Genomic DNA, 72,089 nt, shown 5'->3' with positions numbered 1-72,089 from the left:
TAACTTGTTCCTAGGTAGTACAGCCCCTAACCACAAGACTAAACACGCCACACAATATTTTTCAATGAATAACAAAAGTTGTTATATTAATAAGGCAAGGACAATTGTGTTGCAATTTCATACATTTAAAGTTAGTATGAAAAACATGTCACACATTACTGTTACTATTTACATATAAAGTATATTAACGTGAAATACCCAATCATTATTCCTAATACTAAGAAAAAGCAAGCAAATGAGATTGCCACTACAAATTTCATGCAAGTCCCTTCATTCAAATTATCGTCAATACCTAACTTTTCAACCAAAGAGTTGCATGTCCCTCCATAGACATTTACATGGCTTTGATGACTTTCATCCAACCCGGCTTCAACAATTGATTTCATCTCCAACGATCGTTCATGGACATCACCACTCAATATATTCCTTTGCAATACCCCTTGTATCCCATATGACTGTTGACTGGAATTGTATAATTTGAACATACTTTCAGCTTTGGAATGGCAGCTGTAAGCCTTATACACAGCATTTGGATAACGAAGGACATGCATACTGTACTCTTCCCAACTCATGTAAATTCTTGGTTTACGCCCCTGAAAGACAACATAATACTTTTGGCCCATTTTCCCTCTTCAACGATCTGCAACCCATCATAAGATTTTAGGATTACTATTTAATTTCTACACAACATAAGAGAACTAATTGCCAACAAATTTCAGTCATTTACAGAAGAGTACGATACAGTGGTTCCAACCCATGGTGGTTGGATTAACATATAATTAATCTAAAATCCCAAGATTTAAATCCATGCAACAATGGTCATCATCATCATCTTTCCCAAGCTTGCGAGAACATGTACCAGCAACTATAATGAACCTTGGTGCTGGAGTTATCAATGGGCGTAGTGGAGAAGTTGCTGAGGTGGCTATGGAGGGAGAAGATACGTTGAACAACTCCACTAATAGGGGGGAGCAAACATAGAGTAACTCTTGCCTGCCAGGAACCACGCTTGATGGTGCTAGTTCTCTTCAAGGTGGTGCTTCAGGATCCAAAGGGAGGTGGAGCTCTTTGTTCAAGTCCTCCCCTATTCAAGTGGAGGGTTTCCGATGGCAGTTTTCCTCTCCCTATCGCAATATTGATGGAAGATTAGTAGCCATGTCCATCGGCTGTTATGGAAGAGGAAAAGAGATTTTGGGACAACACCTTGCTTGGATATTTTGTGGGAAGAAGGCTGCCCTTCTCCACTATGAAAGAATCCATTCTTAAACAATGGAAAGGGGCTGGAGAGGTTGTGACTACCATGCTAGATTCTGGAGTATTTGCTTTCTCCTTCTCCTTGGAGGAAGACAAAATCAAGGCTGTGGAGGGAGGCATTTAGTACGTCCAACGACGTCCGATGGTGTTGAGGCCCTGGTCTCCTCAGGCCAGCTTGATTAGGACAGATTTACAGTCAATGCCTGTATGGATTTCCTTGCCTAATCTGCCTTTCCATCTGTGGAGTGAAGACGCCTTGAGCATCATTAGCAGCATGCTTAGTATCCCTCTATTTTTCGATAGGTGGACTCGATCCAAAGATCATCTATCTGTTGCTCGTTTATGTGTTGAGATGTCTGCTGCTAAGACCATGGTTGATTCAATAGAGGTGATGGTAGAGGGAGAAGTACCCTTTACCCAACAAGTTATTTATGATTGGAAGCCACCCAGATGTGAGTAGTGTTGTGTTTTTGGCCATACGATCTCTCAATGTACTCTCAACTCCCAGCCTAGGAGAACTACAAATGAAATGGTGGGAAGGATTGGCGACTTGAGGGGTCAGACTACTTCTTCGGATGGGTTCCAACAAATTAAATCTAGGAGGAAAAACCATAACAATGGCTCTTCCTTCCATGGGACAAAGATGGCTAATACTGTTGATCCTTTATTGTTGTTGGATGTTGCAGCGGCTCCGATCAACAAGGTAGGTGAAGAGCCCTCTAGTCTCAAGGAGAATGCTGAGGTGGCAATTGTTCAAAGTCAGAGAGATAACATTGAAAGGCAACTGATCACTTTAGGTGTGCTATCAACAGACAATGGATTTGATTCAAATCGATTTGCCTCCCTAACTACCTTGGAAGCTAGTGCGGAGGGAGATATCACTTTTTCTAATGTTCATGATGCCCCTATATCTAGGCCTGTAACCTGTGATGCTATTGATCAGCAGCAAGTTGTTTCTAACTGTGACAAGTCCTTTCCTTCTTTTAGCAATAAGACTACTGACGCGAGTAATGATCAGACTGCAATACTTCCTCTTGCATGCAAAAGTTTTGGACCTATGTGTAATGAACCATACAAAGTTAAAGAAACTTTGAATGGAGACCCTTGTGAAGATGGTGAGGATTTTCAAGCCATTCATATTATTCAAGAGGAAGATATTACAATAGCTTCTGCGGTCAATGGTCAGTCTTCTAATTCCAACGTAGGTGGCTTGGTGGATGTCAATGGTCAGACTCCTACTAAGGGAAAGAAAAGAAAGGGCAAGAAAGGGAAAAAACAAAAACAACAAATCACCATTAAGGAGGGACCATATGGCAATCCATTGCCTTCTAGAGGAGGTGTGGTAGTAGGCAACACTACCTCTTCATCCCTTGTGGTCCCCATGGATGGAGGTATCTCTAATATATGTTCTATGGGGAATGAAGTGGTGGTTAATGATGGGTTCATGGTAAACGGAGGCACCATCTATATTGATCTTAATGGCCAGCACGTTGTGTCGGATGAAGTTGAATCGATGGATACTGAGATGGCTGTGTCGGAAGGTTCATTACAAGCTTCTCTGACTCTTCTCTGACTCATCTGGACCCCCAATCCGAGTTGGCTCAGGATATTCCAATTGACAATCTAAATGGGGATGATAGTGCTTTTGACGTCAATGGTAGGAGAGTTTTTGGATCTAATAGTACCTTTTTGAACTAGGATAGTCTTCCCTTAGCTTCTAAGAATCAAAGTGGGACCTGGGCGATTCCTCCTATTCCTCCCTATAATCCTAATGGGAAGAAGGTCAATTTTATATACAGGTGATTGGTAGTTTGGGTCTGATTTGTCCTTTGTTTCTCTTTGTGTTGTTTCCCTTCAGCTTGATTAGGCTGTGGATTAGTCCTTTGTTTTGTTTTGGAGATTTCTCCTTGTTTTCTTCCTTGTTCTTTCCCCTTTTTTGGGGGGAAAGGTTCTCTGTTCTTAATATATTTTTCATTCATCCAAAAAAAAAACAATGGTCATCAACAACAGTTTTGTTTTTAATCCATACATAATTACATCAAACGGCTATGTTACCTAAACAAACCTAATAGATTACTGAAATTAATACTAGTTCTTATGATACTCTAACAAGAAGACAATTCAGACCTAACAACAATCCAACAGGGGGATATGTTACATGCGATAAAAACTCAAATCAAATACAAATCAAACCGAGTGTAGATCTAAACACACCTCGATTCATATGAACTCGAAAAATAACTCTAAATTATACACATCCATTTTATAACAAATAACACTGATATTTCAACATTTTAATTTCTGTATACGTGCATTCAAGATTGTTCTTCTATGGAATCCTATATGTTAGAAACACACAGATGGATTAACACTACTTGTTAGGAGACATCCAACCAAACCCACAATCCCACTTCAATATAACCCACATTCCAACTTCATCAAAAACCCATAACAAAACAACCTGACCTCCAAAAATGGGGTAAAATGTAACATGAACAGTTACTAAAACCCATACATGTGTGTTGGAAACTTAGTCAAATAGCATGACTAAGTTGGAGGCAGCAAAACCGACTTTGGGTTTACTACATTGACAATAGAGTAATAGACGAACTGATTGCTACAGGAAGTCGGTTACGAGATAGAGAAATATTAGGGAACTAAATTTTCAGATTTTAGGTATCGGAGGTGGAAGAAGATGAATCAGGGTAAATCTAAATGGGAAAAATTGTAGTCACATAGATTACCCATCAGGTTTTGACCGATGGGGTTTGGGTGTTAAAATGGACGGTGAGACTTACAAAAGGCATTCGAAAATTAAACTAAGAATCATTAATGAGTTCTGGTTTAAACGTCTAACAGGCACAACAAGAACTAAAAAATCATTAAGGAGTTCTCGTTTTAACATCTAACAGGCACAACAAGAACATAAACTCATGAATAAAACTCATTATTCTAAACTAGGAAAATTTATATCACAAACTAACCTCTCTCTAAATTGTAGTGGCGGTGGTGAAAAATAAACAACTTCGATATACCGATAAAAAAATCTTCACAATAATGGAGATGCCGGTGGTCCCTGTTTGTTCAGAGCTATGGAAGACAATGAATACTGAAAAAACCCTCTTTAAGGGAAGACGATGATTAAGGAAAAAACCCTCTTTTACCCTTTCCGGCCACTACGTTATATGACATTTTGCAATATCGTTCAGTTCCACACAACTACTTGGACTGTGCAATTGACAGATTTGTCCTCATTTTTCAAAATATACTTGAAAAGGGAAATTACAAATCAACTGTCAGACTGTTAGACTTACACATAAATGCTCGAAACATAATCCACGCCTCGAAAGTAACCCTTTTAAATGGAAGGTCAGATTTGAAGAACGCATTCGCAGCCTATTTCCACGCACGTCCCGCGACCTTTAAGCTTTTTTTTTTTTTTACATTTTTTTCATTGTCCGTATCGATCGACTGATACGGGATCGGCCAGGAATCGGTATCGATCTCCATCTCCACCGATACCGATCAGGGATCGTATTTATCAGACTGCATCGGTTAGGTAATAACCTTCACCACCACATGACATAAGCTAATCAGTCTGTATTGCTCTGCATACTCAGGATTAGGAATTTTTGGAACAAGACATAGTAGAGTTTCATTACATTGTGAAGGTAAATGAGCAGTAATGAAAAAATTGCTAACAAAAGTAAATAGATCTTCCTGTGTAAAATCCCAGTACTTCTGAAAGAAAGCAGGAGGGAGTCCATCAAGTCCTGGTGCCTTTAGTGGTGCCATCGTAAATAGAGCTGTTTGTACTTCATCCTTGGTTGGGATTGCACAAAGCATACGATTCATGTCCTCTGTGATCCGAGGTTGAATAGAGAGGAGGTTCTGGTGTAACACCTCTTGATTAAGTCCTTCAGACAGGAAGATATTGTTATAGTAAGAGAGTATCTCCTTATAAATCTCGTCTTCTGAGAGAGTCCAACCTCCGCCTTGAGCTTTGAGCTGCAAAATTCTATTGTTGTTGCGCCATTGGATGGTTGTCATGTGGAAAAACTTAGTATTACGATCTCCTTGCTAAAGCCAATCAATGCGAGACTTCTGCCTCCATAGTTCTTCTTCTCTTTCAAGTTCTTCATTTAACAACTTTGTAATGTCATCTTCCCTTTGCTGAGCAGTGGATGAGATAGGTCTCCCTTGTAGAGAATCTAGTTCTTGATGTAGCGCCTTGATCTTTGTTTGGACATGGCCAAAGGACTCTCTGTTCCACCGCTGAAAAACTGGTTTGCAATTAGCCATCTTTTGGAACAACATAGGGAGGTTTGAGTTAGGTGGGGCTGAGGTCCATACCAAGTTGGCAGTCTTTCTACAGTCAGGGTGACGGAACCACATAGATTCGAAATGAAATGGTTTCTGACCTTTAAATTTCCCCCCATTCGAATCAATGACAATAGGATTGTGATCCGAATTTAAGCCAGGTCGTATGAACACAGCAACATCAATAAAAGTACTCCTCCAAGAAGAGTTTGATAGAGCGCAGTCAAGCTGAATCTTAATATTGGCTAACCCTTTCCTTCTATTTGTCCATGTAAAGAGAGGACCATGGAATTGGAGATCCAGGAAACCACAAGAATCCACCAACTGTCGAAATTGATCTGTCTTAGGTGCAACTGCTATTACCCGCTTGCTTCTCATGCTAAGATAAGAAAGAGTTAAAATGGAAATCTAACTTCTGAGTCAATTATATATTGATCAACAGATAAAATATTAATGTGTGTTTGATCCTGCCATAAGAGTGCTAGCCCTCCTGAAGCTCCCAAGGCATCAACTGAGAAGCTGTATTGCATTTGTAATCTCCTTCTAATAGCATCAATTTTCTTTTTCTGGCACTTTGTCTCAATCAAAAATAAAATATCCGGCTTTTCATTTCAGGTGAGGTGCAGGAGAGATCAAACTGTCGGGGACCCCCCCAACCCACGACAGTTCCAGCTTATGATCTTCATGGTTTCCCGTGGAGCTGTGCATCCCTAGCTTCCACGGGTTGATACTCTAAAAAATGGACCGTACGAGGTTGGTGACAAGAACTGGTGTGTGTCGTCTTCAATCTCCAGACGAGGGCGCTTCTGCTTATCCCTTGTAGGCTTTGTGGTATGGTTTTCTGGGTTACCCGAGTTGGGTAGTAGGGATGGGACATGGGTCTCAGACCTATCCATGGAAGCAATCTGGTTAGATGGGGGTTGTTGTGGTACGGATGCAGAGTGTGGAGAGGAATTGGGTTGGTTAAGGGAGGTAGGAAGTGATTGGGTGGTTAGAGAAATTGCCGAAAGGTGGGGGAGAAGTGCACCAAGGAGATTTGGAATTTCTGGGTGGTGTAGTAGGGGATTGGATAAGAGGGAGGGAGGTAGGTTGTGGTCCATGAAAAGTGGATGAGTTGATAAGGAAGTGGCCAAAATAGGTGGAGAAAGAACATCAGAAGTTGGTGTCATGGTTGGGTGGTTAAGCCGGTTTTGGGCAGCGAGGACATGAGGCTATGAATTGGGATAATGGAGTGGTGTAAGGGATGAGTGGGACTGAGAGGATGATGGAAGTGTCCCCAAAGTTTGGTTTTGTGGGGAGTGGCAGCTAGATTGCGTGGTGAGTTGGTGATGTAACGGTCACCATGTGACCCTTCAGTTGCACCACCTCCTTCTCTGGCGCCGACTCGATAGGTTTCACCGTTGTTCCATGTACCAAATGCCACCGAAGTTTTACTACTATATGAGCAAGGACCCCTTAAGTCATGTGGTGTTGTGTTAGGCCTGGGAACTTTGTTGGAGGGAAAGGGAAGGGAAATCGATTGCATAGCTTCTAATTGTCTCTAGTCTGGAGCGGATGCTCGTAAGTCTGACCCAAAGCGAAAAGTAGGAAAGTCGGAGCAGGTGGAGGCGTTTTGACAACCATGGCTGTTACAATGTAAGGTTTCCGCATCGAACAATGCAACACATCGCTTCACTTCATGATCGAGTATGCCACAATAGTAGCAGAAGTTAGGCAATCGCTCGTATTTAACCCGAACAGTGACCTCCATGCCTGTTCTTCTCTTTATGGTGATGGTTCCTCTCAGGGGTTTTAGAATATTGATTGAAACTCTGCATCTCATAAACTTTACCCTACTTCCAAAATGAACTCCTTGGAAAACCATTGCCTGTTTGGGAATACCAATCTTGCCAGCAAGCTGGGAGGCAACTTCCAAGCTAAAGAGTTCTCGAGGAACTAAGTGAAACTGGATCCAAAAATCCGCTTGTTGGAAGGACCAATCTTCAGTATTCCTCCATCGTTCAAGAATGATAAGGTTCCCCCCCACCGGCGAGGGACCTTCTTCAAGGACAATTGAAATATCCAGAGAGTGTTGGAATTGGAATAGGAATCGGTTATTATGCAATGATACCACCTCAACAGGAAATCGCAAATTCCAAGCATTCAACAGTGCTTCACTTACCACTTCTCTGCGATAGGGTTTACAAAATACCACCTGGCCTACCAAACTATTCTACCATTTGGTTGAAAGATGTTCTTCAAGTTCATCATCAAGAACTAAGGGTTCCTCCTCTGAGTCGTCAAGGTGCTCCTGTTGGGAGGCAGGGTCCTCTTGTGGGAGACTGGTAGTGGGGGTGAGGGTGGGGGTGGGGGTTCGTAGGAGTACAGTGGGTGGGGAGATGAGAGAAACAAGGGGTTGATTGATTTGGGGATTGTCGTCCATGGAGAAGGTGATGACCAAAGGTGATGATCGAGGGAGATAGGTAAGGAGGAAGAGGGGAGGAAGAGGGGAGGAAGAGTGACTAACGGTTATTAGCAAATGTCAACAGAAATTTATTGCACATAAAACAAACTTTTTAGGGTTTGGGGAAAATCAGGGCAAATACCCTCTCTATCACGTGGAACCTCGAATCATGCGCCAGAGTGCTGTGTTTCTCAAAGTCAAATACTCTCCCCGAGACTCTTGTCAATTTGTGATTGATCTATGGAGAGTCTACCACAATCAGAACAGACGCACAGAGACGTTGTGCGAGACGATCATCCGTTGATCGAGCAAGAAACTGTTGGTTGAAGAAGAGTAGATCCTGAGATGGATATAAGCAGAGTCGCACGCACTTAGGCAGAGAGAAGAACTCACGCACTTAGGCGGGGAGAAGTTATGGTAAAACAAGTTTAAAGGAATTACTTACTATAGTGATCTACTGAGACGCTCTCTCTCTCTCTCTCTCTCTCTCTCTCTCTCTATCGAACAATCAGTTTCCTTTTTACAGGTTACACCATACCATAGGCATGAAGCTATCAGCACGTAACTCGTTCAAGACTAACTCTCTAACTATGAAAAACTTATTCAAATCAGGAAACTAAGAATGATTGGAAAACCAAATATCCTACTTAGCTAACTTCTAAAATAAACTGAATAAAATAAATCGTATAGATATAAAACAGATTCAACAATTGAACAAACACCATACATCAGAAAGCATAACCGAAGTTGATTCTCAACAACCAGAATGATACAGTTAGAAAAAAAAAAAAAAAATCAAACATATAAAATCGAATAAAGAAATCGTAAAGATATACGATTCAAGTGCTTGGCAACTAAAGAGACGCTCAAAAAAAAAAAAAGAAATGAGACTGCAAACGAAGAACACAAATGCCAAATTCTGGAAATGCAAACAGTAACTTACTTACTTCATTACTCGCAGATGAAAGACGAATTGATTCACCACGTACCGCTGCTGTTCTATGCTTGAACTTGGACTAACTATAGCGTCGCGTCGTTGATCGGTGAAAGGTGGGAGTGCATCTGTAAGACTGTAACTTCCCACTTAATTCCCAGTAAGGAACTGAAAAAAAAAAACTGAAAGAAACTGAAAGCTGAGAAGAAAAGATATTTCCGTAACGGCTGAAAGGGTGGGACCGTGGGACCCAGACGAAACGAGGAAGAGATGCATCCCTCGATACACTCGCCAAAAGCCTTCCCAAAACGTCTTCCCTCGTACAAAATGAAACGAATAACTTTATGCCACGTGGAAATAAAAGTTACGAACTATCTGGATCCCACCATATATCCCTATAAATGTTTTTTTTTTTCATTTATTGGGCAAGAGATCGCAATCTAGTCATGTAAGGCCTGCATCAACACGTTGACCAATGAGAATAGGGAAATGGGGATCTGTCTAAATGGAATATTTTATTTTACTAAGGATTGAACAGTAATTTCACGCATCCTGTGTGTGCAAAGGAGCCACACGATCAGTTAACGTTTTTTTTCATCACATAGATTATACCATTTTTAAGGTCGAGGGTGGGCACACCACCGGCTCCAAGTAAGCGGTGGGCGGCCTTGCCCAATGGTAGGGATCGGATGGTCCTTTCTCATGGGGAGGAGAGAGATAGATTTGCATGCTTTCTTGGACCTCTATCTACCCCATTTCCTGGGCAAGTTCATTTCCCCAAGTTCGTCTAATAGGGGGCGGCAGAAATGACCATCCTACCTCTGTCCAGGTGGAGTCCACCCCCCCCCCCCTCTATTAGAGGAACTTGGGGAAATGGAGCAGATAAAAATACCGCTTTCTTCCCATGTTTTTAATTAGGAAAAATCGTGTTGTAACCAAGATTGGTGAGAATTTTATTTTTTTTTAAAAATTAAGGTTTTTCTTTTTTTTTGGTAAACAAAATAAAAATTAAGGATGATCTACAAAAAAACATTGTAGATATGGATTCGGCTGAAATTTGTGGACCGGTAGATTCCAAGGTTCTCAGCTCAATGATCACATTCAAGTGTCACCTTTAGGAGAAAGGTAAGGTATTTTCAGTTAAGAAGAGAGCATCAGCATATTACTCAAACTTCCTTGCAGTTGTGTCATAACTCATGAAGTCAATGATATTTGGATTGGTTCACTACTCCCTAAATATAAGTTCTTGCAAACCATCTGCCCTAATATATAAAATTCACTAATTTAGCAACTTGGCAGCAACGGTAAGTTTGCTTCATTGTGACCTAATGGTTGCGAGTTCAAGTCGGGAAACAGCCTCTCTATGAAATGGAGGTAAAGCTGTTGTTATACCATATAATGATCACCCAATAGATCCACGACACGTGGCATCAGAGAGGACAGCTAAAGAGGATCGATGGATAAGAACCACCCTCCCGAAGACCCATGACGGATATGATGGGTAAAAGACTCAAGATGATTATATCGGTAAAGTGCTACCCACCCAAGGATCCATAGCTAAGAGGTCCATGGGTCGATCCAGGCGTGCCTATCAGAACAATCAACCCGTCAGCGCCAGCCCTATACACCCTAAAACCTCATCTCTCACTAGGGGCATCCGTATTACAGAAGGCCTAATCACACCAACGGCCACCAAAAACAATAATCCAGTGGACAATACCATTCTCCAACTCTCTATCACATTTATGAGCCTCCCACGATGCTCATAAGAAAAGGGAACTCTATGTTCTATAGGGTACCTCACCCCAATAAAAGACTCCATATAGGACTCTCCACTCCAAGTACAAAGAAATACTCTGCCTCCTAATTAGAGGAAGGCTTCTCCATTGGTAACTTTCTGGATTAGAACTGAGATCAGGCTTGACCAATAACACTATGGTCTCCATACTCAACTGGAGTAGAGTGGTCTCCAGTGACGGAAAGAGAATATTCAAAGTTCTCGGTTGATTCTCCCTGCCATAGGAGACTGGTCAGTGAATTAACAAAAGAAATCTTTTGGATTTGTGGAATTAAGTATTATTCTGGAAATCAATATTTTTTTTTCCCGCTAAAGATCGTTTGTATTAAAGAATGAAAGTGAATAAAATATTTTTTTTTTTTTTAAAAAAACTTCAGAAAATAAAAAAAAACACCTTACAACATAACAAAAAAGCCCCTGACACCTTCGGCAATGCCAACACCAAGTCACTAATAAACAAAGGATATAAAGGCACAAAGACATTGGTTTGCAGAAAGTGTTAAAACCTAATCTCAGTTTTCAATGAACGACCTTCAAAAATTCAAGTTCTTTTTCATGGATCCCTCTTCATGAATATATGGGGAACCATTTTTTATTTTTCCCTCCAACCCACTTTAGAGACCAATTTTAGGGTTGCACCATTTAGAACCCATTTAAAGACCGTCTAGAATTAAACATGCCCACAACCTGATTAAGGCCCAATTCTAGTATCCGAATATAACCCGAAAATCGACCGAGCCTGACCCAACCCCCCAGGCCCGTCCCAATTAGCTAAATGGGCGATCACGGTGTAGGACTTGAAGTTGGTTTAACCCGGTTAGGCCCAACCGAGACCAACTCGTTGACACCCCTACATCATCATGCCATGGATCGAATGTCACAATTCATGTGCACATGCTTCCCCTTGATCATGTCCTCCGTCTGATCTTCCATCAAGGTTGGCAATCATCACCTCCATGAACTTTGATCACATGCAGATCACCATCAACATGCACCGAGAAATCCTATCTCCGCTAAAAATCACATTGGAAACCTAAAAAAATATCTATACATTTTCCTTTCCAATAAAAGAAACCCAATAGGAGAAACCACCCACCATTTGAACTGCCCATGGGAGAGTACATTTATTTATAAAAAAAGAAAGGGGAGAGAGAAAAAGAGAGAAGCATCACATCCACCCATAACCCAATGAAAATAAATCATGTCAATCTAGCCATCCATTTTTATAAGAAAGCCAATCTCATAATCATCCATTTTTGCAAGTATTAGTTTCAACAATCATGGTTACCACAATTAATCAACCATTAATTGGATCATAATGCATCACATAAAATAATATTTAAATTAAGCGAACAATATCACATCACATGTGATCAAGCCTCCACATACAATCATAAAACATGTCAACATCACATGTTATCAAAATACTTAGATCTCACATGCAATAAAATTCTTTTAACCAAAAGTAGGCAAAGAGAAACTTTCCTCACTCATCTTCTTCCTCTTAACAACAATTCTTTCATTTTTTTTTTGTTGTTGCAGGAAATCTGCATCGAACACGGGGCACAACAAAAACGGCGAGGCAACAAGCTGGGCACCACAGCGAGGCAGCGAACCGTGTGGCTGTGCACTTGCATAGCCGCGGGGCGACTGGCTTGCTCGGGCACTTCCTGCGGGCTGTGTGCAGGTCACGTGCTTGCACAGCCACAGGGTGGCTGGCTTGCACGGGCATAGCCCGATGGGCATGGGATGCTAGGGCACTTTGCGCTTGGCGCTGGGGTGCTTGGTCTTGAGTGATTTGAGCATGTACACAAGTAGCCATGGTTGCTTGCTTTGTAGGCAACCATGGTTGTTTGGGTTTTTCACCATTCCATATGGGAAATTGAAAAACAGATTTTTATTCTCCTCTTTGGTTCCCATGGAATCAAAGAAACCCAAATTTCTCCTTTTCTTTACAAGAAAAACAAAAAACCTTATGGGAAACTAAAAAATAATTTTTTTCTTTTCTTTTATATTTCCAAAAGATTTAAGAAACACAACCATTTTCAAGAAATATATTTTTGCAAGCCAAAATTGTTATCCATGGGAGGGAAAGAGTGTCTCTGATACCACACTGTTAGAAAATCATGGGATCATCTCATGGTTCAACCCATCCAAGTAAATAGGAAAAACTCAAAGTTGAATTTTCTGGTATAACAAAAATTATCAAAAAACATTTCTTTTATCTTCCCACATGAATAGGGGAAAAAAAAAAAAAAATAGCATCTCTTTCCAACAGATGAAAAGAGGAAACCATCTCATACCTAAATGCACAGCGAAAAGAGATCGATTCCGTATCCCATGGATAACAAACAAAAATATAATTAACCACTAAGGAATCAATTAGGACGTGTTTGGTTCAGCGAACCAACTGGTGGTTGCATTGATATTGACGAGGAACCAATTGGTGATGCACCAATGGATCCGTTGTCCTAACAGATTAACTGTTTGGTTACCCCAAGTCTATCAGTTGGATTCTACTTGGATTTATAGGCAAAACTGTTTGGTTTCCCTGATTCTATCAGTTGGATTCAGATTGAATCTGTATGAAAAATTGTTTGGTTCATATAGATCTATCAACACATTGGCTACTCTATCGCTAGAAAATGAAACAATTATGAAGAAATTTGCATGCAACTAATGTTTAAACTTGAATTAAAATGACAGTTACTAGAGTTCATAACCAATAACTGTCATTGTCATCCATTACATGAATAAAATATAAGTAAAAAGAATCCTCTAATATAAGAAATGGTCCCAATATTCTGTAGCAAATGAGTTTGGGCCTTGGTGGATTCGAACCACCATACCCTTGGAATATGCTCATGTTCCAAGTGCTCTACCAATTTGAGCTAAAGACCCTTCAAGTAGATATTGGAATTTACAAAAACATGAAACCATCAAGGCTTATTGTGGGTGAGGTGTAAAGAAGCCATCAAGGCTTGGAAATCAGAAAGCGACAACAATTTCAATATTTCTGTTTCACAAACATTCTCTCCTTGACTTCCTCAAATGGATCCTATCACAATCAATTCCTTCTCATAGATCCTTCCCACATATCATCAAAGACCCAGAAATAGGAAGAATCCTAGAACAAAAGTAAATATAGCTAACCAACTTCTAAATAAGGTAGCTTATGGATTTAGCAAATAGCCAAGGCAGCAGATTGTGAGCTTGAGGCTTGAGGGATCCAAATCACTACATTCATGAAGGATGTAAGCACAGATTCTGCACATCTTGAATGCATATTGGGCTTAATTTGGGCATGTCATCTGTTCATGTAACCTACAGAGAGGGGTTTTCTTCCTTTTCTTGAATCACAGAATCAGAGAACTGCTTCAAGACTTCATGTCTTTAATGCATATTGGGCTTAATACTAAAGTTCATTGGGGTAATCAAGTTAATCATCAACAAGGTGAGCTCTTATCCATAATGAAGAATGATGCTACACGGCAAGATCAATTCCTACCTAAGGTTGTACACCCCACCTCCCCAAACAAAAAAAAAAAGTAAATTACAATTGAGGAACACAATTAGGACAGGTTAATAGCAAGTGCAAGCCCAACAGTAGAAGCAATCAACTCCTAATCATAACCAGTCGACTAGAAGCAATCTCCCATATACACATCATACTTTCAGCCACAAACCAAAGAGGATGATCACAACACAGTTTGGAGTGGTTTTTATTCTTTCCCACTCTCATCAAAAGGCTGTTGCTTCAAGGTATGGGAACTAAAATAAATGTGTGAGAAAGAGAGAAGGAAATATACCTAACAATGCCAACTAAAATAAATGTGTGTCAAACCACTGCTACTAGACTGATCCATCACGCCATGAACAGAGCACCATATGCTACAGGCCTCTTTAGATTGCACTATCTTGAACAGAAAACAATCTTTTAACAGTGACAAAATCATATCAGAGATCACTGTTGATAGTAGGATGCACAGAACTGATAGATGAAAGAGAAAACTGAAACAAAAGAAGAAGATATGTTAGAGCCTCTCACCCCAACCTTGCTAGCTTCAACCAACACCACCAGTACTGTTCAAGATAGTGCAATCTAAAGAGGCCTGTAACAGGGTCAAACACTCCAAACACTAACAAACAACAACTATAACCTCAACCAACATTAGAAGTTTGGCATGAAACTTTCAGCCACTATCTGCAATGATCCCTCATGCTAAGGAAACCAAGCAATGAGCCCTCATGCTAAGAAAACCAAAAAAAAAAAACAAAGACAACTTAAATTTCTGCCCATTTAAACTGTAAACCATAGCAGCTACAGCATACCATAAAATAACATCATAACATAAGGATAAGAAAGAAATCATGTGCATTATCAATTTGAAAAGCCCATCACCTAGACTATACACTCAATAAAGACTAGCAATGCATATATTTCAAGTTAATTAGCATATGATATAACTAGTAACTACACACTTCATGGATTCCTTGTACAAGTCTACTAAATAAACACCCAGAGTGCAGATTTTGTTTTTCCAATCTACAATTCGGTGGCATCTTTATTTCTAGTATCTCCATTAAGGATGATTCTTACCATACTTAATGGAGGAGGGGAAAGGAAGAAAGAGAATCCAGGAAGGAAATCAGTATTGCAGGGGGAAAGTGAAGAAACTGGAGAATAAGAAGCAGAAGAAGAAGAAGGGGGGGAAGAGAAGAGTACACACACGCACAAACTCACCAATTCATTCTTTCATTGTTCCATTCTTCAATTCTGTCCTTTACATGGCTGTTTGCAGCCTTTTAATACAATGAAAATAAGAGGGGTTCTGGTTTCTAACCAGAAAACAGAGTACCGCATCCTCATTATGGAGGAAGCTGATTGCAGAGAATCAGACCACAGATTGGTCCCAAAAATTGGATCCAGTGTAGGTTCTGGTAGGTGTAATCAGACCTAAAATATGGCTTCCATCAGTTGTCTGATAAAAAAGTAATTTCAGATCTCATAAACTCCAGAATTGTCAACCGTGGACTTCATAAACTTGGATATTGATCTCTAAAAATCATAGTCTTCATAACCAGCTGTGAATAGAAGCAAGCACAGTCAAAATTATAATTTCTTATGCAGCCTAGTAAAAATACCATGCCTACAACACCATAATTTCTTATGCAACCTAGAAATTATAATTTCTAACCTCAATGTCCTGTTTACACAGAATTCATATGCTGTGATCAAATGAGCAATAAGAAGAGAATACAGCAAACGATAGTCAAGCATAAAATACAGAGAGTGAGAGAGAGAGAAAGATAACATAGACAGAGAGAGATAGATAGATACATACATATAAATATATATATATATATATATATATATATATATATATATATATATAGAGAGAGAGAGAGAGAGAGAGAGAGAGAGAACAAATATGCCATACCTGTGTTAATCGCAGATGCTCCTTCCACTGGAGATGTTCAAAATGACCCTAAAATCTGAAATGGAGAAAAATTGATTAGCAATCGGTACATTCCAAATATTCCTAAAAAAAACCCTAACTATACAATGCAACGATAGATAGGGGGAGAGAAAGAGAAGCTCGTACGATAGAGAGAGATAGAGAGCAAGAGAGATTCACAGAGAAACACCAATAGTGAAAGAGAGAGAGAGAGTCGTAACGCACCGTGGAGTTGCAGAGCTCTTCCATGGCCTTCGCTTCCTTGGAGAAGAAAAACACGACAATGAGGCGTCCCAGGAACTCGATTTGATTTATTCGTGGATTCATCTCTGAAAATGGTATTTATAATAGGGTTATTTTTTTGTGAACCAATATTGGGTCCACCTACAATATTGATACACATTTACATTGAAAGTGTGAATCCGTCGGTCCCCGTGAATCTGAATCAGTGCACCGTCGAGTGCAACCAAACACGTCTAAATTTTCTAACCCCTCCTCCAGATAGTGGTTCTTCCTCCAATGAGCATACCAGGTAAAACAAACTTGAACCTTCTTTGGTGTAACCAAAGTTCTCCGAGTCAATCCAAAGATCTCTTCAAGTTTTCAAGAAAATACCAGGATTTCACAAAACCCTAACTCTAAAATAAAAAATTGGAGAGAAGAAGGAGAGAGAATAGATCAAGAGGAGAGAGGGTCTAGAGCTCTATTAGTTAATTCACATTTTAAACGCAAATAAAATATCGAACTGTTTTTTTTTTTTTTTTTTTTTTGGCATTTAAAACGCGAACAACTGAACTGTGCTCAAAGTGAAGGGAAAAAATGTGAATGACTAAAAGAAAAGTTTTAATCGCGATTAAAACACATTTGCCATTTTTTAAACTCAAAAAAACGGTTTTGTGGTTCTCACCATCAATAGATTCAACACTAATGACGTCGAAAACCCATTCAACGTTGAAGGATGCTTTTCATTGAGTCTTGGACTCTATTTTATAGTTGGGAAGTAGTTTTCTGTACAGGAGTGTGGCTTACGCCAGTACTCCCATGTGTCTATCTCTCTCCTCCTTAAAACAAGGGGTAGAGGTGTCTTTTCACATTGAAAGGAGAGAGATAGACTCATGAGAATGCTGGCGTAGGCCACACTCCTGGACAGAGAACTTTTTCCCTTTATGATTTTATAATTTTTATTCTAGTCCACCACTACCGATGTGGGATTAAAAATACTCTCTTGAGAGCACTTTTACAAGCAACATCTGTAAAAGTTAATGGTTTGTATGCCTAGCTGTTACAAAAGGCATGTCTATTACACCATTTTCACTAAGATGGTTGCAGAGATCAAAGCCAAATCTAAATCCAAAAGTACTCGACAATGCCAGAGGTAATTTTTATCTTTCCCATGAGTCACTCACATCATAACTGCAGTACTCAAATGTGTATAGCTGCACACACCACTTAATTATTTATTCTTTAGGTAATAGAGGAATTAAAGAGAATGAAGGACATTGGTTTACTTATTGCTGCAATGGGCCTGGTGGGCTACCTCAAGAACATGATTTCAGTTGCATGCATGGGAAGGCGAGGCCCTCTTGAGCTTGCTGGTGGTGCCCTTGCCATTGGCTTCACCATCATCACTGGCCACTCCCTTCTCTTCGGCCTAGTTATCAACAAAAAAAAAAAAAAATCTTCCAATAGTTTCATGCCCATCTATTACAAGAGGCATGTGACATTTGGCTTAAAGATATTAATAGACCTTAATATAAACTAATAGGTCTTAATATTAAATATAAGCATAAGAGATTAATTGATAAATGAAAGAATAATAAATAAAGTATTTGAATAATTGGATGTTATGTTTATTTAGAACTTTGAATGGAGATATTAATTATGTAATAATTCTTTAATTTATACGTATGTATTGCCTTTTTCTTTTTTTTTTTTGTCTCATACTTAAAAAATCTAAACGTTTAAAACACGTATTGTCCGTTTTCATTTTTTTGCCGTTCAAGTTTTGATCCATTTAAAACACGACCATCCCGAACACCATTTGTTTGCCGTTCCCATTTTAACTAACAGAGGTCTGGAGTTTAGCCAAGGGACGGAGAGAGAATTTGGCTAGCATGTGTAGCCGGCTCGCCCCTTGGTGTTTATATATGTGAGGCTCTAAAGAACCCCACTTGATATTCCCAGTGAGAGTCTTCTCTCTCCCACCTCCTTGACTTGAACCTATATAAAGTCAGTGTGCTTCTAATTGGTGAAATAGCAGAATCTTAAAGGAAATAATAATTAATTATTTATTTTCTATTTAATGGATAATTAAATAATAGCACCACATCCATTAAATTAAATAAACGCAAACAACTGCTAGCTCAGTTGGTTGGTGGCATTGCAAGTTGGTGCATGCCCCCCCAGGAGGTCAAGGGATCGATTCTCCTGGATTGCATATTGTGCCAAAAAAAGGCACCTTTCTCCCCCTCCCCCCCTAGTTGTAGATTGTGGGCTTGTCTTAGCCTTCCCCTTAGCTTGTAGTTGGCCTATGGGCCCTTGAGTAGGATAGTCCCAAAAAAAAAATTTAAATTAAATTAAAGAAACTAATTAATTAATTAGCAAATTTCAAAATTACCCTTACAGTATAACAACTTATTATGTACCAATCCTCCACTAATCAACATCATCATTATAGAATCTAGGACATGTACACATGTACTACCAAACCCCATTCCATAGTACATGTCCATATCAGGGCGTCTCTGTACGTGACCAAATTCTGCAAAACACGATCAAACATTTTTAATCAAACCTTACATATGATATATCATTTTATGTGAAAACAAGTTTTGTAAATACCATTTCCAAATCGGTACAGGATCCAGATTCTGATCCGACCATCCACAAACAATCTCTTTCTTGATGTTCCCCAATCGGGCAGTGGAGACCATGTTAAGTGACTCTTTTGCTCCCAAAATGTTTGCACATTCCCAGAACATCGGTTTTGGTTCCAAAAACCTCAATCATTGATGAACCAAAGAATGTGTTCACACTTTGCAGTGAAAAGGGCCTCTCAGGTATAGGGTCTTGGTGACACATGTCTATCCCAAACCTACATCTGGCAGTAACACATGAGGGAATCGATACAAGTAGATTCTTTGCCAATGCACATCATTATGTGCACTCGCACTCGTACCCTAACATCAACATGTGTAGGTATACCCAATGCGACAACCATGTGATAAGGGTGCCCAGCCCAAACCCTAGTTGTGAATTGTGACTACCATTTTTAAGTTAAACTTACACATAATGCTCATAGTGTTTATATCGTATGTGATGATATTAAACTAAAATATATAACGGTTCAATACAAACTAAACCGAAATGAAACGAAACAAACCGGGTTTGATGGACACATAAATCCAACAATCCACCCTTGGGCGGAGGGACTAAACCCCTTAGATTATGAACCTTTGCACTTTGGAGGCAATTCCACGGTTTGAACATTAGCAGCATGGAGTGACAAGATAGCTCAGGGAATCAGGTAACCCACTTGACCAACTATGACTATAAAAGCCAAAGGACCAAGTTTCTCCAGTACCATTGCATTGCATTAGGGAGGGGTAATTTCGACCATCAATATGGAGTGGGAGTATAATGTTGATCTAAGAGCAGTCATGCAGTCACATCACCAATGGAGAAGAGATTTTTCTACTTTATTCCACAGGAGAAGAAAAACATAATCCAGAGCCAAAACAAATTGATAAAGTGAGGCAGCATTTCCCAAGGGGTTATGAGAAATATAAATCAAAAGAGGAAAAGGATCTCTAAGCCGCCGTGGTTATGGAGCTCAGATCTGCTACCCACATGGGGACGGGTGGGGACAGATCTGAACCCTCCATGGGGGTGTGGGATCCACCCATAGGGTGTGGGACCCACGCCCCATGAAGGGGTCAGATCTGTCCCCACTCGTCCCCATGTGGGTAGCTGATCCGGATTCGTGGTTATGTTCAATATCATTTTATCGCACCTCATTAGTGCTCACCCCCATATCACTTGCTGAGAGAACCCTCTCCCATAAAAATAAACCAAACATCTTCAAATCGATGTCAAATATCTCCTATTGTTGTGCTGACTGGTGTATCAAGGAATTTGTGATATAATGACAAAGGATAATGCATTTTTTGAGCAGACTAGTAACATTGAATCCTCCTTATTGCCTTCCTAGTGGTTAATAATATGCACAGATGGAGCTTTTGCAAAGGAATTACAAATTATGTTGTGTTAATTGAGAGGAAGTATGATGTTGAAGGGCTGCAGCTCCTCACAATCCTGACCATTTTGCAATGTACAGATGGCCACAGCCATGCTGGGAAAACGCCAAGAACACATACACATGCAGTCATGGTTCAGATGTTGAAAGAACATGAGACCTCAACTTGGCCATGGTTTTTTTTATTATTTACTATTAAAGACTAAAGCTGTAGCTTCAAACTTAGCTTCAAACTTTGATGTATGCACCTTTGATTATGCTCGTAGGAAATGTACTGTTGAAGCCCATGCCATAGCTGCATTGGGGGAGTAGGAACTCTAACAGTAGCTTTATCTTTCATTCCGCTCTTGAGGAGCTTGGAATTCGGTCAGACAAGTCTGTCAGCTACATAGCTACCACGGTGTTATGCTCTGATAGCCATGCAAGTAATTAATCTATATACTGCTGCCATGCATTGCATTGAATGAAATCTTCGAACTCCAACGTTCCCCCCCCCCCCAAAAAAAAAAAAAAAAAAAACTTGTTATCAGAACCAGACATTAAAACCAAAGGAATAAATACCTGCTTCCTTAATTCACCTACAGTTGCTAATGAAGAGCCTAGACAAGTATATTAGCTCAGCATAACTGAAGAAAAAGGCTTTATTAGCATTGAAAATGTCCTGTTTCAATAATCACATTTGTACATGGTAAAAGCTCCATTCCTTCTAATTAACCAAAAGAACCTTGCATCTGCAGAGACATATTTATATCCAACCAAAAAGAATGATGGAAAAAAATAAAGTTGTCCTAGAGGGACTCCGCAAATTTAGGGGCCTCCAAATCAAGTTCTTGCCTCATAATACAGTTCATGAACCAGTCACCATTGAAAGTCCATAGCCCTCTATTTGTGGCTACAAGTGCCTCCTCCATGTCTTCTTCACATGCCACAAAAATTGTTTTTGATGGCTCAACTACTTTGTCTAGCCCCTTAAGAACCTGCAAATGAGAGGCAACTAATTTTTGTCAGTTACTGCTAGAGATAATCTATAAAATGCAGCAATTAATATGGAATTAGCAGCCCGTCATGTTGAAGAAATATAAATAACAACAAACTCAGCCTTATCCCAACTAAATGGGGTCGGCTAAAGAAGAAATAGAAATAATCACTAGCAATTTAGAAAGCCTGCAAAGAACAAAATGGACATGAAAATAAATAAATAAAACAAGACCCCTTTTATTTTCATTTGAAGAAATAAAACGAGTTCAATAGATAAGTCTTTTACAGTATACACCATCCCTAGAGTATGTGCACTGATGGAATTTCACATTACATGGCTGACCTACTACTTCATCCAAATATACAGAATTTATCGAGATAATGAAATAGAAATTAGAGTAAATTACTCCCCCCTCCCCTCGATTATGCTCTAATGACAAACCCCTCCCCTGGGTTTTGAGTAATGACTCTCCCCTCCCCTGCATTCCCAAGATTCTATCAACCGTACCCATTCCGTTAAAAAGGACTGTTAAGTGATGACATCATCTTAAATATATTCAATAAAACCCCAAAATGCCCATATATTTGTGATATTCCAATAATTCCCTCTAACCATATCAAAACCCTAAAAACATCTCTAGGAAACGCCGCCGCCACCACGGCTGTATCCACCACCACTTTCACTTCCGTAGCCACCGCCGCCACCATGAAAGAACCTTGCATAGGGTTAGGAAACGTCGACGTTGTTAATGAGAATGCCAACATCCAGACCTTCAATGGCTTCCCGAATCTGACGTATCTCCTCGGAAAGGTCACCGGAGAAATAAACCACCACATTCTTGATCTGGGTGTTCCCAACGAAGAAGAATTATGGTGAATTTGGACAAACAGAAGAGACCCAGAAAAGATAAGAAAGAAGAAAGGATTAAGATCGTCTGAGTGGAGGTGAAGTGAAGTGAGGAAGATGGGTTTCATTTTTGGGAGTCTTGGAAAGGGAGTGGGTCACGGTGATGAGGTGAAGTGAGGAAGATAGTTTAAGTCACTCCAATCACAACTGGAAGCTAAGCCCTACTTTATGTTACTCCAATATCATAACTCTCTCTCTCTCTTCCTTCGCAACCAGCTATTGAATTGCCTCTTTAATTAAGGATTCCGTTTCTGTATAATCTTCAGGTTTCTGTTTGATATTCCACAAGTCTACTTCAAGGCTACTTCTTCAATTCTGATTTTTCTGAATCTGGTTTCAGTCATTGCTTTAATTGCACATATTATTGTTTAATCACTAGATCATTGTTTTGAGCCCTTAAATCACTGCTACCAATTTCTGTTTTCCATCTGGGTTTTCAAGTTTCCTAACTCCAACAGGAAACCTCAATATGTCTCAAATCAGCCACTGCATTGTAATCAAATTTTACTCTCATATTATCCCTGTTAATTAGATCGTATCGACCAGGTTCAGCCCCAACCAGATTTGTTCCGACTATCAACTTTCTCTAATCTGGTTCTAATTCCTAACCCTGTGGTTCTGGAATTCTTCTATGCTGCCCTATGAAAGAGAATTCCATCTATAAAGACTACAGAGTGATCTGCAATTGAGGAATAAATAAGAAAAAAAAAAAGACCCTATAAAGAATCTAATCTGGGTTTGTTCGAATTAGATAGGATTTGTTGAGATTAGTAAAGATTTGACAAGAAACAGAGACTGATAACATAAAATCCTCAATGGACATCTGAAAGTAGGAAGAGGAGAGACGATGAGTTATGGATCGGTAGTGTTCCTTTTAAATGGGTAGGGATGATCAATTTATAATGAAAATTGATTTTATATCTTCTATTTTTGAATCAACCGATTGGGGGCAAAGTTGCAGACAGAGTTGCAGGAGGAAGAAGAAGAAGGGGGTCAGAGGGTAATATAGTCTTTCTATAACACTTAACAGCCCTTTTTAACGGAATGGGTTAGGGGTGTCAATTCCAGGCCCGGTGTGGGGTCCTAGCCCGTCGGGCGCCCCAACCGGAAGGACCGTTTTCAAGCCCGACCTAGCCCGCCCAGCTACAGCCCGACCTAGCCCGACCTTTTAAGCAAACCACCCTCCATTAATCCATTTAGCCCACCTGATAACCCTCTCCCTTTTCCTATTTAACTCCTTAAAATGATTAACCCATTAAGCCCAAATTAATGGGCAATTCAATTGATGGGTTTCCTTAACTCAGAAAAATGTTTATATTCTTCTCCATTAAGCTTCTCATTTCATAGAATCAGAACCAGACATATACAAAAAGGGCTGGGGGTGTTCTTGCTCCAAAGAGAAAACAAATAGCAGGACGAACCCAGTACCGTCAATGATGATTTAGCTGATAAGCATAAGCACTTCATAAATTTGAGTTAATTATAATTACAAAAAGAAACAAATCAGTAAATAAAAACTAATAAACATAAGTTCTTCCTTTTTTTGTGGTAGAAACTAATAAACATAAGTTCAAGAAAAGATTATGGTTTGAAAAATTGGATTTGGATTTGGGTCTTGAATGTGTTTTGGTGGAAACCCATTTCTTTTCTCTTTATTTTTTCAAGTAGGAATTTAATTCTATAAAGGCCCGATTAAGACCCGGGTAAGACCCGATGAAGAGTTAAATAGGCCCACAACCCGGTTAAGACCCGACTAAAGCCCGATTTTAGTACCCGATTAAAGACCGACACCGACCGAACCCCGATCGAGCCCGACATGACCCGGACCGAATATTTAAATGGTCGGACACGGTGCAGCCTGCACAATTGGTGAGGCCCGGCTAGGCCCGACCGAGCCCGACCGGTTGACACCCCTAGAATGGGTACAGTTGATAGAATCTAAGGAATGCAGGGGAGGGGAGAGTCATTACCCAAAACCCAGGGGAGGGGTTTGTCATTAGAGCATAATCGAGGGGAGGGGGGAGTAATTTACTCTAGAAATTAATATGTAAAATATGGTGAGAACTTAAATTATAAACTTACATTTCCACCAGCAGATTTCGCGATGGCTGAAAGCATGTCAACTGGAGGCTGGACATGCACAGCAAGGCAGATGTCATACCCTTTAAGCAAAGCTCGGGGCCTTGCTTTTGCCCTCTGAACAGCATCTTTCAATTCCGTTTTGTATCTCGACTCATAATCTTCATCTTTTAAAATAAATGGCAATTCATCTGCAGAATAAGTGAGGCAGCTAATGAGTCATTAACAGAGTGCTTCATTAAATACCTATATGTAACAGAGGCAGTGCCCCACTCACCCACAAGTCTGCCTTCCCTAAAGCTTTCTTTTAACCAACTGGGTGAGATTATCCAAGCACTGCATCATTGGTAATAACTCATGAAGTCAAGCACCTTTGAAGATCAGAGTTTCAGGAATGAAATGATGTAAATGCATGCACACAGCAGAACAGAAAATTGTAATGCTGAGAAAGTCACTGCACTGAGGCAACAAGACAATCTAAGTTTGTTGTTTTGGATAAAGATTGTTGTATACTACATTCTTTACGCAACTGTTTAAGGATATAAAAAATGAAAGTTTAGGAGACGTCAATGACCATCAAGGTTTTAAATCAGCCAAAATGTCAAAACTTCGGTCTTGGGACCAAAAACAATATATACGAAATTTCATAATCTCTCATGTTCTGGTTAATCAATTGAGGTACTAATCCAGCCTTTTTCCACCAAAGAACACCATAGTGCCTTATACAAATCTTATTCTTTATTGACATTAATGGGAATTTTAAAATTTTCAAATATGACAATACACAAAATCAGCCATAACATTACCAAAATTAACAGAAAAGAGTCTAACAGACAATGCCAAAGGCATACAACAGTTTGGGGTTCATCAGTTGCTGGTAATCAGCATGCAGAGGACAACAGAGATATTATTATATATCCTTGTTCATTGTATGACATCAAAATAGGAAAGAATATCTGGATAAGTTTCTTGACATTAAAGAATTGGGAATATGAGAATATCTCCTTTCAATTGAGTAGGCTCTTTTTTTTTTTTTTTTTGGTGGGGGGGGGGGGGGGAGTAGAGGTTATATTTATCTCTAAAACAATATAATCTTGCATCAGAAACTTGAAATTTGACAGTGTGTTCAGCTGAGCAGAAATATTGGTGATTTGGATGGTTATCCTGTTGACCAAAGTATGGACCCAGGTATAGGCAACAACAGTGTGTGGGCTTATATGGTCCAGAATCAACATTGAGATGTTCCAATCCCGCCAGTTTATTTACAAAGAGAAGCTTCTTTATTGTGAAACTGGATGCATCACATCTCCACTCTAATATGTTCCATTTAACCTCCCCTTGTGAGATCATGCACTTTGTTGCTTTTGATGAAGGTAGTCAACAGATTCCAAAAAGAATGGTTTGAATATGTCGGTGTTTCTTTTGTTGCCCTCTCACCCAACAAGCCACCTGAATAGTGACCATATCCCCTCTTCAATAGTTAATATTTAAGTATCTTCATTATTTATTTTCCATATCCTACATTCCTACATAAGCTTTCCTTTTTTATGAATACTAAATAGATTTTCTGTGAACAAGAATAATATGAAGGTGTGTTTACATTTTTTTTGGATGAATAAGTTATATTTACATTTTTTATTCCTATGATATATATGATAAAAATGTCTTTTTATTACTAATTTATTCGTACCTTTTCTCCTTTCCATTTCTTCCCATTTCTTGATTTGTTTATTTTTACAGGTACTGGGTACTGGAATTATTAAAAAAAAAACCCTCATACATATGATGTAACAGGTTCATCTGTTGTAACAAAGAAGGTTACAAAATTTGTAACCATACTTTCTTTGCCCCTATACAATGGCGTGGTACTTAAGATGGAGTGTTTAATAATGTGATTTTGCAACATCCAGGAACCAACATGTGTGCCAAGAGAAGCTGCTCATAAAGAAGATGAGCCAAGATGAGCCAAGTATCAGGTTTATACTGTGCATTCTGCCATGAACCAATTCTGTCGCCTTCATCCTTCTTCCCACCTTTCCCATCTCAGTCTCAACTTTCAGAGCTCTTAGGCTCTATATGGCAACATTTCTGTGTTTTTTGAGTGTTTTTGGGTCTGGCACAGTTTTACGTGTTTCTGAGTTTTTTTGAGCATTTCTGGGTCCTGAAATGTTGTATGGTAACACTGAAAAAAAAAACATTTCTGTAACTAAGAAGAATCAGAAATTTGTATGGGTCGCACTTAACAGAACCGTTCTGTTGTTTACCAAAAATTACGTAATTGCCACCACACCATTGCTTTTATACTTATGGTTTTTTAAGCAAAAAAATGCAAAACATCACAATTAAATACTTAAATTGTTTAGGTAGTACAACCATGAGTTTAAACTATGTATTACAACTGAATTTTAGAGTTGAAATAAAACATAAACAAGAACAATTGATATGCCCATATAAGATTTCATGGACACGTTCTGGTCCTGTTAAGCACTATCTTGTACAGGTCTCCTAACATAGAATGACTCATGTGCATGCATTAAAAGAACCATAGACAACAACACTTCTTCTTTGGTGTCTTCTCTTTCTAGTTGTTCCACGTACGCACTAGACACACGACCATTATGAGCCATTTTTAAAAATAAATCACAAATTAAGAGGTAAAAATAAAATAGAGACACATATTAACGCTCTCTTTGGTACGATTTATATTTTTGTTTATTTGATATATAAACATAAATAGCAAGAATTGGTATGATTTAGTCCTTATTTCTATTTAAAATAAAGTAAAATAAATCAAAATCTATAATCAACTGAACAGCTGTTTATAATTTATAGCAACAAACCAATAATTATTGTTTATGCACTACCTTCTAATATGCATGTGTTATAACAGCTCAAAACTAAGGTTAAATTGGTAATTTCAAACCTTTTATTAACATCTTTTCTCCCTCACTATATCATCGCTCACTTTTCTGCTCTCCTCGTTCTAAACCCAATTTCTACCTGAATTAAACAAAAGTCACCTGTTTCTTTCTTTCTCTCCCTCTCTTGGCACATGAAACCTGGTACTTTCTCTCTCTCTCCTGAGGTGGTGCTGCTGATCTGAAGTGGTTCTACTAAGTTCTCTTACTGCTGATCTGTGGAGTAATGCTGCTATCGCGAGCCTGCACTCATATCTTACCTGGATTGGGGGCGCTACAGTTGGTGTGCTACTAATCCGAGATCTCATGCTTTTCTTCTAATCTGAAGTGAGATGCTTTTGCTCTGAGGTATGGTGTTATTGTTCTGAGGAGTTGTGGAGTGGTGCTGCTGGTCTTTTTATGTTTCCAACTAGTTAGGAGTTTATTGCTCTTCTGTGGTGAGATTTTGCTAACCTGAGAAGTGGGTCTGTTGATAGTGAACATCTCCTGCTGTGAATGATTATAGAGTTCCTTTATGAAGTGTGTTTCAGCTACCCTTTCTTACAGAAGGGGTTCTGTTCTGGGGTGCCTCTGTTTTGGGTGATTTTGTTTCATTCCAATTTCAGGACTGTCTCATTTGGGTGATTCTGTTTTTATCTGTGGACCGAAGTGTTTGTATTGAGGGTCCTGTATGGCTCAGGTTGATCCAAGGTTATTGGGTTATGTTTCTCGAAGCTTGTCATTTTATGCAAGAGTAGCTGATGATCATTCTATTAGAAGTAAGAGTGGAGTCATCGTTGAAGGCTATAGTATTGAGCTTTGTGAAAGGGATTTCTCCCCTTCGAGTTTGTGACAGTGGTAATTTTGATGGTGAATGCTTGACAGTTTCTTTAGTGCTCCACCAGTCCTAGTGGGTCAGTGAATGCTTTGGAGTTTGGAGGAAGCTTCCATTTAGAGATTACAGGTTAATATAGAGGTGGGGAGCCTTATAATTCCTTTGCTGACATTTCAGTTAGTTTACAGGCTGGTTTGGCCCAGAAGGAGAAGCCCCTGGTCTTAGTAGCTAATCAGAGATGGGCAGCTGTTAGCCCCACTTCTGGATTTCTCAATGAGAAATCACATCTAGAATCTAATGCTCCATGGTCTTCACTGTTTATCTCCTCTTCTCATAAGGAGGTAGAGACCAGTAATCTAATTGATCAAAATATCTTATAGTCGCTAGGACCGTTTTAACATCTCCACTACTTCGTTGTTATGCACAAACTTTCTCAGACCAGATTCCAACCTCTCTTCGGTGGTGAATGTGGTTTTGCTTATTTTGTTTGCAGATGGTAGATCTCTATCTTTGCTAAATCGAACCTTGCTTTGTAGAGTGTACATTAGTATTTTCCATTTGGAAGTGGAAATTATAGTTATGAAGGGGTTGGGGTGGTTGGGTTTCAATTGGTGTGACAACAATGCTAGTTTAGTCAAAATGATGAGGTCGTGAAGATTGCAAATGCGGAAGTGGAGTGCAGCAAAAAGAATGGGAAACATATCAAAACAAATAGCAAATCGGATTGAAGAAGCTTATCGGAATTGACGCTGAACAGTTAGTGTCTATTGTGTTTTTATTTTTTTTTTTTTCACGTCACTTTTTATATGGTTTTGTTAAAGACCAATATTGATGGGCATGTGTTTCTTATTTGTCATTTAATTTTTGTATAACATTATTAACGACTAAGGAGAGGGTTCTCGGCTTGGCAGCATGGCTCCTAGAGTGGGGCCAATCACAATGTGTGCGGGAGCATAAATAGGGCGGATATTTTGCATTCATGGGGGCAGGGCAGTCACCTCCCTTTGTGGGCGCAAGCACCATGCTACCAGGCAGAGTTCTTTTTCCCTAAAGACTATTATGGATAGACTAGCATTTTTAACATCATTTTATTTTTCATATAACTATTTGATCACTTTACTAACCGGTGAGACCTACTTTCTATACTTTTGAGTAGATCACATTGTTTTGTGGGTCCTTTCAAATATATTAAAATGTACTTCCCACAAACAACAACTCAGCCTTATCAACTAAATGAGGTTGACTACATGGATCTTTGCCCTCCATTCAGTTCTATTCGAGGTCATACTTGATACAAGGCCTAAGCTATGCATGTCTTTCCTCACTTCTGCTAAGGAAAGTTAGTCTGCCCCAGGCTCTATTAGTTCATTCAATTTGAATCAAATCCGTCTTTTGTACTAAGGCATCCAAAGGCCTCCATTGAACATGGTCATGTCACTTCAAACGACTTTCTCCAAACTTTTTTCATTATATAATCTATTATGTCTAGTACTAACCAAACAATTATTGTTTATAGCCCCATAACCTATTATCATAATTGATTATTCATAAATGGGTCATAAATATAACTATAAATTATGCCAAAGAGAGCCTTAAGACAAAATTAAACTTAAACCATACAGAATCAAAAGCCACATACCATCCAAAACATTAAAAAAAAAGAAAAAACATCACAAATTAACCCTATTCAAAGTTCCATCATTGTTTCCCATCACCATGAACTAATAAAAAAAATTATCCTTGATACAAACCAAAACCTAACTAATCAGCAGAAAAGAGAAGAAAGAAGAAGTAGCAGAAGAGAAAGGGGAAACACACACTGCCGATGGAAGAAGGGAGAAGGCAGCCTGCGATAGAAAGGTTGGAATTACCTATCGCAGGCCCTCCTCTCAAATATATATATCTTCAATATGAAAAAGAAGTGTAAATATGTTAGAGGTTTACAAAATTACCCCTAACCTATTACACAATACACCCTTACAACTAAGGACAAGAAAATACTGAAAAAACATAAAAAAAGCCCCAAACCCAAAGTAGTAAGACTAAAATACCCCTAATTCTCAACACTCCCCCTCAACCTGGAGCATATAGGTCACCCATGCTCAGCTTGTTACAACAAGTGCGAAAATTAGGAGCAAACAACGACTTGGTGAACACATCAGCGAGCTGATCTGAAGAGGAAACAAACAGTCTCAACAAGCTTCTTCATTACTACATCACTAACAAAATGACAATCCACTTCAATATGTTTAGTCCGCTCGTGGTAGACTGGATTACTGACAATATATATGGCTGCCTGATTATCACAGTACATCTGCATTGAAGTGGGTATAGAAAAACCCATCTCAATAAGAGACATGAGCCACATCAACTCTGCTGTAGTATGGGCCACAGCTCTGTACTCAGCCTCAGCGCTGGATCTAGCAATAATAGTCTGCTTCTTGCTACGCCACGACACTAAATTGCCTCCAACAAACGTAAAATAGCCTGTGGTAGAGCGACGATCTCCTGCGGAGCCTGCCAAATCAGCATCGAAATATGCAACCAGATCCAAGTGTTGATTGGGACGATAAAATAGCCCTTTACCTGGAGCACCCTTCAAGTAACGAAGAATGTGGACAGCAACATCCCAATGTGCTTTTTGTGGAGTCTACATGAACTAAATAAGGACTTCCACAGCGAAAGAAATGTCCGATCTAGTAACAGTAAGGTAAATCAGCTTCCCAATCAAACTTCTGTACTGGTGAACATCCTTAAGAGGACCACCATCATCTACTCCAAACTTCTGATGAGGATCCATGGGAATATCCACTGGCTTTGATGGAAGCATACCAGTGTTAGACAAAAGATCTAAAACATACTTCCTCTGGGACAGACTGACAACCTTTCCTGCTTCTCACAACTTCAATACTAAGGAAGTAGTGGAGATCACCTAGATCCTTACTCTGAAACCGCTGCTGTAAATAACACTTTACCTCTGCAATGCCTGCTACATCATCACCCGATACAATGATATGGTCCACATAAACCACTAAAACAACCAACTTGCCACCACGACGACAAACAAACACAGAGTGATCAGAATAGCACTGTGAAAACCCACATGATACCACTGTGGTACTAAACTTCTCAAACCATTCTCTGGGAGACTGTTTGAGACCATAGATAGCTTTCTGCAACTTACATACTAGAGTACCATTCTCCCCCTGAGCAACTTACCCTGGAGGTTGCTCCATTAAAACCTCCTTATGAAGATCACCATATAAAAAAGCATTCTTAATATCCAACTGAAACAACGGCCGATCAAAGTTAATAGCCAGAGAAATAAGCAGACGAATAGAATTCAGCCGAGCAACAGGGCTGAAGATCTCGAAATAGTCAGCATCATAAGTCTGGATACACCCTTTGCAACCAGACGAGCTTTGAGCCGCTCAACAGATCCATCAGGAAGGTACTTGACAGTGCACACCCAACGACACTTAACTAGGTCCTCACTAGGGGGTAACTCTACCAAACTCCAAGTATTATGTGAGAGAGCCTCCATTTCAACATCCATAGCCATTTTCCAACCAGGAAGACAAAGCCTCAGTATGATTTTTAGGTATGGTAGTAGCCGAGAAGGACAACGCAAAATTGTGAACAGAGGATGGAAGGTGGGAAATAGACACATACTTATCCATGGAATAGACAACAATAGACTTTTGAGTACAAGAACAAATACATTTGCATTGGGCAATCGGCAAGTCATCAGAGGATGAGGAAGTCGGACCTTCACCAGAGGAAGGAGCTGGCGGGAGGTAGAGAAACCGTTGGAGCTGGGGAGACGATGGATAATAAGAACTCCCTTCAAAGAAAGTAACATCAGCACTGACAAAATACCTATGGATCACAGGGTCGTAACACTTATACCCTTTCTGGGTATTGGAATAACTAAGAAAAACACACATAGTGGACATAGGTAACAATTTGTCAGTGGTTACATACAAATTGTGAACAAAAAAAATACAGCAAAAAACACGAGGTGGTAACCGAAAAGAGGGTTGCCCAGGGAAAACAATGGAAAAAGGGGATTTATCGGCAAGAACAAACATGGGCATTCGATTAATCAAGTAACATGCAGTGAGTACTGTTGCACACCATAATTGCTTCGGAACATGCACATGCATCATTATAGTTCAAGCAACCTCAAGTAAATGCCTATTCTTGCGTTCGGCCACCCCATTCTGTTGTGGGGTGTACGAACAGCTAGTTTGATGAATAATACCACGGGCAACACAAAATTCAGAAATCTCATTTTGCACAAATTTTAAGGCATTATCAAAATGAAAAATTTTAATAAACATGCCAAATTGTGTTTTTATTTTAGTAACAAAATTTTGGAATACAGAGGGAAACTCAGAACGTTCCTTCAAGAGGTACAACCATGTAAGACGAGAGTGATCGTCAACAAAAGTAACAAAGTACGCAAACCCACTCTTATTCTTGACAGGACAAGAACCCCAAATGTCCAAATGGACCAAGGAAAATAAAGACGAACTACGAGCCACAGAGCAAGAAGGGAAAGAAGCACGATGATGCTTACCCAACTCGTAGGCTTCACACTCAATCTTAGACAAGGATGTAAAAGAAGGAAACAATAACTTTAACCTAGCTAAAGACAAATGACCTAACCGACAGTGCCACTGGTGAGGAGTAACACCATCAACAAAAGTAGCAGCAGAAGAAGAAATAGCAGCACCACATCAAGATAGTATAGTCCATCTTTTTCACCCCCTCCACCAATCCTCTTCCTTGTGTGAAGGTCCTGAAAGACACAGTGAGTAGGAAAAAATGTCACGGGGCATTGTAAAGACTTAGTTAATGCACTTACAAATAAAAGATTCAATGGTAATTAAGGAACATGTAACACAGAGGAGAGAGTAAGGGACGAGGAAGGTGATACTGTACCATGCCCAAACACTAAGGTAGAAGAACCATTAGCTAGGATAGCTGGTGAAGATTGAGTATTATGGGAAAAAGATTTAAATAACAAAGACTTGCCAGTCATGAGAGAAAGCCCCAGAGTCAATGATCCAAGGCGAGGAAGTAGTGGAAAAGAAGGCTGGTGTACCTGCATGAGCAAGAGTAGTAGAGGAAGACGGTCCAGTGGATGTATGAGTGGAGGCCTCTAGACTCTGTAATCACCGTAGTAACTGAGAAAATTCATCACGAGTAAGAGTTGCAGTAGAGCTGCCACCTATTATTGGACCTTGTGGAGAATCACCAGGAGAGACACCATCATGATTCATGACTACCATCTGTCACTAAATGATTGGCTGATTGAGATGCCCAATCTGGCTTACCATGTTTGTCCCAACAATAATCAACACCGTGACCTTCTTCCCACAATGAGTACACTTCCTAGGGGGTTTGTCACTAGAGAACCCACCTGAGAAACAACCAGGGCCACTAGTTCCTTGACCACCACCACCACGGCCTCCCCAAGAGCCATGACCATGGCCTCAACCACAACTAGCAGTAAAGGCAGAATTGTCTTTGGGAGAGGAGTCAGGCTTCACAGGATCAACCATACGCTGAAGTCAAGAAAAAGTATCAGTAAGGGTAGGCACAGTTTCACGAGCAAGAATATGACCCTTCACCTTTTGCAGATTAGAATCCAGGCCAGGTAGAAATTTAGAAACAAAGAACTCATTCCGCTGTGCCTTGAGTTTGTCAATGTTAGTTGTGAGGGGCTGAAAAACATTTAATTCCTCAACAAGACCTTTAAAGGAACTGTAGTAGTCTTGAAGAGGTTTACCAAACTGACGAAGCTGAAACGATTTCTCATAAGATCATATACCCGATTCATATTTTTCTCTTGGGAATAGGTGTCCTTCAGATCGCCCCAAACACCCTTGGCTATAGTATGAAACATCACATTCGCAACAATATCAGGTTCCATGCTATTCCACAACCATATCAAAATCACTGCATTTTCTTGCATCCAATCTTCATAATCACGAGAATCAGAGGCAGGAGGATCAGTGGCAATATATTTGAGCTTCTTTTTAGCCATGATATACACCTTCACAGCCTGAGCCCACAACAAATAATTGGAACTGCCCTTGAGTTTAATGGAGGTAATGGTGACATTCACAGTATCAGTTGAAGGAGTAGCTGAAGTGGTAGCTACAGTGGAAACTTTATCTTTATCCCCAGGCATGGTAACATTATCAAAACCAGCAGCAAAAAAAAATACTAACAGTCTTCCAACAAGCACCAAAAAAAAATAATCCCAACACAAAGTAAATCGATTTGATCACAGTACTGAAAGGATCCAAATCAAGAAGAATGGCACAGGTAGAACACCACCAAATCAGCAACCGATAATCCTTAGGAAAGAAACCACCACCAATCCTAGGATTGTAAACACAATAGGAAAGACTTCCACAAACCACCCACAAGTAGCAACACTTGATTAACACCAACAAAAAAAAAAAACAAAAACAAAAAAGAATAAAATCAATTACAAGGTTTTAGAAAACCCTGACAATAATCGATTTCACAAACTTTGGGAAACAACACTTGAATTTGACCTGAGTTCAACTCACCATTAATCAGGCATGAGAAACTCCTTCAACAACACTAGAACTAGCAGCAATTATCAAGCATATGAGCAGCACCCGTCATGGCAACAACAACAATCGAGAAAAAAATAGGGCAGAAAACAAATCGATCTCCAGTGAAGAAGAGACCCTCCATGCTTCAACCAGAATTCTCCATAGCAGCAACAGGAGCACAGGCAAGGATTAATTTAGTACTCCATTCATCAACACAGGAGTCTGTAATCCATCAAAACAAAACCACAGCAATAGTGGCTGCACACCACAAAACAAAACAAAAAAACTGGGAAACGAAAAAGGAGATCAGCAGAAGAGGATTGAGGGATCTCTTCTACTGATTAGTATGGCTCTGATACCATGATACAAACCAAAACCTAGCTAATCAGCAGAAAAGAGAAGAAAGAAGAAGTAGAAGAAGAGAAAGGGGGAACACACACTGCCGATGGAAGAAGGGAGAAGGCAGCCTGCAATAGAAAGGTTGGAATTACCTATCGCAGGCCCTCCTCTCAAATATATATATCTTCAATACGAAAAAAGTGTAAATAAGTTAGAGGTTTACAAAATTACCCCTAACATATTACAGAATACACCCTCACAACTAAGGACAAGAAAATACTGAAAATACATAAATAAATATAAAAAAAAACCCCCAAAACCCAAAGTTGTAAGACTAAAATACCCCTAATGCTCAACAATCCTTAACATACATCTTCCAAACCAACCATAGAAAAAACTACTATCAGTCTATAGTATGAAGGAGTATGGACTTCCTATGTGCAGGGCATAAAATCAAGGCTTCTCCCCATTGCGGGTCAAATATCACCCTTATAAGTGCCTTCTCATATGTAACCCCATCCAGTTCATACCCTATCTCAAGCACTTCCAAGGCCTTTGTAACACCATACAATTTTGTTGTATATTGGGTTGATGCACTAGATAGAGATGCATCTCTCTCTATCCTTGATCTACTCATGTCTTGAATGACCTTGACGGCCAGTGCCCAATCACCGGATCTGGTCCTCCTCTTCGTATTACCCTTTTAAGTGCTTTCTCATAAGTAACCTCATCCAGTTCATATCCTATCTCAAGCACTTCCAAGGCACTTGCAACACCATACAATTGTGTTGTATACTGGGTTGATGCACTAGATAGAGATGCATCCCTCTCTATCCTTGATCTACTCATGTCTTGAATGACCTTGACGGCTAGTGCCCAATCACCGGATCTGCTCCTCCTCTTCGTATTAGGAGTCCTATCATGCATGTGGGTTGGAGCCTGGCTTGGAGCAGTGTGTGAATAGGTTCAGGATTAGTGTTGGGTATGACATCTATCCCATTAGCTGAGCTAGACTCATCAATAGACTCATGGGCATCCCTCTCCGTCTCAATTGCCTCAATATGAGCAAATGCATTTTGATTGACCATCCCTCCATCACCACTTACATATGTACCTCCAAAAATCATGCACAACTTTGGCCACTATGGAAGTCCATATTTCTTAAAATTAATCCATGTAGGGCTTGCTTGACATACATTAGTATTCAAAATCAGCTACACAATAGTAAGGCATATCAGTCATTCTATTTATCTTTAAAAAATAATTCAATGGTAAAGTTATAATCATACCTCTATATGCCTATCCTATATCGAGTCATCATCAATAGTATAGGATCTTGTCACACTATTCCAACCAAATCCGGTTGTGTCAAGTAACTTCTTAAAACTAGTATATGTTAGAAAATACATTCTCATATCCAATCCCTTATAATGGTTTTGATGATAACAAACACATGATCATACTAACACTTTCTAAAAGCTTAAGAAGTCACAAAAAGGTTCTAATCACAAGAAGACTCAAGTCACAAGGCAAAGTCATAGAGATGCTGAAACCTCAGAAAAATAAATCAAGAAGTTTGAAGATTGAAGAACATCACCTAATAAGACTCAAGAGAAGACTCAGGACACCCATGTGTGCAAAGCAGCAAATATATACTTAGATCACACGGGAACACTTTGCATGATGTATTGCACGAGATTAATAAAAATTTGCATTTCAGTCATGCATATACATTTAAAGACCTTAGGAGGTGTTTATATAGGCCTTAGAGACTTTAACATATGAGGGGATGAATGTCAGTCAATTTCCCATTTGAAACAGACTGTCAAAATGACCAAAACAGTTAAGCGATCGATCCATCGATCGATCGGCCCATAGGTCATTTTCGACTGTTATAAATAAAAGGTCTACCGGTTTCAACCGGTAGCCCAAACAGTCGGTCCACCGGACATCGATCGACAGGCTAGGCCCAATCCCAACGGCTCTATTTTACCCCAACGATCCAGTGGTCGACTGGTAGACCCAAAAACTAGCCGTTTTATAACCGTTGGAGCTATTTTGACACATCTTTTGAGCATTAATTAATGCCTATAAATACCAGACGTGTCAAACCTTTTCACCATCACTACTGTCCAAATAATATTTTATTGTGCGATGAAAAAATTAATTCAAAGCTCTATGTGCCATCACTGAAGTCAAGAAGTTTCTCATCATCCTAGGTTGACTTCCTTGTTCAAGACCTTGCTCCATTGAAGTGTACTTCTTAAAGGGAGCTCTAGAAGGTCAAAGCATTCTTGCACTCATATTTGCATATCATCATTCACAATGTAAGGAGTAATTGGCACACTCCTTGCCTAGGTAACTTTCTTTTCAATTTATTTATGTACTTGATTTCTTGCTCTTGAGTTGGGTTAACCGTAGATAAGCAAGGTGGTTTTGCACTAACCTAGACTGTACTTGGGATTGTGCAAAGGATTCTCTTATCTTTAAAAGATTTAGGATCCTCTTATCCTGGTAAAAAGATTGTAAAAGTGTTCTTCCCCACCTATTATATTGAAAGGGAGAACTAGTGAAATTCTCTCAAGGTTGAGAGGAGTGGATGTAGGCCTGGTTAGCCGAACCACTATAAAATCTTGTGTCTCTTTATCGTATGCATTTTATTTTATCTTACCTTGTCTTAATTTAAAGAACAAATTGAAAGAATTTTTAAAAAGGCATTTATTTCACTAGTGATAACCTATTCACCCCCCTCTAGGTTAACCCACACTGTACTCTTGTCTCAGTTTGTTCATCTTGTTCCTCATTTGCAAATAAGAGTATTTGTCACCGGTTACTTTGGTAAACTGTTCCATAATGTTTCTCCACCTTGCCTTGTTAAATGTACTTGTTGTTTTGTTGCCCTTTCTAACTTCACTTATCATAATGTTGACAAAGATGTCTATATTGTTTCAACTCCACTTGGCATTCTCATTTTGTGAATTTGCCATTTTCCTACCTATTTAAACAAACAAACAGACCAACCATAATTCAAGTATTGCAGTTATCAAAAAAGAGAGATAACTTAATGCAAATCACTAATGAGGTTTGTGATAGGTTGTCTACCATCAAAATTGACAACCTGGTTCTCACCACAGTGGCTGTAAAATGAATTCAGGCTTCACAATTTCGTTGCCTTTTCATGTATGCACATCCCAAGAAATTTAAGACCCAATGGATAAGGGAATAAATAGGACTAACAATCTCTGATTCAGCCACAAGTATGATAGTAGTAGGAACTAAGAGTTGAAATGATAAAATTACACTAACATAAATCAGCAAGTATTTCCCCTAATATAGATCAGCAATATTCTCCAAGCTATCATCCAAAAAAACATGGATCTTCTTACTCTACCATACAGATTCTCCAAGCTATCATCCATAAGTACTTATCTTCATGTTTTATAGATTTCGAGTCAATATCATTACTCTACCATAAACAACCAAAAATTTACTTCCAACCTCATTCAAGAATCAAGATCACCACCCTCTTAAATCATTTTTAACCCCATTTGAATGAACAGAAAAAAGATACAGTGGTCTATAGAAGTAAAAAACGATAAAAAATTAGGGGAAAAAGAGTTTGGTTTCCAGCATACATGGATCTTCTTAATCAGAGGGGTAAATTTCAAGTAATGAACACACAACTACTACAAGGAAAGCAAAATGGCATTCAAATCGAGAAAGACCACAAGTTATCATAAGGATATGAAATTACAGAGGTCTATAGAAGTAAAAAAAATGATTCCTAACATGTAGAAGAACAAACCCTAAATCAAATTGGCGTTCAAATCGAGATACATACCTAGGGTAAGTAGAGGTCGAGTGCGAAGAAGGAAGAGCAACAGAGGTTCAGCGCCACTGAGAGTTGTAGAGGTTTACCGTGAAGAGAGCACTAGATTTCGAGCCAAAGCCACGAAGAGTTGCAGAGGTTTACCGCATAGGGAGAGCACCAGAGTTCGAGCCAAAGCCACAGAGAGTTGTAGAGGTTTATCGTGAAGAGAGCACCAGAATTCGAGCCAAACCCACGGAGAGTTGCAGAGGTTTACCGCATAGAGAGAGCACCAGAGTTCGAGCCAAAGACAAAGAGTTGCAGAGGTTTACCACGAAGAGAGCACCAGATTTCGAGCCAAAGCCGGAGAGTTACAGAAGGTATATCGCATAGAGAGAGCACCAAAGTGAAGAGAGAATGTGAGATTGTAGGGCAAAAGACGGAGAGTTGCAGAGGTATTCTTGCGAGTGAAGAGAGAATGTGAGGTTTTAGGGAAAAACATCACATATATTATGTTTTTCTTGGAAATTCCCAAATTACCCTCGTTAACTTAAGTAGGCATGATGTTTCTCCAAAAATTGGTAGAAGTGTTTCTTTAATGTGAGAAACATGATTTTGTTGTTTTTTAAATGGGGCTCAAAAGTGTACCAAGTGCCGGTTCGTTTAAAAAATAATAATAAATAAACCGGACATACCATACAATTTTTACCCCGTTTTTATTCCAAAAAATGGAAAAACACTAAAATCATGTTTATTTTTTGTTTTTTTGAAACGAATTGGACGCTTGGCACACTTTTGAGTCTCTATTGCAAGACACCAAAATCATGTTTCTCACATTAGAAAAACGCTTTTACCAATTTTCAGAAAAATATCACGTCCACTTAAATTAACGAAGGTAATTAGGGAATTTCCACGAAAAACATAACATAAGGTATGTTTTGCCCTAAAACCTTACATTCTCTCTTCACTCGAAAGGAAGGCTTTGGAACTCGTCATTTGTACCCTAAAACCTCACATTCGATCCTCACGGTCGTGCTCTATCTTTTGTGGTAACCTTTGCAACTTCCGGTGGTCTCTCTCTTCGCAGTAACCCCTACAACTCCGGTGGTCTCTCTCTTTGCGGTAACCTCTACAACTCCGTGGGTCTCTCTATTGCATTAACATTTGCAACTCTGGTGTCTCTCTCTTGCTTGCGGTAACCTCTGCAACTCTAGTGCCTTTCTCTTGCTGGTGGTAACCTCTGCAACTCCGGTGTCTCTCTCTTACGGTAACCTCTGCAACCCTAGGTATGTATCTCGATTTAATTTAGACTTTGATTTAAGGTTTGTTCTTCTATAAAATTTAGGAATCATTTTTTATGTTGTACGTGCCTCTTTAAATTTTGATTTGTGGTGTTTATGGTAGATTAAAATTTGATTTGTGATGTTTATGGTAGAGTAAATGTCGCTGATTTATGGTGTATCAATGGATTTTTTAATGAAGTTATATGAACAATTTTTAATAACATTGTTGCTGATCTATGGTGTTTCAATGGATTTTCTAATCCCTACTAAAACATGTACCACTCGATGCTCTGTTTTTGTGGCAGAAATAATATTGTGCTTTTTCCTGTTAACTTTCAAAACAATGTTTGCATTCCAGTGGAATGCTGCAGTCGTTAACCCAAGGATGCCTAGGTTTTGTTTGTCTCTGCTATACCAATTGCATTGGATAATGACTATAAAACAATTCCTTGGTTATTTCTGATCAAGCATCCTATAGAACCTGGGCTATGTTGCCTCTTGAGACCGACTATTATTCTTCAGTTTAACAGCTTTTCATAACTATGCAGATGAAGCTTAGTGGATTTCAATTTCCCCATTCTTCTTCTCAATTGATTGAAGCTTGTTAGAATGGATGAAGAGACTAGTGATTCAGTGAGGTTGGAACTTTGCATGGCTTTTTTGGGCTAGTGTTGATAGAAGTGGTAAAGAGGTTAGAAAGGATGCGAGAAAGAGTCCATTAGAAGATTGAGACTATAGCTTGCTGTCTTCCAGGTTTGGAAAGTAAAATATCTCTTAAACTTCTTGTGACTCAGTTGAACCTTAGATAATTAGGACCAAAGATATGACTTAAGAGAAAAATCTGCTTTAGTAGTCACTCCAAATTGTTTGTTCAATGCATCATTATCTACTATATTTATTGCTTACTGATCATTTTTTATGCCATGCCTACGAGGAAGGACTTACTTATGTTGTAGATTATTATTTTGTTGTAACTATGTGCAATCTAGTCATCTAATTTTCTCTTTCTTTTGGGAACTTATTACTTTGAGAAATTGACTTCTTTGATTATAAAACCAAATGGGGTTAAAAATGATTTAAGAGGGTGGTGATCCTGATTCTTGCTGATCTATGTTAACCTGAGTATTTGAATTATGATTGATCTATTTGTTCGTTTAAATAGTTAGGGAAATGGCAAGTTCACAAAATGAGAATGCCAAGTGGGGTCAAAACAATATAGACAACTTTGTCAACATTATGGTAAGTGAAGTAAGAAAGGGCAACAGAACAACAAGTACATTTAACAACGCAGGGTGGAGAAACATTATGTAAGAGTTTACCAAAGTTAAAGTGTCAAGTACTCTTATTTGCAAATGAGGAACAATATGTACAAACTGAGATAGGAGTACAGTAGTTTTAATAAGTTACTTGACACAACCGGCTTTGGTTGGAATAGTGTGACAAGAACCCGTATTATTGACGATGACTCGATATGGGATAGGCAAATAGAGGTATGATTATAACTTTACGATTGAATTATTTTTAAAGATAAATAGAATGGCTGTAATACCTTACTATCACGTAGCTGATTTTGAATACTAATGTATGTCAGGCAAACCCTACATAGGTTAAGTTTAAGAAACATGGACTTCCACAGTGGCCAAAGTTGTGCATGATTTTTGGAGATACATACGCAAGTGGTTATATCAAGGCAACTGAGACGGAGAGGGATGCCCATGAGTCTGTTGATGAGTCTAGCTCAACTGATGGGATAGATGTGATACCCAACACTCAACCTGAACCTACTCACACACCGGCTCGAAGCCAACCTCCAACCCACAGGCATAATAGGACTCCTAATACGAAGAGAAGGAGGAGCAAATCCGGTGATTGGACACTGGCCGTCAAGGCCATTCAAGACATGAGTAGATCAAGGATAGAGGAATGCATCCTTATCTAGTGCATCAACCCTGCAAACAACAGACTTGTATAGTGATACAAGGGCCTTGGAAGTGCTTGAGACAAGGGTATGAACTGGATGAGGTTACATATGAGAAGGCACTTAAAAGGGTGATGTCTGACCCGCAATGGAGAGAAGCCTTGATTTCATGCCCCATACATAGGAAGTCCATACTCCTTCGTACTCTAGATTGATAATGGTTTTTTCTATGGTTGGTTTGGAAGATTTATATTAAGGATAATTTTTTATTTATTTATTCATGGTGATGGAAAACAATGGTGGAACTTTGAATAGAGTTAACTTGTGATGGTTTTTTTCTTTTTTTCTTTTTTCAATGCTTGGATGGTATGTTGCTTTGGATTCTGAATGTTTTAAGTTTAATTTAATCTTAATATGTGTCTCTATTTTATTTTTACCTCTTAATTAGTGATCTATTTTTAGGAATGGCTCATAATAGTCGTGTGTCTAGTACGTACTTGAAACAACTAGAAAAAGAAGACACCGAAGAAGAAGTGATGTTGTCTATGGTTCTTTTAATGCATATACATGAGTCAATCTATGACTATGTTAGGGAACCTATTCAAGATAGTGCTTTAACAGGACCAAAATGTCAGTAAAATGTAAGATGGGCATGTGGATCGATGTTTTGAACAATATAAGATGGAACGACATGTCTTCCTCAATCTTGAATCTTTATGCGAGAGCGTGGATGGTTAACAGATGCTAGATTTATCAGAGTTGATAAGCAGTTAGCTATGTTTATATCTATAGTTGACCATAATGACCGGTATAGAGACATAGCGGAAGATTTTCGACATTCTCCAGAGACCATAGGCAAAGTGTTTAACAGAGTGTTGATGGCATTCTTAAAGCTGACAGAAGAGAATATAAGAACTCCAAACTTGACTCGTGTTGCAAAAGATATATATGAAAATCCAATAAACTATCCATTTTTTAAGGTATGCATAACAACTTACAAATTTATATTTATTAACTAATCAATCTCATATGTAGTTTGATTTGATGATATTGTTAATATGAATTGTATTAGGATTGTATCGGTCTCATTGATGGCACTCATATTTTTGTCATAGTACCGATCAAGGTACTAAAACTGGGGTCTCGGTGCCAATTCGGCTCTTGGAAAAACCGAGACGAGTCGAGATCTTGCCGAGTTGGTGCATTTTTTTTTCCAACTCGAAGCCTCAACTTTGGTTCAACCCGAGATCCGAGATCTATCGAGTTTTGTCAAGTTAGGTAAGGTATTTAAGTGGTAGATGGGTTAAAAAAATGGGTCGAAACTGAGGTCCAAACCAAGATCCGAGATCTCGCCAAGATATTGCACTTTTGAGACTCGCAGGCAGTCTCGTCTCGGCTTTTCCAAAAACCGAGAAACTCGGCGAGATCTGGCGAGTTCTTGAACTATGGTACCGATTAAGAAACAAATACCCTATAGAGGCAAAAAAGGAGACAGCACACCAAATGTCATGTGTGCATGTGCACATGTCATAAAATTCACATTTGTGTATAATGGTTGGGAGGGCTCCGCAAATGATTGTCCGGTATTTGCAACGGCTCTAACAAATCCAAGCTTAGGATTTCCTCACCCTCCTCCGGGTAAATACAAGATCGCTTTAATTTTTCATTCTAATTGTTCTGTTGTGTATACTTGTATTGATTGTTTGTTTGTGCAATATATGTTAGGTAACTATTATGTGGTTGACTCTAGATACCCATCTATAACTGGGTTCTTAACACCATTCAAGGGTCAGAGATATCATCTGCAAGATTTTAGAGGTAGCGGTACACAACCAAGGACAACATGAAACTATTCAACCATAGGCACTCTTCAGTTAGGAATGTCATAGAACGGAGCTTTGGATCTTCGAAAAAAAAAATCTATTTTGAGCAAAATGTCATATGGGTATCCTATAAAAACTCAAAGCGCCATCGTCATTGCTCGTTGTGCCATTCACAACTTCATTCGTGACGAACAAGAGAAAGACAAAATATTTGAAGAGTATGGAGATGAAGATAAGAAACCGAAAGAAGCACCGGAAGATGATGTTTTTCAGCCTAAGAGTGGTTCTACCTCAACGTAATAGGGCAAGAGAGATGGATGTACTTAGGAAGAGAATTGCGAACAAGTTAGCAACAAAGCACGGATTGCCCCACATTTCTTGATTCATAGTTTGTAATAATTTTAGAGATTTACATTGATGTCTATTTATACTATCATTTTGATTATATGCTTTAAAATGCCTTTGTTTTAAAATTCATATTTCCACTATTTGCAATTTTCTTTTTCAAACAATAATCCCAAATTCCATATCTTTAACTTCAATTATCTTACAGAGAGATGAAAGGTGAAGGTTCAATGTGTCCTTGTGGTCAGGGTCAGATTGTGTTGAAGATGTCTCGTACACACAGAAACCCAGGACGATGGTTTTTTCAAATGCCCCGCAAATAAAGATCATGTAGGATATTTCAAATGAGTAGACGCCCACAATCTCGAGGAGGATATTGATGAGCGCATCCATGATACTGTTCTCAAGATTGGCATTCGTACTCATCCACCAAGAGGAAATTGGTCGAAGTATTTTGTATTCGATGTTACAACCTTCTTGTTGATATGGAACATGATCATATCAATTGTTCTTGTTTATGTTTTATTTCAACTCCAGAATTCAATTGTAATAACTTGTTTAAACTCATGGTTGTACGACCTAAACAATTTAAGTAGTTTTTAAATGTGATGTTTGTATTTTTATTTTTATTTTTTTTGCTTAAAAAACCATAAGTATAAAAGCCCTGGTGTAGGTGGCAATTACGTAATTTTTGGTAAGTGCGACCCATACAGATTTCTGTTTGTTCTAAGTTACAAAAACGTTTTTTTTTTTTTCAGTGTTACCATACAGCATTTCATGATCCAGAAACGCATAAAATTGTGTCGAACCCAAAATCATTCAAAAAAAACAGAAGTGTTGCCATACAGAGCCGTAGTCTCCCATATCCTTGTTCCAGCAATCATGGCAAGCAAGGAAGATCCAGCAAGCAATGTTGCCCACCACTCCAACCTACCATGTTCTCTTCTCTAATAAGCTTTCCTCTTTGTCTTAGTTCTCTCTGTTGTGATGGTGGAAGGGGGTCGTCTCATCTTCATTACAAGTCGAATCAGCCGAAACAACATTAAGATCTAGCATAACTAAGACAAAGTGGTGAGGACTCTTGCTAAGACACCATGACGAGCCAAAACAGCATTAAGAAACCATTTGGACAAGCTTCCGAATAGTTCTAGAGGCCCTATTCTCATAACTTCGCATTACTTGAACTAGGTCTGTCGTAAGAGGCTGGAATAGGAAGGGAACAAATTGCTACTCCCACAATTTACCATAATTAGAGAACTCGCGAGATCTCGGCGAGTTTCTTGATTTTTGAGAAACCGAGACGAGATGGGATACGTTACAAAATAATACAAGATCTCAGCGAAATCTCGGATCTCGGGTTGGCCCATGGAAATGACCCATCTACTATGTATTTACTTACCTAACTCGACATATCTCGGCGAGATCTTGGATCTAGAGTTGAGATCTCGGGTTTACCCATGGAAATGACCCATCTACTATGTATTTACTTACCTAACTCGACAGAACTCTTATATGCTTGTTCTGGAGCACTATATGCAACATTACAGCAACACTATATCATAAGAAGACTATGTGACACTAGCGGGGACTGAATACTTGATTCATAGTCATTTTATGTGATGATAGTTGTAACATTGTTAAACAGTTTGATGTATCACTTTAACATTTCTAATTCTTATTTAAGTTGTTTAGCTATTAATTGAATGTTTTGCTTGCTTTCTATTACTAAATTATGTGTAGAGTATGGTATTTTAGTACGTCATCGCCTACCAACCTATGGTCCGAATTGAAACTCATATTTGGACTTTGTTTTTGCGAAATCTAATAGTGCCATTGTGTTTAAATGACCTAAAATAGGCTGAATACCAAGTTTCAGATCCAAACTAGGTCTAAAACCCACCGAGTTGAGGCTTCGAGTAAAAAAAAAAAAATGCACCAACTCGGTGAGATCTAGACTAGACTCGGTTTTTTCAAGGGCCGAGTTGGTATCGAAACCCGAGTTTTAGTACCTTGTAATTTACCGGTGAACCTATTAATTGAGTCTTGTTCAAGATTTTCCTATTTGTACAGCTTATGATAAGCATCCACACTAGAAATAACATCATATTGTCAAAAATGGAGAAAATATGCCTAAAAATCAATTTGGACAAGCTTCCAGATTGTTCTGGAGACCAAATGGACGACTCTGGGACTTCGAATTCTTTCATCATTAACACTGAAGCTTCAGTAATGGAGGTGACGAGGACTCTTGCTCCCCTCACATCAGGCATGGTGGTGGCAGCGATGTCTTTCGCCTTCAGCTTCGATATTCTTAAGAAGCAAAGTGATGCCACTGACGCCATTGAAGTTGAAAACAATGAAGATGAAGATGACGACGGCGACGAGGCAATGAATGGAATCTCACTATACTGCCGGGTTTCATTATATGAGTCACCTCCTCCCGATGAGTGAAGATCGTGCTGGACCTCCTACTGACACTGGCTTTCACTAAGGCTTGTGGTGCAGGCCAAGAATAGGATGCAAGCCAAGATCGAAATCTGGCAGAGAAAGACTAGAAGAGAGGCCGAAGTTTTGGGGATTTAAGAATAGAATGCCTACTGGCTGAGAGGAGGGGAAGAAAAGATGGGGAAGGGGGGGAATATCCAAAACACCACTTACCTCTTTGTGCTGCAGAAACAGAGAAGGAGAGAAATAGAAGAAGACATGCCACTAGAGAGGGGGAAGAAGAGGGAGAATGCTTCATGCAGGAGAGAAGAGAAGACTCAAGAGTTCCAAGCTGCTTTTAATTTTTTGTTCATTATTGATACTGGGGGACAGTTTAGGAGAGGGTAAATCTGAAAAGAAATCAGAGGGGATAATGGAGAACAGAATAGGAGAAGAGTAAAAGATAGGAAGAAATCAGATTAGCAGGGGAAAGAAGAAGAACCAGTAGAGGAAGAAGAAGAGGGGGGGCAGAAGAGAGAGAAGTGCATACGCACAACTCACACTCAATTGAATCTTTTATTTCTTCTTTTTCATTCTATTCCATGCCTGGCCGAATGGCCTGTACAACTTAAATAATGAAACAAAAACACAGAAGAGACTGTTGATCTCCCCTTGGGAAGGCCAAACAACAAAAGACTGTTGATCTCCCTTTGGGAAGACCAAACAACATAGGGATAACAGCTGGGCTGTTGCGTAAAACGATGGAGCATAAAGAGCTTAAGAATTCCAACAGCCTTTGACTTGAAACAACTTAAAAGAAAACTGGGCCTAAATGAGCCTGACCCGAAATTACATATGAACCCAAAAATAAACCAAAATATCTTGGGCCACCTGGACAGTCAAGAGTCAATATTTCTTTGATTTCCTGGGCTGCATGTGCAAACAGGGGGCCAAGGAGGCCTGGGCCTGGGCCTAAGCTGGTACCTTGTAGGGTGCTTGACTGGGCCTAGGCTGGGCTTGGCAGGGGCTGCCGATTGTCCTACATCAGCTTGTCTTTGTCTAGCCTACATTGGGTGGGTCATACCCCCATACTGAGAGCTTTACGACATGGGCTCCTCAGAAGCTCTTCTTGACCTGTTATTCCCATAGTTGTCAAGGAGTCCAGGCTCTTTGTTGGGTCCAAGACAAAAGCACACTTTGTTGACACTCCAGGAATTTCGCTGATATACATTTATTTCTTTGTTTTTCAATGAATATGCTTATATTATATCCTATGCTTTGTTTATAATATGATTTTCTCAAATTAGGTGATTACTTTATATTATAATATTATATTGTGTTGATATGATGTTTATGCTGCATATAAACATAAGGGAAAAAGAATGCTACCTGGTCACGTGGCCAGCATGGCTCCAGCGCCTTGACACAAAACTGCCCTGCCCCCATGGAAAGGCGGAAACCCGCCCAAGTTGATGCTTGCATGAGCGTTCCCATTGGCCAGCGAGTGCGTGTAGGCTCAAGAGGCCCAGGCAGCGGTCTCTCTCCCTAAACATAATTATATAAAGGAGAAATGTTCTGTGGGGAAAGTGTACCCCCTACACCTAGACACTCCGGGGAGCGAAATGACCGCTCCACCCCCCATGAAATGCAAAATGACCCCCTTGTTGAGGCTTCTGTGTGCACTCCTATTGGCCTCCGCGCAGGTGCAGGAGCCGCACTCCCAGACAGAATTACATATAGTCATATACTACATGCCTAAGGCGTCTAGTAATGTTGAGTTGGATCACGAAGCACCTAGACCCAGGCAGGATCTTCTTGAACAAAGTTTAATGCTGATTTGGTCTTCAAAAAACTGGGCAACAATTGATGCACTTGTAGCAGATCACACAATGAAATTGATTGAATTAGAAACAAAGAAGAAAATAGAAAATAGAGAAGGATAGGATTGGATCGAGTATCCCCTCTCGCCATACCTGTCTCTCACAGCCATTAATGGCTTTAACCAAGCTCATTCTTTTCTCAAACTCGACTTGCCTGTTTCAGCCCTTTTTTCTTTATTTAAATAGTAACCAATTAAAACCAGAGTCTTCTTGAAATAAAATAAAATCCTAAACTCCTAATAGCAATCTAATTAACTACCAAATAGAGAATCCTAAAAATAGAAACTACCCATTACATAAAAACAACCCTATAAAATAGAAATTTCTCTAGTCTAATATACCCCCCACACAAGGTATAACTGAATCCTAAAATTTCTCCTAATCCAGATCAGCTTGACAGCTGCTTTCGACTTGAAAAGAAGACCTCCACACACAGCAATATTGCCTTTAACTTGATCTTCACCGGCTGGCCATGGGGCCCACCAAATCTGGTCATGATCTCCTTTAACTACTGGTCAATATCCTCCCAAATAGGTAAGCTCAATAGCTAATGGGAAGCACTTGATTATGGAAACATCTCCTTGAAATCAGCGAGCTAGATGGCCATAAGATCTGGAAAATATTTCTCCAAATAAAGCTGGTCAACCTGGAATTAATCCTCCTTCGAATCAGCAAGATCAACAGCTATATTCTCCCCCCAAATAAGGCTGGCCAATAGCTATCCTTGGGCAGAATATAGGCTTGGAAATTGGAATGAAATAATCCCATAATATGGGCCAGGTATGTACCTAGCTTGAAACCCAATCGATGTACTAAATCTGCATCACCTAGGCAACGTTTACGCGGGTGCCTTGGCCCTTGTTGCCTAGGTGCCCCTCCAATGCCTTGGGTCGCCTTGGCAACTATGGTTGTTCCTGCTTTTGCAAGACCTTAAACTCCTTTTGATTCCTCATGTCACCACAGGTTTCGATTTCTGACCAGAGGTCCAGAACAGGAGAGAACCATTAAAGAAGTTGTCACAGAGCTCATCGAGAAGATCGGAAAACTGAACTCGACCTTGGCTTGGGCAAACTCTTTTGGTGCATAGTTCAAAGGTAGATGAAGATGATTTGGGTTAGGTTAAACTGTTAAAGCCATACATGTTTTTGTAGCTTTGGCTCAAGTAGAACCATTTATCCAAGCTAAGCCGTTTGAAATTACTTATGTTGTCCCAATATCAAATTGCTCTTAAGAGGGAGACAGGTTAGAAAAGAGAGTTTACAAAATCTGTTGTAACGTGATTTTGTAACCAGCTCAGTTAAACACATTAACACTAATATAAAATTATAAACATGTATATATAGATTTTCTTTGTATAGTTTTTTCTAATTATCCAAATACAAAGAAAACTTTCAGGAAAAGAGAAAAAAAAAAACAACACTCATTTATCATCAATCATCAGCATCTCAAGCCACCTTCTCAAAATTTTCTTCATTCTTTCATTTCTTCTCAAATTGTTTAAAGGGCCTGCAACACTGGACTGGTTGACAGATGGTTGCTTGACTTGCTTCAAAATTGCAGTCAACAAGTCAAAAGTCTATTATTTATTTACTTCCTTTTAGGAGTATGGAGATCTTTTCTAACAGTTTTAATTGGTGTTAAAAAGGTAAGCCACGTTATTTTGGTATGCAGAATCAAATAGAAGTAAAAAATATTCACCTTTTACTACAACTAAGAGTTATATGGAAAGGATGTTCTAGACATGAATCAAGTGGGAAATATTTGTTAAATTACAAAAATTTCTCATTAATAATGCAGTTTTGTCTTACCTCCACATCCTCTTCTCTTATACATAATGGGTTTTGTGGGTGTCTACTTTTGTTCCTTGTGATGTAACACACCTACATCATAGTTAGCTCTCTATGATTGCATTTGGGTTCTCCCGAGTGTTAGTGCAATTGCAAAGTAGGGAATAGAGATTGGGTCCTAACACAAAAATCATCCATCTATTTGAAAATACATTTCTCTAACAAAGCCAATTTCTTAGAAAAACTTGATTATATATGGAAACGGAACCATGAATGAATGCTTAATTAGAACTTTTGCCTACTAAGAGAATAAACAGGAGAGAGAGAACAAAACTGAAGTGGAATAAGGTGTAAGACTAACCCTGAACAAAGAGCAACGCAGAGATTTAGAGTTCTTCTCACTTTTCCAGTGATAATATGAGTGCTGACACTTCCTTCAGAGGTAACAATGCCATCAAGGTCTTCAATTATCTGTCATCAACATCAATACATAACAGAAACTATCCGTAATTAAGAAAACATAAAGCACACAAGGTCATGCAAATGTTTAAGCAGCAAAACTTTCCAAGATCAGTGAATTGAAAATACAAGCACCAATCAAATAAATTACTACAATTTACACGGATGATTGGTGATAAAGTAAATAAAAATAAACTGATCAAGTAATCAAGCTACATAATCATCATAGAACTTATCCAAAAAGGGGGGGGAAAGGAAGAAAATTTTAAATGTGAGAAATGAATGATTATTTGGTCCAGTCGGGTTTAAGAATACTCATGCTACAACTTCTGAGCTTGTACATGTCTATGTCATGCTCATGCAAAGCTCTAATATTTTTATCATCTCTTTTGGGGTGTCATACCAAATGCTTGGAGCAATAACTAATATACAAGAAATATATAATGGGTCAAAAGCTAACATCACACTAAGACCTCAAAACTACCAATAGAGTGGTCATAACCCTGTGCAAGTCCAGCTTCTCCATTGAGAGGGGTGAATTGGGGACGGTCTTGATCCCAAACTTTGGCATTTATGTGTTCAATTACCACCCTCAGACTCGAACCCACCTCTTCACACTGGCCATAGTTGTCACGGCATCTAGGAGGTCCTAGGCGTTGGAGAGAAAAAATCAAAGAGACACCAACAAGGAGACCAAGGCACCCTTCCAGCAAAGGGCACCTGGACACCTAGGCGACACCTTGACAACCATGGCACTGGCAACCCAAGTTCTTACCATCGCACCAAGTGACAGCCCCAAAAATGTGAAAATGGACCATAACCTGGTGTGAACACCCACTTTCACAAGGTTCGGGAGTCCTAATATTTGGCAGGTTTGCACTAAGTGGCTGCTCAAAACTACTAATAGATACTCAAATATAGGTATGGGATCACCGTCAACCTAAGTGTAGCATTCTCCCCTTGTTATAAACATAATCTTGCATTGAAACCTCACCCTCATGACTGTGCCCAGGCCTCCTAGGCTGATTGATTAAACAGTGAGCAATTGGGATTCAGTTATAGCTCTTACCTACCGAAGATAAGTAATAAAAACTTATGATGGCTAAAGGTGAGATAAGCTATCCATACTTCCAGAGTGCTTCTTTTCCTTCATCTTTAAAAGCTGAACACTTCATCAGGTAATTTCTAGCTAAGAAATGTTAAGATCTGTATAGCTGGGTGTTTGCTTCTTATGAAGCCTCCTCATAATATGAAATATGCTTCAGTTGCTTTAGCTTATACTCATTTCTACTGTAAGAGTCAGATGCAAGAATTAGTTGTCAACTTCGAATTAACTTGTTTTAAATCCTAATGCAATATGTAAAACATGATTAGACTGAACTTTGACTGATATGGTACTAATTGTAAAAGACATCCAACTCCTCGTTCTTGAAGTCACGAGTCCCAAGAAGATGGTTTACTCCTAAGATACTTCAATGCAAATAAACTATGCTGCTGATATTAAGGATAAGTTGAGGTTTCTCACTTGCTTTAATTAGCAAACCAGGTGTGGTTGTATTCAAAAAGCTTTTGGACTCTGGTTTTCTTTTTAACAACGCGTTTCATAAATGGCTCAAGGAATGGGTCATAAGTTATAATTAGCTGCAGTTTCTTTGTTATTCCTCTTATGATGTATCCAAAACACTGTTTTCTTTTGGAACCTTGCTTCTAATCTGCAACAGACTGCTGTCTCTACGTGTTTATTGAAATTTGAAGCTAGATGAGTCAGACCCCGCAGTGGCTGGAGCCTCATGCACTGGGTAGAGCCTTTTTATGAGTCAGTCACCTCCCAAAGTAAATGCCTATCACCCAACTCTTGAATTACGGATTGCAGACCTTATATTGGCAAAAGGACCTCGCATAACAGAATCTAAGAGACTCTACAAAGTCTGATTGAGAAAATAGGAAACAAGTGGGACCCTGATGATTTTAAAACTTCCCATATAATGGCAGTAGCATGAAGATACCAACATTATGCACTTCAATTATTTATTGAAAAAAATAAATTTAAGATGAATTTCATACAAAATAAGTCAAGACTGTTTCAACTATCTTCTAGTGACATCAAATGTATCCTTCAAACAGAGCAAACAATACCAACCTTGGTTAGACGTTCTTTTTTGACATCATCAGCCATATTCATTAGCATGATCCTAGGGCAATTTACTTTTGAAGGAAGTTTCTTGCTGATAGGATCTTCATTTGGCAAGATATGAAATGGACCAAATGGTCCACTCTCTTGGGCACTGATCTCTGTGGAACCAGTGGCTGGATGGTCTTCATTAACCTCCACCAAAAGCTTACCTCTAGAAGCGACCATGGAGCAACCATTAATAGAAAAACGATTACCTCGATCTTGTTCACAAATGGGATCCCAATTAGACTCTAACTGGCAGTCTATATGATGACTACCCTTTATCTTTTTTGACTTTAATGATGACAAGGAAGCTTCCCAATCTCTCTTTCTGGCACCTTGTCCAGAGCAGGAACAATTCTTTATACAAGCATCTCCACTTGTCGCTACTCCTGAACCAATATCAGTGACTTTGCAATTAACTCCTTTTAAAGGAACAAAGTCTGCGCAACTCTCTACTAAATCATGTCTAGGGTGAGAACCTGCCAAAAATAGTGAAGTTGGCTACCACTGCATTAAAGAAAAACAGGAATATTTGCTTATAGAGATAGGAATGAACTAATTGAAAATGTTGATCATACCTTGTCATAATAGATGCAAAATAGTTAGATACAAATAAAAGAAACCACAATGAAGAATAGGTAGACTCCACCTACCATTCAAGTCTTTATCATCTGAGCATCCACCTTTCACTGAGTTTACATGTTCAGGACTTTCAGACTGCGTAATGATTTGATTAACCCTGGCCACTTCTTTTAAAGAATTCTCCCCACCCACCAGTTCTTGAACTTTCACAGGAACAGATGAGAAATCCTTGTTAAGATGAGAAACCATGAGGGTGGAACCACCAGGAAAGCATAATGCCCTCCGGATGTCAGCTTTAATTGGTAGTTTGCGAACTCTACCCGAGATATCCACCTCTGCTACTGTTACAAAACCCTGCTTCAAGGTCCATCTCTCAAACATCAAAATTACAAACCCATCTTAATTTTATGAAAGATTTTACAGATCTCTGGTTCCTAAAATGCAAAGATGCACAGTTACTGCAAAAGACCAATAGCCTGAGGTCATGAAGTAACCTGATAGTATCTTAGCCAGGTACTTCTCTCAACAAGGTTGATAATGCAAAGAAATCAGTCATCAAAAAATTGACAGGAAAATTAAAACAATACACACAGTCACATCGAAAGATAGGAGACTATCTCACAAATTTAGCTCTAGCTCAAATGCAATTATTCCTTTGGCCCCAGAATCTGGTTCAAGAAATTACCTTCTTATTATTAAGAGGCTTCTTTCCAACTTGCGAGAAGAGTATTGCAGCTAATTCTTATTGCATTTTTAGGTAAAGATACAAGGAAGAATATTGTAGCTACTTTTAGTAATTTCAGTCAGTAAAGATACCATACATACTAGATTACTTTATAGGCTATCACTGGGGGGACCATTCATAATCAAGCATATAACCATCACATTCAATGAGCTGAGCCAGCTTGTCTCACTTGAGCCTGAGTTTTATTTTTCAGCTTATGATCTGAGATACAACCCAAGATTAAGTTCATTTAGTACAGCTCAAATTTGTGTAACAGTGTTGTTGGAAACTAGGGGTATTTTAGAATTTTAGTTCTGGTTTTGTGGGTTTTCCTGTTATTTCTTATTTCTTCAGTCCTAGAATGTAATTCTGTAACTTGTAAGGGGTTAGGAGTAATTTCATAAACTCCTAACCAAGTTACCTTTTTTAAGTCAAAGTCTATATTATAAAAATAGGAGGCTGCCAGCGAGAGAACTATTCTACTCTCGCAGGCTGCTCTCCCCCTTGCTTGCGGCATCATCTTCTCTCTTCTCTTCTTCTTCTTCTTTTGGTTTGATCAGTCAGATTCGGGTTTGCAACATGGTATCAAAGCTGCACTGATCAAACCAAGGGTTTTATTCAGTTTTCTTCTTCTGGATACAACTCTCGGTTTCCAGATCTGTGTGAAGTGCAGCAATCGGCTGTTGTTTCCGTCTTTTCAGTCTATATCTAGGTTAGAGTGTGAAGCCTGCGAGTTAGGAAAACACCACCGTGTGTCTTTTCTTTCTCGTTCTGTGGCTCGTAGTCCGTCCTTATTTGCTTTAGTCCATTTGTACATTTGGGGTCCATGTTGTATCAAAAATACCTAGGGCTTTATGTATTTTGTCGCTTTTGTGGACGACCCTTCCCGTCTTACCTGGCTGTATCTTTTGAAGGATCGTTCCGAGTTCTTATCTGTATTCAAAGAATTTTATAATGAAATAAAAACTCTGTTTGGTGCTTCTATTAAGGTTTTTCGTTCTAACAATGCATTAGAATATGTCCAACATGATATTTCTGCTTTTTGTGCTGACTGTGGCATGATTCATCAGACTAGTTGTTCCTATACCCCACAACAAAACGGGGTGGCCGAACGCAAAAATAGGCACCTTCTTGAGGTAGCTCGTGCCGTCATGCTTCATATGCATTTTTCGAAACATTTTTGGTGTGAAGGTGTATTGACTGCTTGTTATTTGATTAACCGCATGCCTTCTCCCATTCTTGGGCATAAATCTCTTTTTTCTATTGTTTTTCCGGGATCCCCTATGTTTTCTTTGCCGCCACGTGTTTTTGGGTGTGTTTGCTTTTTTCACAACTTACATGGCCCTAGTGACAAGTTTGCCCCTAGGTCGACCAAATGTGTCTTCTTAGGCTATTCTCGTACCCAAAAAGGGTGCAAGTGTTATGATCCTGTCTCTCACAAGTATTTTGTGAGTGCTGATGTCACTTTTTTTAGGGTAGTCCTTACTTTTCTCCGTTGTCCAAGTCCTCTGCGAATGACCTGCAGACTGTTGTGCCGCCTCCTATTCCTGTCTTAGTTCCTTTTTCACCCCCACTACAGGTGTATCAGCGATGGGACAAGTCTGCGGCCCCAAGTGAGATTCCTACTGTACCTGTGGTTTCACCTCCTCCACTGGCCTTATCCTTTGGTGATGATCCGCCTCCCTCCTCGGCTCATGACTTACCAATCGCTCTGCGTAAAGGTACATGCTCCTGTACTCAAAAGTCTAATATTGTGTACTCTATTGACAAGTTTGTTTCCTTGTCCCATTTACCTCCATCTGTTCATAGTTTTGCCTTGTCCTTGTCTACCACCGTTGTGCCTCAAAATCATGTTGAGGCCCTTCGTCTTCCTGGCTGGAAGGCTGCCATGGATGTTGAAATGGATGCCCTCTTGACCCGTAACACCTGGAGTCTTGTTGATCTGCCACCTTGTAAAGACCTTGTTAAGTGTCGCTGGGTTTACACAATAAAGTATCTTCCAGATGGTTCTGTTGAGCGGCTCAAAGCCCACTTGGTTGCCAAGGGATACACCCAGACTTATGGGGTGGACTACTTTGAGACCTTTTCTCCTGTTGCTCGGTTGAATTCTGTACGTTTACTTATTTCCCTAGCAGTGAATTTTGATTGGCCATTGTATCAGCTTGACATTAAAAATGCCTTTTTATATGGTGACCTGCATGAGGAGGTCTATATGAAGCAACCTCCTTGGTAGGTTGCTCAAGGGGAGAACAGTACATGGGTTTGTAAATTATGGAAGGCTATCTATGGTCTCAAACAGTCGCCCAGAGCGTGGTTTGAGAAGTCCAATGCTACGATGGTATCTTGTGGCTTCTCACAATGTTATTCTGACCACTTTATCTTTGTTCGTCGCCAATGGGGCAAGGTGGTAGTTTTGGTTGTCTATGTCAACGATATTATTACTTCTGGTGATGATGTGGCAGGTATTGCAGAAGTAAAGGCATATTTACAACAACATTTTCAGACCAAGGATTTGGGTGATCTTCACTATTTACTCGGTATTGAAGTTGTGAGAAGCAAGAAAGGTGTAAGCTTATCACAGAGGAAGTATGTTCTAGATCTTTTGACCGACACTGGCATGCTTGCTTCAAAGCCAGTGGATGTTCCTATGGACCCTCATCAGAAGTTTGGTATAGATGATGGTGATCTTCTTACAGATGTACATCAATATAGGAGTCTGGTCAGGAAACTAATCTATCTTACAGTTACCAGACTAGATATTTCCTTTGTTATAGGTGTTCTTAGTCAATTTATGCACTCTCCTCGGAAGGCTCATTGGGATGGAGGTGTTCACATTCTTCGGTATTTGAAGGGTGCTCCTGGCAAAGGGTTGATTTATTGTCCACATAGGCATATAGATCTTGTTGCTTATTCTAATGCTAATTGGGGTGGGTCAACCAGTGAGTCGCTCAACCACAGGCTACTGTACGTTTGTTAGAGGAAATCTTGTTACGTGGCGGAGCAAGAAACAAACTACGATCGCCAGGTCGAGTGCTGAAGCAGAGTATAGAGCTATGGCTCACACAACTACAGAGTTGATGTGGCTCAGGTCTCTCATTGAAATGGGGTTGTCTGTACCAATGCCTATGAAGATGTATTGTGATAACCAGGCGGCCATATACATTGCTAGCGATCCGGTCTATCACGAACGGACCAAGCATATTGAGGTGGACTGTCACTTCGTTAGAGATGCTGTTTTGAAGAAGCTTGTTGAGACTCCCTTTGTTTCGTCTTCAAACCAGCTTAAGTCTTTGTTTGCTCCTAGTTTTCGCACCTGTTGTAACAAGCTGAGCATGGGTGACCTATATGCTCTAGCTTGAGGGGGAGTGTTGGAAACTAGGGGTATTTTAGTATTTTAGTTCTGGTTTTGTGGGTTTTTCCATTATTTCTTATTTCTTCAGTCCTAGAATGTAATTTTGTAACTTGTAAGGGGTTAGGAGTAATTTCATAAACTCCTAACCAAGTTACCTTTTTTAAGTCAAAGTCAATATTATAAAAATAGGAGGCTGCCTGCGAGAGAACAATTCTATTCTCTTGCAGGCTGCTCTCTCCCTTGCTTGCTACATCTTCTCTCTTCTCTTCTTCTTCTTCTTCTCTCTTCTTCTTCTTTTGGTTTGATCAGTCAGATTCTGGTTTGCAACAGGTGTCAATCCGTTCGGTTTCAGATTTTTGGTTTGTTTTCTGTTCAGTTCAAGATACAGATGTGGAAATTGAAACCAAACTGAAACCGAATAAGAACCTATTTTCCAAACCAGAACCAAACTGTCTTGATTTGGTTCAGCATTCGTTTTAACCCGGTTTGTATTCAGTTTGGGCCCTATTTTAGGCGTTTGGGCCAACTTTTTACATCTTCAACTCCAAAAAAATCCCTCAATTGTTAGGGCCATAATCCACCAAATTTTTTTCAAACATTTAAAAGGAATAGAATTTATCATCCACATTGACAAAACATCAAAAAAGAATATGATTTATTCGGTTCAGTTTGATGGTTTCAATCATGAAACCAAAACCAAACCAAGAAAAGCTTCTAGATTTTTAAACCAAAACCAAACCAATTTGTTTTGGTTCGGTTCGATCTGGATTTAAACAGCCTGTTTCTGCTTTCGGTTTTAAATTGACACCTTTAAATTTGTGTATATTTTATATCGATATCCTATGTTTTATATAGGTTAAATCTAAAAACAAGATTAACATTGGTAAAGTTCTAAGGTTCAGGAGACAGGATTAAGTTCATAGTCATTATGGACTTTGTGATGAGTTAATCTACCAAGTATGCAGCAAGATTGATACATGGGCTTTTAACATTTGGTACTCGGTCAACCCAACCTGTGTACTGGACTTAAGTGAGCAAGCCAAGCCTGAGATGAACCAATGAAGTCTCAATAAGCAAAGCCTATGGTCAGCAAGTCAGGCTCTCTCAAGTCTCAACCTTGAGTCAAGTCCACGCCTAGTCCCAAAATGACACAAAGGTCATAGTTTGTTAAATTTCATGCTACGATCATGCCAAACTCCATTTAAGGTACCTGTTTAAGCCAAAATCCCTCGGATTCCTTGTCTGCCCAACATAATATTGTACGAATACCAACATTCTGCAGTCTCTTTCTCAACTCTGCGTACAGAAGGCAACCAATCCCCTGAAAATCACTTGCATCCATCAAGAGTCTTGGGAAATAAAATGTCAAATGTATCTGACTTTGCCAGAGTAGAATCCACATTGAGATACAGGGCAAAAAGAACACATACATAAAAATAAATGTAGTCTGTGATATACTAATCATATCAAATGCAGGCATCAGAACAACCTTATCTGTGCAGTTTAAAAAATGAAAATTAATTATTTATTGGGAAACTAAGGTTTCTTGAAGAGAATCTAGAACCATCCAGGTCTCAGTTCAAATGTTAGAGAGAACATGACCATTTTAATATCTGACTTTAAAGAGATTCTCTTTTTAACCTCTTATCCCTTTTTACCTCTCAAGGATCAGCAAAATTTTGTCCAAAAACATCAATTTGAGTTTAAAATTCAAAATGGAATATTGAAACAAAAGGGTATTTCTTAGATTAACCATATAAAATCTAGCAGTGATATAAACAATCTCAATAGCAGGTGGCCAACAGAGAAGAAAATTTGAACTTAGCATAGGCATTCCAAATATGTGGGATAAAATGAAAATCACAAATAGCACTAAACCTTGTTCTGGTAGTTTGAACTGACAGCCATAAGAGGAATCTCAGCATACTGGGTGTCGGTGGGAATTATCTGATAAGTTATTGCAGCTATCACCTGTATAGAGCAAATGAGAAAGGATCATGAACAACCTTCAAAACCAGGAAAATCTACATTTCTTTGACTAACATGACTCATTTGCATTTGGTAATTAATATATATGGATCTAATCCACATAATTAGTGGGGGCAGATCGTCAGCAGAAGTGCAGGTAGTGGTCATCTAAGGTTCATTGACTCATTGTTTGAATTGACAAAACAACAGGCAATGAGGGATGTGCCCAGATGATAGTAGTTTGTCTTTCAGTTGCCAAAAAATGAGTTCCATTGGCCAAGACAAAAGATACCCGTCGTAGAAACCCCTCACATTGCTTGCACAGTCAACTTCACATTACTTGCCAATTTATAACATCCTAATTTTATAACTAATGCATCACACCCTAAGGGAAAATTTTGACCACATTCTGCCTTAGGTTCCTAAGAGTTAGGTGGAACAGCAAATGCACAACCCTCAGAATATACAAATGTCTGGTCGAATCTTTCATACTATGGGGAATGGGAGAAGAGGTTTGGTTAGGTTGAGTATTTGTCATAGAAATTGTATGAATGATACAATTAACTGCCTGCAGCGTACGTTAGAACATTCAGGGAACAAAAATGTTGGAGCATAAGTAGCCTGGTACCTTTTAAACGTATCCAATATCTACGACCTAGGGTGGGTATAGAAAAAGCAATTTCAATACATCAAATATTTTATTTTAAAAATAAAATGGAAAGAAAAAAGATTAATAAGAGATTTGAAGCCAGAACTTACCTCTCCAGTTCCTTCGGTGGAATTTGATTTCAAAAGCAATGTGCAGTATTTTCTGCAGAGTTATGGAGCAGAAAAAGGTTTAAATACTCAAAAAGCTATGTGACAGGTAATTATGCAGAGCCAGTGAAAGCTTGCCCATTTCAACAAATGCCTCTACAATCAGTTACAGTCAATTAACAGCTTACTGGTTGAAGAGGAATAGTAATTATCTTGAATTAGTGGCAAAGAAGAAAAAGGAGAACAGAAAATGTTTCTTACCCATTGAATACACATCTTTCAAGGAAAAGTGATTCCTTTCCAGTGTTAGCTGCATAATTCATTGCAGGTAGCTCTTTCATATAAATAGTTAGGACTTCCTGCAATCCCATAAATGCCCACCTTAAGGCCATATAATCATTTAGAACTATATGAAAAATAAAAATAAAAATTTAGTGGTGAGTATGTCAAATAATAGAGACCATGAAAATAAAAATATGCAACTTTTTAAGACAAATTCAAGACATCAACAAGGAAAGAGCAGTAATAACATTTATATTATAAAGGAGATGCATAGAATATGCAAGCATGAACAACTTGCAGCAACTTCTTATGGTTAGTTCAAAGTTTAAAACATAATAAACCTCTGATCATCATATAATATTTCTACTAGACCCAACTTAGTGCAGAGGAGAAAAACGACCAACTCTGTACTATTATGACCTGAAAGATGATCCTCTGGGGTTAGTTATGTCTAGGATCAATCATTTCCAATCGACAATTCTGCAGATTGGTGAACTTGAACTGACTCAGATGATGCAATGAGATGACTGGACCTTTGAGCTACCACTAAGAACCTTCCTGAGTGCTTTGTTATTTCGAGAAACAAAAAATAACGAATGGAATTTTTTTTTTTTTCTTTCATCTTTTGATAATTAAACAACGCATTCAACTCAAGGCTCTTTAAAGTAAAAAATGATTCCACTCCGCTCGGCCTAGATCTGAAGGAATCAATGCTTCATGAATTAGAAACGCTTTTCCAGACCATCTGGCAAAGCAGACTTCCAAATCAAAGAAGCACTATTCACACTCACATTTCACATTGACGAGCAAAAGAGAGAGATGTCACCTGGAGTAAAGATTTGCTACGGCTATCTATATCTTTAGGATGAACAAGAAAGAAGAAAAGCTGATCCCGCAAAGAAGAATCTTCCTCCCCTTCCACTGAAAATAGAAAAGCCGTGAACTAAACTACCAAAGGATACAAACACAGATATTAAATGAACGGGCTAAGTTTTCCTTCACCAGTAGAGAAGGACTTCTCCACTGGAGAATGAAATATAGAACTTACCGTTTCTTTCATTGTACTTTTCATGCTGAAGATCGTCGAACTGCTTCTTTATCATGCGTTTTCTTGGATTGTTCACTGGGCATAAAATTTTAAGAGGATAAAACACGATTTAAGATTCAGGGGAAAATCGAGTATCATATCTTCGATAAAAATGGGAAAATTTTGCAGCACATCAGATACAATACTACCTGAGATTTTGATGTTTGCCGCATCTGACACCGAAATTTGAAGATTATTTGGCTTAGATTGGCAGGTGAAGTTGTTTCCATAAATATCAACCTTGCAATTCCCTGCAAAAGAGGTACAGTTGTAATCGAACAGCGAAACAATACAAAAGAGTGTTAAACATTGTTAACTTTTCTCGAATGAGGGCTTCGTTAAGAGGTGTTTTTTCCGCTTACCGATTGAAATGGGTGAAGAAGACGAAGACCTCTTGGCTCCCGCCATGCTTTGGGTGTTTCAATTTCGACGAAGTGTTCAAACCGTGCTTTACAAAGACCGCCAAACGGGTATTTCGGTAAATTTGTGAAAAATTCGAGGGATATTTGGTCTATTAAATATAGAGCGATAAACTTCTTGAGCAACCGGCACACGGAGCGAGGCGCCAGTGAAGACCAACAAATCTATTATGTACATCAAGGTCAGAGAAGTCATTTTATGTCAAGAAGAGAGAGAGAGAGAGTTTATAAGTACATCAAATTGGTTCGGTTCAGTTTTTGTTCGGTTCAGAATACAATATGTACAATTTTTTTTTTGGTAACATACAATATGTACAAATTGAAACCAACTAAAACTGTTGCAAATTCTCTGAATTTTGTCATGAAGGAATAAGGATGATATAAACATGTCTAGTCAAATTGATATGTTTCAAGTCCTTATAGTTGCTGAATTCGCAAAGGACGCAGTGATGCTTCCGAATGATTTGTGGTAGGTTCTCTATTAGAGAAGTTGTCAGTGTGGTGAAGTGACTTCATGAAGCACAAATGAAAAAAACTGGACTCTTGATCGGACAATCATTTTAGTGAGGATTAAAGAAGAAAAAAATTGACAAAAATGATGAAAGCAAATGAATTTAAATCCAAAAGCAAATCTTATTGAGCATGAAGAGGAGTAGTTCAGAAGGAACCCTCATGTTAAAAAGAACAAAGCGGCAGATTATCCGAGAAGATGCGATGGGTCTCCCTGTGATACGTAAATAGTATATATACTTATTTTTTATGCCTTTGTAGGGGCGTTGGGGCAGATTTTTCCTATGAGTGATAGAGTTTTTTGTTTATTGCTGGGAAGGGGTAAGGCGGGATGTCCCCCCTGTATTCAATTATTCTGTGACATTCTTTAATAAAATCGTAGGGGCTGACCTGGGTCCCAGATAATATTCGAGCCAAAAAAAAAAAAAAAAAAAAGTCAATTTGAACAAAAGAACAAATTAGTGGATCATTGGCAGGAGTGCAACTAAGCAGATATGTGGGGGATCATAATCCATTTCACAATGAGATGGTTTACACGAGTCACTCCCAAACCTCACGTATCATTTGGTAGGGGCCAAGTCATTCTAAAGTTAACTTCGGGAAATACACTTGTGTGTAAGGACGTATTGTACTGAAAAATTATATGTATGTGGGGGAGGAGTATTTGTCAAATGGATTGTTTTTATTTAGTATTTCTGAAATTTTGAATGAAATGCCAAGTACATTTTGTATTTATACGATTGAGTCATTTGATTTATCATATGCTTAGAGTAAGACATTGAAGTGCATCTTACATTGAGAAATTTTCTAAGTTAGTCTCATAGAAGGCAATCCTAAACCAACATTAGACAAATGTCAAGTGTATGCGGAGGCTAAGTTCTCTAAAAGACCTCACGTCTAAGGGTGTCAATCGGTTCGGTTTCGAGTATTCAGTTCGGTTTCGGTTCGGTTTCCATGCATTGTAGGTGTGACCCGAAACCGAACTGATACCCGACTTGGTTTTGTACTTGCAACCGAATCCAAACACCCCTCAGTTCGGTTCGGTCTTGGTTCTATTTCGGTTTCATAAAACGGTTTTCATTCGGGTCTCATTTGGTTTTTACTGCAATATAATTCGGTTCTTGTATATGGTTCCTTTTTTTTTATGGAATGGCAACACCATCAAACCTTCAAATTGACAATACTACTTTGTTTTTAGTAAATTTCAAAATGCCTTGCCGATTAGATATTTGGATCGTTCGGACTTAGGAGAAAATGGAACGTTTGAATTTGAAAGAATTGTAAGATTAACTTGAAGTAAAAGATTAAGACTAAAATAAAAGCAATAAAATAGAAAAGGGAATATGAAAAGCCAATCGGTTAGAGAATTAGAGTTATAGTGATAAACAATTATCAAAAAACAAATACAGTTTTGATTACTTACTTACTTTAAATCTTTAATTACTTAATTATCTTATTAAATATCTTTTACCCAATTAAAAAAAAGTAGGGTTTGGGGATTAAATGGGTATTCGGTTCGATTTCGGTTCAAACCGACGATTTTGGACATAGAACCGAAACCGAACCAAACCGAATTAATATATCCAATATTTGAACCGAAACCAAACCGAATTAATTCGGTTCGGCTCGGTTTCGGTTTCGATTAGATATTGACACCCTTACTCACGTCAATAGAAAGAAATTGTGAACCTCTAGATTTGGTGCATAATGACTTAAGTGATTTTAAGTTACATGCATCAAGAGAAGATAAAATAAATTTCATTACCTTTAGAGATGACTTTTTTAAATATACCAAGGTACATTTCCTAAGGTCTAAAGATGATGTTGAAAATGCCTTTCACAATTTTAGGTCGCCGAAAACCATTGGTGGATTGTTTCAGCTTAGCGGCAAGAAATGGCAAGAATGGTGGACGCCTCGAAGATGTAGTAACAACAACAGGTAAAGGGTTTCCCTTTTCGGTTTGTTATTGCTCCACAGAGCAAGTAATGGAAGAAATAGGTTTATTTTAGCATGAAGGGAAATTTAGTCAACAAATGAATAATTCTGACATTTTCAATCCCAGGTTAACGGAGTGGTTTTATTTACTAGTTATTTAGGAAAGCAGGGTAGGTATGCGTAAATATTCAAAACTCATAAGTGAATCTATAATTAAGTCTTACCTCAGGGGAAATATGTGTAAATTTCCCTAGAATTTATCATATATATTAACTAAATTGCCTTTCCTGCTAAAATAAGTCTCTTTCTTCAATGACTTGGTCTGTGGAGCAATAACAGACCACCCCCACGCTCATATGCAACCCCGCCCCACCATGCTGCCCTGTTCATCCTACTGCCCCACCCACCCCTGCTGCAACCCCGCCACCACCCCCACCCACCTGCGTATCGCTAATAACACCCATCAATACTATCTCCTCTATTTTGCAAGTCACAAGCTGTTGGCGCCTCTGTTTTCTCTGTAGGCATCACCCAACCCATCACTGACATTATGCAATTGCCAGCACCACCTACCGCTATGACTCACAGCCCCGCACCTCCACTGCTACAATAACCCCATTGCTCCACCCCGCCATTGCTGCTCGCTTCAAGTAGACACCTGAACCCATGAACTCCCAACCATCTCCTGCACAATACCCAATTCAGTGAAACTTGAAATAATGCCCTGTGAACCTAAAACAGGTAATATGTCTGGAGTTTGTGACAACGATGAAGAGACGTAATTCTTCCAAAAAATCTATCCATGGGACTTATCATGAATCACCAGAGGAATGAGCAGTGCCAATCTCAAATTTGGCTTGAAATTTTTTCACGATGCCAATTGACTTGATGGAAAACTATATCCCCATAAGAAAAGTAATAAGTGACGATGTAAACTCACAAAGGGAAAGAAACCTCAAATGAAGCCATACTGTTGTGGTCCTCTGGGGTTTTCTTCCTCTTCTTTTTCTTCTTTTGTTTTCTTCGCAGAGAAGTGCAGAGGGGGTGTGGCGGTAGGATGACCAGGGAAGGGAAGGGTAGGGAAAGGGGAGTGGCAATGCACGGGCAGGGGCAGGGGCAGGGGCATGGGCAAGGGCGGTGTGATGTACAGAGGGCAAAGGCAGTGATTGCGTCACAGGGTAGGATGTGGGTCACGCCAAGGGATCTGGGCCGAGATGGCTGAGTAATGGAGTGAGTTGCTGTTGTATTATTATTCTCAGAAACACTTTTTGAGTCAATGTGTTATTTCAAAAAAAAGCATTTTTTCAAAGTGAGTCAAAGTTTCAAAAATGTGTTTTTTGTTATTCCCTCCTTTTTTACTTCCCTCCATCTTTTGGTTTGAATTTGTTGTGCTCTTTTGTGTGCAAGAGGCAATTTTGAGGGGTATATATATATGGTTGTCTCCTTAAGTTGTGAGCCCTTTGGAGAGGTGGTCACCCTACTCTCTAGTGTGTGGGGGGTCCTTGGGGTGCTTTTGAATCGCGTCAGCCCGGGTGGTCGAGGTCGGGGTCGGGGTGTGGGTGTGGATGTGGGCAAAACCTTATAGGAGTTTTGCACTTTTGAGTTTTTATTTTTTATTTAAAACTCGGTTTGGTTTACCCTTGGTTCATCTATACGGTTGAACCATACGTGTCTATTCGTACATGTATATGAATAGATACAGCCCTCCTTGTATGTGGAGGGTATACATATGGTCACACCTCCCTTTTAAGAATTACACCCCTGTACGTATATCACCTGTATTCATATGGATGTATCCCTTCATGAGAGGGTACTCCAGCATTATATATACACCATGTCATGCCTGCATTTCAGATACACAACAGAAACGTATTGTCTCTGCAACAGTCCGTTCCAGAGACAAGTACTTACTGTATTTTTGTTTAAGTAATAAGAGGGCTAGTATAGCCGTTTGGTATCCACAGTACTCGTATAAGGTTCTACAACCTATACGTTTAGAAGTTGTATTTATCTTGGAGGGTAAAGTGCAAGGTTAACCCCGTTACAGAAGAGGGGGCATCTAAATCCTTAAGGAAAGTATTTTTCAGATACGACTCAACTTGGTTTATTCGTGCTTGTTCCTTTTTGGTTCGTTTCTCTCTGCAACTGTTGTGCGATAACAGGTATTTTTCTATTTCTGTATACCTGATTAGTCTTACAGTATATGCCTTGTATAACAATCCTAAGGATTTAGAATTTTATTTGGCTTTTTTCCTTGTGTAAGACTATGGCTGAGAATAATACTGTGAACCCTATTGCTACTGTGGACCCTCCACCCACTGCTGCTGCTGCCCAAAATACTACTGCTGCCATACAACCGAATATGAAAAAACTGAGAATTGTCTCAGAGTTTGATAAGATAGCACAGTTCACCGGGCATAATTTTAAACGGTGGAAGCAGATGATGCTATTTGCATTTATGCAAATAGGGGTGGCGTTTGCATTGACTGGTCCCAAGCCTCTAGAAACTGAGGATATTGATCTTGATATGAAGAGGGTTGCTTGGATCGAAGCAGGTTTTCAATGCAAAAACAGGATTCTAAATGCTCTGTCGAATGAACTGTACAATGTTTACAATTCATTTGATCATGCCTACATGATTTGGAATGCTCTTGTCAACAAATATACGCTTGAAGATGCTAGTTTGAAGAAGTATGTGGTGTCAAATTTTCTGAACTTCTAGATGACTGAAGGTGAAACCATTTCTTCTCAAGTAGACAAATTCCAAGTTATGGTTAGGAATTTGGCTAAAGAGAACAAGATTTTACCGGATCTGTTTGTCACAAGTTCTTTGATTGATAAACTATCTGACTCTTGGAAGGATTTCAAAACTACTATGAAACACAAGAGGAAAGACTGGTCTTTTGATTAGGTGGTAGTTCGCATCAAAATAGCGAAACGGAACCGCATCAAAGACAAAGGTGAAAAGCCCATTGAATAAATTCGAGCCAATGCTAATCTGGTGGAAACAGAGAAGAAACCAAATCTCAAGAGGAAAGGCAATCCTATCCAGAAGAGTTCAAACTCAAAGAGGAAGAAAGGAAATTGCTTCATATGCGACAAGCCGGGTCACTTCAAGAAAGACTACAGAAACAAGAATAAGGTTTTGCCAGATAAGGCAAAAGTCAATCTTGTTGAAGAGGAAGTCTTTGCAGCAATGATAACCGAAGTATTTTTGGTTGAAAAACCAAATGACTGGATAATTGACACAGGTGCTACAAGGCACATCTGTGGGGACCGAAACTCTTTTCTGAGTTATTCTATTTTAGATGATAAGGTTTATATGGGCAATTCCCAGTCATCCAAGGTTGTCGCCAAAGGAAAAATTATATTGAAGCTCTCCTCAGGAAAGACACTTGTCTTGGATAATGTGTTGCATGTGTCAGAAATTAGACGCAATCTTATTTCAAGGCCACTTCTTAACAAGGCAGGAATGAAATTACTTTTTGAGTCTGACAAGCTTATGGTTCTGAAAAATTATGTATTTGTGGGCAAGGGGTATCTAAGTGATGGTTTATTTGTACTGAGTATTTCTGAAGTAATAAAAGATACGCCCAGTGCTTCTTCTGCTTACCTTATTGATTACTATGATTTGTGGCATGGTAGATGAGGTCACTGCAATGCATCTTACATTTCTTATATGTATAAGAAAAGCTTAATGGACAATTATATTAAGCAACCGTTGACAAAGTGTCCCACATGTGTGGAGGCAAAATTCGCAAAAAGATCGCATAGGTCAATAGAACAACAAAATGGCCTTCTTGATTTGGTGTATAGTGATCTTTGTGACTATAAGTCACTTGAATCTAGAGGGGACAAAAAATATGTTGTTACATTTATAGATGACCACTCTAGATTTACCATGGTTTACCTTCTTAAGTCCAAGGATGAAGCAAGTAATGCTTTTATATCCTATAAGGCAAAGGTAAAAAATCAATTAGGGAGAAAAGTGAAAAGGCTTAGAACTGATAAAGGTACTAAATACTCTAATCTTGCTCAGTTTTGTGAGGAACATGTTATTATTCATGAGACCACCGCCCCTTATCAACCTGAGTCTGATGGGGTGGCAGAAAGGAAAAATCGAACATTGAAAAAAATGATGAATTCAATGCTCATAAGCTCAGGGTTACCCTAGACATGTGGGGGGATGTCATTTTATCGGCATGTTATATTTTAAATAGAGTTCTGCACAAGAAAATGGGATTGTTACCATTTGAATTATGGTATGGAAGAAAACCTACTATAAAGCATTTAAAGGTATGCGGTTGTTTAGCCAAAGTGGCTATACCAAAACCAAAGAAAAGGAAACTAGGACCAAAGCCATGTGATTGTGTTTTTGTTGGATATGCAGCGCACAGTACCGCATATCGATTTATGGTTATTAAAATCATAAATGACATGTTTGAAGAAAATGACATCATTGAATCAAGGGATGTAGAATTCTTTGAGAATGTATTTCCTCTTAAGTCTAACTTACTAGAAAGTAAGGTTGATAGTCGTGTATCATCTTTTGGATAAGAAGTGTCAAAGGAAATTGAGTCTATATCTAGTGATTCAAGTCAATTACGAAAAAGTAAGAGGCAAAGGAAAGCTACTTTTTCGGATGGTGATTGGGTTGTCTATCTGTTAGATAAGGATCCTTTATCATATAAAGATGCGGTTACATCTTTAGATGCCGTGTTTTGGAAAGAGGCCATCAAAAGTGAACTAGATTCCATTCTAGCCAATCACACATGGATATTAGTTGACTTACCTAAAGGTTCTAAAGTATTAGACACTAAGTGAATATTTCGAAAGAAATTGAAACCAGATGGATCACTAGATAAGTTTAAAGCTTGTTTGGTAGTACATGGCTTTAGACAAAAGAAGAATATAGATTACTTTGACACATTTGCTCCGGTAGCAAGAACAACTATTATACGAGTAATGATGGTTATTGCGTCTATGTATATTTTGGTTATACACCAAATGGACGTGAAAACGGCATTTCTAAATGGCAACTTGGTAGAAAAAATATACATTAAGCAACCAGAATGTTATATTGTGCTTGGACAAAAACACAAGGTGTGTAAGTTGGTTAGATCACTTTATGGACTAAAACAAGCTCCAAAATAGTAGCATGAAAAACTTGATTCGATACTTATGTCGAATGGTTTTCTCATAAATGATGCTGATAGGTGCTTGCATAACAAGTTCTATAAAGGTAAAGGTGTGTTCATCGTACTTTACGTAGATGACATGTTGATAATGGGAACAAGTTTAGACATTGTAAAACAAACTAAAAGTTTTTTAATGTCTAAATTTGATACAAAGGACATGGGGGAGGCTGATGTAACTCTTGGAATTAAGACCATCAGAAAAAAAAAGGAGATTATATTATCCCAATCCCATTATGTCAAAAATATACTAAAGAAATATGATTATTATGATTTATCACCGGTTAAAACACCTTTGGACATTAATTATTTTTTACAAAAGAATTTGGGAGAACCTGTCTCCGAAAAGAAATATTCACAAATTATTGGTTCAGTTACATATCTAATGAACTGCACTAGACCAGATATCGCTTTCGCGGTTAGAAAATTGAGTCAATATACTCATAATCCAAGTATAGAGCATTGGCATGCCATGACAAGACTATTACGATATTTAAAGGAAACATTAGACTATAGTTTTCACTATAGCGGAAAATCAGTTGTGTTAGAGGGCTATTGTGATGCTAACTGGATTTCGGATATCAAAGAAACGTTAGCAACTAGTGAATATGTTTTCACACTAGGAGATGGAGCGATTTCATGGAAATCAGTAAAGCAATCCTGTGGAACAGGATCCACCATGGAAGTTGAGTTTATAGCTTTGGAAAAGGCGGAAACTGAAGTAGAGTGGCTCAGAACTTTGATGGCAGATATTCTATTGTGGCCAAAATTGTTGCCCTCGATATCACTTCATTGTGATAATCAAGCGGCAATAGCTAAAGCTAAGAATAAAATGTACAATGGAAAGAAGCGCCACATCCGCCTAAGACATAATTTTGTAAGGCAGTATATATTAATGAAGGGACAATAGCTATTGACTTTGTGAAATCTGAGAGTAATTTAGCTGACGTTTTCACAAAACCATTGCCTACAAAATTAATTCATGATTCATCTAAGGGAATGAGCTTAAGGCCTGTGACATAGATCATGTGATGGACACCCAACTTATGTGAAGAGGTATATATTCCTGAATTAGGTTTAAAGGGTATAAACGAAGTCACTAGATGATCTGTCTAGTACTACTACATTTTAGCTCATTCTAGATAGATAGGAAAAGTAGTACCACCACAAAGAAAGGATGATGAGTCTTATAGACTCTTAATCTAGTCGGATCTCATGTAATGTGGGGGTGTGTTAACTGTGGTGCACACTATGGACTGACCTAAATAGGTGTAGGAGGTGAGGCCACCTACCGATGAGAATTTTATAGATGAATTCTCTAAACACCTATGAAATCAAGATAGGGGACAAGGCCAGTTAAAAATGTTCATCTTTATAAAAGGGATATCACAAACGGTCGACTAGTAGGATGTGGTTGGTGAACTAGTCGGCTACACTAATGAGGAAAGGTTTAAAAAGTCTGACTTCACCCGTACTCTGTAGTGTATTTCATCAGACCTAGTGTAGGTTCAAATCCTAAAGACACCTGCAACGATGTGTCCTACTATGTCTAATATACTTATCACTCGTTATGTATCACTATTTTGAAACTTGTGGGGGAATTATTGTATTATTATTCTCAAAAGCACTTTTTTGAGTCAATGTGTTATTTCAAAAAAATACTTTTTCAAAGTGAGTCAAAGTTTCAAAAATGTGTTTTTTGTTATTCCCTCCTTTTTTACTTCCCTCCATCTTTTGATTTGAATTTGTTTTGCTCTCTTGTGTGCAAGAGGCAATTTTGAGCTCAAGTATAGTCCCACATTGGTTGTGGGAGAGCAACTTGAGGGTATATATATATGGTTGTCTCCTTAAGGTGTGAGCCCTTTGGAAAGGTGGTCACCCTACTCTCTAGTGTATGGGGGGTCCTTGGGGTACTTTTGAATCGCGCGCGCACGAGTTTTAATTTTTTATTTAAAACTCGATTTGGTTCACCCGTGGTTCATCTATATGGTTGAACCATACGTATCTATTCGTACATGTATATGAATAGATACACCCCCTCCCTGTACGTGGAGGGTATACATATGGTCACACCTCCCTTGTAAGAGTTACACCCCTGTACGTATATGACCTGTATTCATACGGATGTATCCCTTCATGAAAGGGTACTCCAACATTATATATGCACCATGTCATGCCTGCATTTTAGATACACAACAGAAACGTATTGTCTCTGCAACAGTCTATTCTAGAGACAAGTACTTACTGTATTTTCGTTTAAGTAATAAGAGGGCTAGTA

At 39.0% G+C, this 72,089-nt stretch overlaps 1 protein-coding gene and 1 long non-coding RNA gene across 4 annotated transcripts; both read right to left on the bottom strand.

Moving 5' to 3' along the window:
- Positions 1–21,078: 21,078 nt before the first annotated feature.
- Positions 21,079–62,227, bottom strand: LOC122671851. 3 transcript variants are annotated; one of them, XM_043869302.1, is made up of 14 exons: positions 62,114–62,227; positions 61,901–62,002; positions 61,713–61,787; positions 61,491–61,585; positions 60,644–60,741; positions 60,386–60,437; positions 59,537–59,629; positions 58,869–58,979; positions 53,654–53,936; positions 52,965–53,479; positions 50,727–50,836; positions 24,705–24,763; positions 24,431–24,618; positions 21,079–21,440 (listed from the first exon to the last, which is right to left on the bottom strand). In XM_043869302.1, the coding sequence occupies exons 1-14, from the start codon at positions 62,157–62,159 to the stop codon at positions 21,252–21,254; spliced, it is 2,016 nt and encodes a 671-aa protein (XP_043725237.1). In that variant the 5' UTR covers positions 62,160–62,227; the 3' UTR covers positions 21,079–21,251. The 3 variants fall into 3 exon arrangements, with proteins under 3 accessions (XP_043725237.1, XP_043725238.1, XP_043725239.1); XM_043869303.1 differs by having other exon boundaries at positions 58,869–58,981; positions 59,593–59,629; positions 62,114–62,174; XM_043869304.1 differs by lacking the exon at positions 59,537–59,629 and having other exon boundaries at positions 62,114–62,174.
- LOC122671852 lies at positions 25,895–49,839 on the bottom strand. The gene is made up of 3 exons (XR_006334403.1): positions 49,571–49,839; positions 45,766–45,769; positions 25,895–25,945 (listed from the first exon to the last, which is right to left on the bottom strand). It is a non-coding gene; the product is annotated as an uncharacterized LOC122671852 (long non-coding RNA).
- Positions 62,228–72,089: the final 9,862 nt, after the last annotated feature.

This window comes from Telopea speciosissima, chromosome 8 (genome assembly GCF_018873765.1).
Source record: "Telopea speciosissima isolate NSW1024214 ecotype Mountain lineage chromosome 8, Tspe_v1, whole genome shotgun sequence".
In the NCBI taxonomy this organism is placed as follows: domain Eukaryota; kingdom Viridiplantae; phylum Streptophyta; class Magnoliopsida; order Proteales; family Proteaceae; genus Telopea; species Telopea speciosissima.
Note: the sequence above shows the minus strand (reverse complement) of the source record. Positions and strands in the feature narration are given on the sequence as shown.

What these genes read in the sequence shown, in the direction of transcription:
- LOC122671851 (XM_043869302.1), bottom strand. Translation starts at nt 62,159, where the DNA reads ATGGCGGGAGCCAAGAGGTCTTCGTCTTCTTCACCCATTTCAATCG. An exon ending in TGCGTTGCTCTTTGTTCAGG is followed by an intron (nt 24,764 to 50,726) that starts GTTAGTCTTACA and finishes CCAATGATGCAG; the next exon opens with TGCTTGGATAATCTCACCCA. An exon ending in CGAAATCTGCTGGTGGAAAT is followed by an intron (nt 21,441 to 24,430) that starts GTAAGTTTATAA and finishes TCTCATTTGCAG; the next exon opens with GTTCTTAAGGGGCTAGACAA.